The following is a 72,089-nucleotide window of genomic DNA, read 5'->3' as shown; positions in this document are numbered from 1 at the left end:
ATACATGGTGGATGGCCCAATGTTACTAGGAAATAGGACCCGACTTTGGATGGCCCACATACTGGGTCACCCTACGCAGCATCACCTGTCCTACCCTTCAGCAGCTCCCGGCCTATGCCAGTAGGCCCATCCAAATTGAGAGGAGATGCAACAAGAGTCGCCTCAGACAAGCATGATGATGGCATCGACGAGATTGACGACGACATCTTTGTCGATTTATGAGGGAGTTTGGTTTTATTTATTATTTATTATTTATTTTAATTTCCCACAAAATATATATTATTATATTTTTGGGTGTCTTTTTTTTTGTGTAGGAACCCCACAAGTTATGAGGTACTATAATTTCGAGCCAAAACTGCAAGGAAGAGCCAGTCCCACCATTTATGATGGACTTTTAAAACTAATCATGTAACCTCTTTCTTAGTTTTTTAGCACATTAGAGATAATGTGTTAAATAAAGTGTGTGTGGGAGGGGTAACATAAAATTTTTTTAAAATTTTATGTTTTTATTAATATTTGTTTTTTTGTGTTTTTTTGTAGCAATACAAGTGATTAGTTAGGAGCATGTAAATAAGATTATTGTGTTTGAAATGTAAATTTAATTAAATAATAATTTATTTTAGTTTGTTGAGTTTTACACTATTTAGTTCATTTTGTTACAATTAGGGGTGAGTAAAATTCGATTCGATTTGAAAAAATTGATTTTTTTTTCAAATTTCAAGTTAATCGAATCGAGTTATTCGAATTATTTGAGTTAACTCGAATAAGAAATTTTGAATTTTGAGTTTGAGCCAAGTTGAATTTTTACAATTCGAATGACAAATTAATATAAATACCCTTTTGGTCATTGTCAATTTCGAAAATGAGCAAATTGGTCACTCTCTTAACAAAAATTACAAAAAAAAATCAAAATAATTTTCAAAATTTGAAAATAATTTTTAAAATTCAAAATATTTATAAAAATTATAAAATTTTTATTTTTAAAAAATTATAAATTTTTTTAAAAAAATATAAAAATATATAAAAAAGTTGAAAATTTAAAAAATTTTAAAATAATAATTTTGGAATCTAAATAAGTGATTAATGATTCAAGTTTATCATACTAAAATATCTTCATTATTATTAATTTTCTTTAAAAAAGTTTTCAAATATATATGGTTTTAAATTTATGTGCTCTAACATGAAAATTGTGATATTGTAATAAGATTTTAATTTTACATTATTAATTTTTCTAATTTAACTCGAATAGTTTTACTCGATTCGACCGAACGCTCAGCCTTAATTCGAGTTATCCGAAAATCCAAATAAGAAAAAGGCAAAAGTATGTCGTTTTGACTTCTAAAGTTAAAAGTCAAAACTATCAAGTTAAAATGCAAAACTATGTCGTTTTGATAAATGTTTACCCAGTAGTCTTGCTTTCCTTCCCAAATTGCCCCACTTTCCCTTTTTCTTTTAGTTAAAATTAATCTAAAAGCTTGTACTTCATCTACTAGTTAAATAATTGATCCATGTAAATACAACATTAAGAAATAATAAGATTCGTTAATTCGACTTGAAATTTTGATTCGTTAATTCGACTTGAAATTTTTTTACTCAAATAAAAAAAATTCAAATTGAGTTCGGTTGCTAAAACAGGATTCGTCAACTCAACTAACTCAAAATTTTTTAACTCGATTTGACTCGACTCGATTGAATACTCACCCCTAGTTACAATTTTGAATAGGTGATAGTGTGTTAGGCATACCACATGACTAATAGGTACATAAAAAACATATTTGTTTGTTTGAGCAATAAGTTGTTAGTGTGTTAATATATATTTAATTGTAATCCATGAATTGAGACACTTAGGGATGACCTAAGGCATTGTTTGGTAGACACTTTCAAGCTAAAAAGCCTACCTTAATTTAAAATCCCTAGTACCCTAATTTTTGAGCCTGAATCCTTATTTCTTAATGAACAAAAATGGAAGCCATGAGCCTGAAAATATAATCTATTGATCCAATTTTCTTGGTCCCCTCACAAACTTAGGCATCAGGCCATTGGTATTGAGGGTTAGTAGATACAAAATGATGGTTTCCAAAATAAAAGAAAAAAAGAGTGGACCTAGGGTATAGTATAGTATGGTGAGTATAAAAGTCTTGCAAACTTGTGTGTAAATACAAAAATTACCAAAAGAAAAGGTTTGAAAAGGCTAAAATAGCTAAATGAGAAGTTCTCAAGAAAATAGAAAAGCAAAGTGAGTGAGAAAGGAAAGAAAGAAAAATACTTATTTTTTTTCACATAAGTCTCGATAAGACGATTGTATCACAAAAACTTTACTATAACTTGGGGATAGAAGAGAAAAGATAGGTGAAAGAAAGGGATATAAGGTGGTGAGCTAAAGGGTTTAATCGGGGAAGTATTGGGGTCAATATAATGTGCCAAACTATTTTCGTGCTTAAACTATTTTGATGTGACTATTCTTTAATTCTGAACCAACCTAAGTCACAGAACATTACAAGTCAAAATGACCTATGTGACCTAGGTGATACTATTCGTGGGTGAAAGTTGACTGAATTTTTACATTTCTAATTACTTGTATTCTTCGAGCATGAATGTAAATTTTGTGTGTCTATTTCGATGGATCAATGTGCTTAACATTCTTAAATTTGTTTACTTTGTAACTTTATGAACTCATGTGTGTAATATTTAAGATTGAGACTCGATTCTATATCATGTTAAAGTTACTAATTTATTCGTATTATTTTATGTACGTAGCTTTGAACTAATTCCTGTATTTGACATGCTCAAGCACTGTTTGAGTTTATTTTCTTATGTGCGCGTGTTTTTGTTTTGTTGCTTAAAGACAAGCAACGACTTAAGTGAGTTTGATCTACCACAATTCGTTGCGACAGATTAAGGCCTTTCCGACACTTAACGAGCTTGCTTTCTAGTGTTTTTATTTGGTTTTTGGTTTTTAGTTTCTTAGGTTAAATTTTGGTAAAATAAGTTTTTTACGCAGTTTTAGTGTTTTGACGACCCGTAAGGCCAACTCGGGCATCGTGTATGACTAATGGGTTATTTGAGTGTGTAGGCCATCAAGTTATGTAAGGAACGATGACTATGTCGTGATATCAACATCCGACATCGTGTCACTGAACTTCAAAGCATCAAGGGTTGAAAACAGAGTTGACATTGCGACATCGTGATGTAAGTGTAACTAAAAAGATGACATCAATAGCCGTTTGACTAGAATTTTAAAGTTGTAATTTGGTTATTAAACCAAGGGTATTTTAGGATTAAATTACCTTAATGTTGCCCTAGGTTTTGCCTATATATAAACTTTTATAATCTCATTAAGGTTGTTTTGTTGACAGCTAGACAATTAAATAGTTTTATTTTATTTTTATTTATGTTCATTTAGTCAAAATTCTTCATGTTCCGATGTGAAGACGATTGCGAGCGGAGATTGCTCCGAGACCGCGCCTCAATTAATTACTAATGAGCAATTTCTTTATTTATATTTTATTCTTTTATTTATATTTCGTTTCTCTTTCCAATTAACATTTCTATTAATATTAGAATAAATCTTGTGTTTATTTCATACCTCACATGTTTCTATTACGGATCTGATTTATTAATTATGTAATTATTTACCTAAAATTGAGTGTTTATTCAAGAGTTATTAGTATATTAGGGAGTGACACCCCTATTAGAATATCGAGGCAATGTGAGACCGAGAGTGTATTCTATCGAGAATAACTTTTGCCAAGTGATGAGACCGAGAGGGTATTCGTATCCTTAGGAAAAGACTGAAAGGGTAAATTAGGTGGTACTCCTTAGTGAAGATGTGACCAAGAGGGTATTCTTACCTAATGGTTATAAATAACTTAATCGAGGGTAATTAGCAACTTAATTGATAATTTTTGATTTAATTGAAAATAGGCTGGGAAATCGCATCGTAGACACTAGGAATTGGAAATTCCATTAAGTTATTTTAGACTAATTCATTTAATTAAGTTATTTTAGGATAATTAATTTAATTAGTTTAATGAATACTTTAATTTGGACTCATACTACTAACTTGTAGATCGATTGGATTAGTAATTATTTTCTGTAATTAATTTTATAATAAATTTATCTAGTCTGTAATCCCTTTGGTACGATCCTCAGAATACTTTCCAAGTGTTTTGTTGTAAACAAATTATATTACAATTTGACCCATATGCTTGTAGGCATCTTTGCTTAATTTTAATTTTTGCGTTTAATATGATAGATAGGAATTTTTTTAAATTATAGATATGATTTGTATTTTTACTTTTATTTCTTTTTAGTCTTCTAACTTATTCCTTTGCTTTGTGGATTTCAATATATGACTCGGAGGAGGGGCACACCTATAGAGCCAACCACTGATCCTAAAATAATTATTCGTCGAAATTGTTGATAGCAACAACAACAATAGAAGATGCAAAATAACCTGCGTACTGTGATGGATCCACCATGAGATAACCCACTTTTTGACGATCTGGACTTTCTAGACTTACCACCACCGCCACCACAATTGTCAATAAAGCCACTAATAGATCGAGAAGAACGTATTATAAGAGACTATGGGTTACCAAATCTAAATGCAGTACATGGTAGTATCATGAGGCCGACAATTATAGCGAGCAATTTTGAGATAAAGATGACAATGATCCAGATGATTTAGCACAACCTACAATTTAGAGGAACTATGACGAAGGATCGAAATGAACACATAAAATGGTTTCTCCAAATTAGTGATACTTTTAAACTTAATGGTTCACCGATGATGCTATTTGTTTTTGGTTGTTCCCCTTCTCCTTAATAGATAACACTTTCTTTTGGTTAGACTCATAGGCAACAGGATCCATCACGATAAGGAATGAACTTGCAGAAAAATTCTTGTTCAAGTTCTTTCACATTAGCAAGACAGTCCAATTGAGAAGAGAGACCGCAAACTTTAAGCAGATGGAAGGAGAGAGTTTTCACAAAGCTTGGGAATGATTTAAGCCACTAATACAAAAATGCCCCAACATGGTCTACTTGAATGGCTATAGTTGAAAATGTTGTACAACAAATTGGATGCACACTCTAGGTCAAGACTCGATGGAGTCGCAAAAGGAGCCTTGATGAACCGTATGTATGAAGATGCCTATCAATTGATAGAGAGCATGACAATGAATTCCTGCCAGTGGCCGAAAGAGAGATTTACTTACACTCTGAGACTGTCCACAACCAAAGCTGTCCATGAGGAGGATAAGTACCAAAAAACTTGGGACAAGCTTAATCGGCTAGAGTAGACTTCCAATAGGCGTATGATGCACGAAGCAACTGGAACAATCAGCCAGTACCCTGTGAACCAAGCTGAAGACGTGAACTACGTCGGGAATAGGGCTAGAAATCCCTATTCGAACACTTATAGTCCTGGCTAGAGAGACCACCCAAACCTAAAATGGGGCACTAATCAAGGGGGTGGTAACAGTTCTAACCAAAATAAACAAAATATTACTTACCAACCTCCTTATTTGTAGGAAACTCAAGAAATGGCCAATACCAACGACCATACTATATGTGGCCAAAGGCTGGATCAAATTAAGAGAGAGATGCAGTCAGTGCACACAGAGGTGAGATAAATGCAGTCTGAATGCACTCAAACGAGAACCACATTGACTAAAATCAAAGATCAAATGAGCCAATTGATGAGAATGATGGGAGAAATCAAAGGAAAAATTGGCACAAGCATCTTGAGCAATACTGAAAAGAATCCTCGGAGAGATAGGAAAGAGCAAGTGAAAGCAATAATGTTCCGTTCGGGTAAAGTATTGAGTAGCCTGAATGACCCTACTTTAGAGGAGGAAGAAAAAGATGTTGATGATCTTCGAGACAAAATCCCTCAAAGAGATGATGCTGAAAAAGAACCAGAGAAAGTAACCGAGCCGACAGCTGAGCCAGAAGTTGGGTAGAATGCAAAACCTGTCCTCACAAAGATACCATTCCCCTCACGGTTAGAGGACAAATGAAAAAGGGATGAAATAGAGTTTATAAGTTTTCTAATTTTATTCAAATCGCTTAATGTCAATTTGCTCGTCATTGAGCTAATAGAGAAAATTACAAAATGCACAAAGTCCTTAAAAAAATAATGGCTATAGGTAGGAAAATTAAAAAGGGTGACCAAACTAACCTAGATGCATCTTGTAGTGTGATAAACACTAAATAGATACCCTCAAAACAAAAAGACTCGGAGAGTTCTACAATTTTAATAGAGATAGTGGACATACAGTTTAGCAAGGCCCTATATGATCTAGAAACCATTATTAATTTAATTCCCTTATCAATATATAAGAAACTCAAGTTTGGGGAGCTCAAAAGCACACATATCACAGTACAACTAGCCGATAGATCTTCGGTACAATCGAAAGGGGTGGTTAAAGATGTGTTGGTTAACGTGTGAAATTATACCTGTTGACTTTGTAATTCTAGAATTCGAGGAAGACCCTGAGATCCCTATTCTGTTAGGGAGACCTTTTCTAGCCACATCTAGGTCCACCATTGACTTAGAAAATAATAAATTGATCACAAAAATTAATGGTGAGACTAAAATATTTAAATGTGGTGACCTACAGATTACGGGATGTAAAGAAAATTTAGGGAGTACATGCTATGAAATATCTATAAATTTCCCTAACGACCTTGATCCAGGAAGGATTTATTTTATGATTAACGCAGGACGACAAAGTAAATTCAGAAAGCGGGACAAGCAAATTACAGTGGAATGGCATGACATACATTGGACAAATTTAGACAGACAACCGAGAGAGAAAATTCCATGTACAAACTTGTAAAGCTAACGAATGAATCCGACAACCACACTTGACAAATCAATGAACATTATATTAATTTTTTTGTAATTTATTGTAAATTTAATTTTTGATAAACTTAATACTAGTAACTAAATAGCATTAAGATTAAATTTGTAGTTTAGGACTTAATTTTATTGAAATTATTCAGAAATAGGGTAATAAGGTACCCAACACCTTGAAAATTAAGAAGAGCTAAAAATAGGTCCGGTATCGTAACATGGAAGCTTCGTGTCGCAACATTGACCATAGACTCGAGAAATTTAGAAATCTAGCTTGATGTCGTGACACTAAACACAGTAGCCTTAGAACCCAAATACTTTAAGGTATGCCATGACGTCAAACCTCGATGTTGAGACTACCAAGGGTGTCGCGACATGCCCTTATGTCTTGGCAGCACTACATAAATTTGCATGGTTGACTCGACTCCGCTGACAAAACTATGACTTTTACCCATTTTTAACCAAAAAATAACACCCTTAGTTAAACTAAAATAGCTATAAACACTAATCAGAAACCTCATTTAACTTTAAAAACATCAAACCCTCTTTAAAACCTTTTAACTCCAAAACCCTTATTTCCACCTCCTATTTCTTTTCTACAAATTTTCTTTCTCTTTTTTTGATTGTGCAAGAAAAAAACTCCACATTCTTGAGGAAATTGTGATGCACTCATACAAGGAACAACAAACATTCGACGTAACAAGGTTAAGGCTTCCTTTTCAATTTCTACTATCACATTGAATTGCTCGTTTTAAGAATCTTTTGCTTGATAATTTGTTACTCTAGTTGAAAATAATAACTACATGCCTACTAGAAAAAATAGAAAAACGAATGAGCAAGAAACACCGGTAGCGTGAATCCCTTTCATTTTCCAAACCCAAATATTGAATTCTTTTTCTAAAACTACTAGGCAAGACGTCCATACAAGAGAGGCGTTTCAAACCATCGATGCTTTTGTGCAAAGAAATTTGGGCATTGGTTCAGTACCAAAGGTGGGAGCTCTTTTCTGTAACCTCGATAGAACTTGTTGTTATCCCTGTAGTACAGTAATTTTATGCATCATTTAGGGATCAAGAATCTAGGAGACCTTATGATGCCATTTGGAAATTAAAGCAGTTAGGGGTAAAGAGGTGCACGTCACCCCTAGGAAAATTTGTAAATTTTACAATGCGCCATACTATAAGTCTAATTTTATTGATAACTTTGATTTAACATATTTCGCAGACATAGATACGGATAACATTTTGAATTATTTAATCGAGGGTAAGGTGAATGCAATTTGTAACCAAACAATTTATGTTTCCAATTGCAAAAATGTGGATGCAATTTTTATGCACTCGGATTACAACTGTTCTAAACGTGTCTAACTTTAATACTTTTTGAGTTATTTTGTTGTATGATATTTTACAGAAGAAACAAGTATGCATCGGGAGAAGGATTTATCATAGCATGAAGTGATGCATAAACGGTCAGAAGGTCGGAGTCTTATTCCCCACTTAGTGGTGGCTCTATGCATAAAGGTTGGGGATTCCAATGGCAACAAAAAAAATAGTTCATGAGGTCGATGAAGAGCTTGATAGAAGATTCAATGTAAACACAATATATCAAAATTCAAAGAAAAAAATTAAGGATTGGAACCAATGTCAGAAAGAAAAGATGGATGTCCCAGCTTGACTAAAAAAGAAAACTGTTAGAGTATGCCAAAAGATCAATCATGAGATGGTTGTAATAACATACTTGATTTATCACGTTTATTAATATAAGGCGTTACCATTATTATTTCAGTTTCTTTTCTGTGTGTATAAATAAATTGTTTTATAATAATGTCCTCAGAGTAGTATGATTATTCTTAAAAGGTCATTTGTCAAGTATTATTGTTGGATAGGACAACAATAAAGCATTAAGACTAACATGTAGTTGATTGATGATAAAGAGTTGCCATTGATATGGAATGTCAAAATCGATACATGAATATGTGTGTTAGAGAACAACATATTGGACTGACCCGTTATGAGTATGTTTCTTGGATTATTATGTAATTGTCACAACATTACTCATAGTGATTAATATGTATATGATCCTCAGAGTTGAGATCATCATAATCCCAACATCGTGAGTTGTATATTTTGATACATTCAAACGTACACCGTAACTGGTTGTTCTATAAAGGCTGATGTTGGATATACCACGATCTATGTAGAGGGATATGGTTGATCGAGATAGTATAAGCCCCTCCTACATAATGGGAGTAATATCTTAGGCCACTTGATTGAGTGAGACTAGAAATTCATGACCATGCTCAAATAAGTTGATATGAGATGTAATACTTATTTGTATATCATAGTCTACTTAAGATATCAAGGAATAAGGAATGGACTATGCAAATGTGACTATTCTATGACTTGTGTCCAATCTAGAGATAAAGGACTTAAGGATTATTGCATGAAAGGTTAATCATAAAAAGTTTATGTCGAATCATGATTTCTTGTGACTTAGGTAGAGCATTGCTAGGTGGCACTCATTGTTTGTAACATTAGAATCGTTCTAGTATTACTGCTAACGTTACACGAACTTACAGGGTCACACCTTATAGTTGAAATGAACAGAATAAAACATAGTTGGTATTGTGTTTGGTTTTCGCTTGAATTAAATTAATTATAGAATTAATTTAATTGGATAATCAAATATCGAACCCATTATGTACAAGGTTGTTGTACGCATAATGAGAACATGAATTTGGTTAGTATATAAATTCAAATAAATATATAGTTTACCGAAATCATTATTATGATTAATGTAATTATAATTCTTGGTTTAAAACATAGTTATATTTATTTAATTTCTAGAAACCCTAAATATAGATATAAAAATCCCATTTTTTCTTTGCTTAGGGTCTAGCAGCCGTCAAAGTAAATTTTTTCAAAAAAGTTTTGGGCATTCCTTCCGTTCATTGTCAACTAGGTGGATTACGTAGAGGCTAGAGTCATGATAGATTGTGGCTTGGTTCGATAATAGATCAGATTACTCGTTGCTGAGGCGTTGCTGGCTACTCAGAATAAAGATTCGGTAATTTTGAAACCTTATTTCACCCCGATTCGTTCCTCACACATGGATCCATGGTTAGGATCGCCGAATGTTTTAATTTTTTGCTGTGCCGTAGGGGTGCCGGCGTTCCAATAGTGGTATCAAAGCCACTTGTGTGATACGTACTCGGGTTTAAAGACTTGGGTGATGCAATTGTATGAGATGCATGCTTCAATTTTTATTACATTTTCGAATGTTGAAATCATTTAAAAGTAACCTGATAACCGTTCCTTTTGACAATGGATTAAATGTTAATCATGGTGTTATGGCCTATTCGGTTTAATGTTATTACTGCTAAGTGTTAACAGATCTGTAATGGTGCGACGGTAGTGCTTACAGTTTCTAGTAAGAGTTAACTGGTTAGTGGAACAATGGTTGTTCTGGCACGAAACCTTAAGGACTAAAATCCCCAAAACACGATTTTGTTGATAAAAGTTATCAAATCGTGAGGTTTCATTTGAATGGGGTACCCTGTACCCTTTCGGCCCGCTTCCTCTGACTGCCTCAGACCCCATCTTCTTAAAGCATGTTTTATAATAAATTAAACTTGGTGGCCATAAAAGTTGAAAGGATATGTTACAAGACATTGTATTGTGTATGCTATTATTGACATGCACGGTGTTTGAAATGCATAGTTATAGCCCAATGACCCATTTGATAAAATGTTGTAATTTTATAAATACGGCCTGCGTGTCCTGCCTTACTACTATTCTCTTGTATTTCTCTTCTCATCTTACTCCCTCGTATGTAAAATGAGTTTCTGCATATTGTAATTTGCAAGAGTTGTTGTGGGCTAGATGAGAAGGAAGATGGGCCACTAGTGTGGATCGATAGCTTGTGAAACGACTTACACCTTTGGGTTTCCTTTTAGTTCTCCCATTGGCTTGGGTTGCACCACCTTAGTTTATGGGCTATAACTATTGAATTGATTTATTGCTTTATTTATTCATGCATGAGATGCTATGGATGTCTAAAGCATGCCAAATTTTAAATATGTTAAAATTTGATAATAATGAATCACATTAATTGATGAGATCAATGAAATAGCTAAATGGACTAAGGTAAACCATAATTGGTGAGATGGAACAACGTTAACAAAATCCCTCTATTAAAATATTAAGTCAATATAGCCTTCTAAAATTTCCCTTGTTAAGACATTGATCAATACTGTGTAGGTTCTGCTAAAGCGAAGTACTAGTATTTATCTTGGTTAAATGCGAAGATAAACAAGTGATATTCGCTGGTTAAAATTGGTTAATGACTTAGCTAGGTTATTCTAATAGGATTAGAAACCTAGAGGCAAGTGATTTGGATAAATCATAAGACGGTTAGAACAAGAGTTGTTCACCAAACTTTAGGAGTTACATATGATGTAATTAGCAAGTGTTGCTTACCTAGATAAGCCAAAGCTGACTTAAGAGGAGGTGAAATATGGATCCATAACCCACTTGAAATACTTTTCGAGAAAGTTTTTTCGAAACTAATATATAAGGGTTATTAATTTTGTAATAAAATAGTGTAAACATTTTTTAATAAAGTCCTTTTGATGGTTGATATAAATTTGATAAATTTACACACGCATATTTTATTGTTGTAGATACATTATGGCTGCAAACACTGATACACTCCCATTGCGATTGGTCTTTGAGAAGGAAAAATTGAATGATTTGAATTTTCTTGACTGGTTCCGTAACTTGAGGATTGTCCTCAAAGAAGAACGAAAATTATATGTTATTGAACAACCGGTTCCTAACGAACCACCCACTAATGCCTCGAGGGCTGATAGAGATGCTTACAAGAAGCATCTCGATGACATGGTAGACGTTGGTTGTCTTATGCTTGCCACTATGAATCCTGAGCTTCAGAAGCAACATGAGGACATGGTTGCTTATGAAATGGTTGAGCACCTGGAAGAACTTTATCTGGGGCAAGCACGGAAAGAGAGGTTCGATATCTCTAAGGCCCTATTCCAATGTAAGCTGGCTGAAGGAAGCCCAGTAGAACCTCATGTCCTTAAGATGATTGGCTATATTGAAAGCCTGTCTAAGCTCGGGTTTCCATTGAGCCAAGAGTTGGCCACTGATGTTATTCTGCAATCATTGCCGGATAGCTACAACCAGTTTGTCCTCAATTTCAATATGAATGAAATTGATAAGACTCTTCCACAGTAGCTCAGTATGTTACGAACTGCTGAAGGTAACATGAAAAAGGTTAGACCCGAACCTATACTGATGGTCCGTAATAACAAGGGCAAGGGAAAGGCCAAAGTTCAGACAAAGCCCAAGGGTAAAGGTAGGCCCAATCCTGGAAAAGTAAAGGCTGCATTGAAACCTAAAGGTGGGGTGGATAAGGAAGGAAACTGTTTTCATTGTGGTGTGACTGGACATTGGAAGCGGAACTGCCCTATCTATCTTGAGGAAGTCAAGAAGGCCAAAATAAGCGGAACGTCTGCTTCAGGTATTTATGTTATTGATATTATTTTATCAACTACTACTTCATGGGTATTAGATACTGGTTGTGGTTCTCACATTTGTACTTCTGTACAGGGACTACAAAGGAGTAGCACTTTGGCTAGAGGAGATGTGGACATACGAGTTGGAAATGGAGCAAAAGTTGTTGCATTATTTGTGGCAACATATAATTTATCTTTACCTAGTGGACTTGGTTTATGTTTAGAGGATTGTTATTATGTGCCCAGTTTAACTAAAAACATTATTTCAATTTCTTGTTTAGAAAAAAATTGGTTTTGAGATAATTATTAAGAATAATTGTTGTTCCTTTTATCTCAATAATGTTTTCTATGGTTCGGCACAATTGATTAATGGCCTCTATGCTTTAGATAAAATGAATCCCATTTACCACATAAATACTAAAAGATTGAAAATAAATGACTCAAATCAAACTTATCTATGGCATTGTCATTTGGGCCACAAAAGTGAGGAACACATATCCAAGCTCCATAAAGATGGTCTCTTGGATTCATTTGTTTTTGAACAATTTAAAGTATGTGAATCTTGCTTATTGGAAAAATGATTAAATCTCATTTTACTGGTAAAAGTGAACGAGCTAGTGATTTATTGGGCCTAATACATTCTGATGTATGTGGACCAATAAATATACAGGCTAGAGGAGGATTTCACTACTTCATTTCTTTCAATGATGATTTCAGTAGATATGGGTATGTCTATCTCATGTGCCATAAGTCTGAGTCCCTTGAAAAGTTCAAGGAATTTAAAAATGAAGTACAAAATCAACTAGGCAAAACTATCAAAACACTTCAATCTGATCGAGGTGGGGAGTATTTGAGCTTAGAGTTTGATGATCTTTTGAAGCAATGTAGGATTGTCTCACAACTTACTCCTCCTAGTACTCCTCAATGGAATGGAGTTTCTGAGAGAAGAAATCGAACATTGTTAGACATGGTTCGATCTATGATGAGTCATGCTGATCTGCAGACTTTTTTTTGGGGACATGCATTTGAGACAACTGCTTTCACACTAAATCATGTTCCATCTAAATCGGTTCAAAAGACACCATATGAGATGTGGATTGGAAAATGTCCCAGTATGTCTTTTATGAAAATTTAGGGTTGTAAAGCTTATGTTAAACGTCAGACGTCTACTAAGCTTGAACCCAAATTTGAAAAGTGTGTTTTTCTGGTGTATCCGAAAGAAACCAAAGGATATTATTTCTTTAATCCCACTGAGAACAAAATACTTGTTGCTCGGACTGGTGTCTTCCTAGAGAGAGAATTTGTTTCTAGAAAAAGAAGTGGAAAAAAGATTGAACTTGAAGAAATTCGAGAATCAAAAAATACCACTGAACCAGAGAGAGAACAACAACAAGTTCCACAAGGAATTGAGGAACAAGTAACTATTGTAGAAACACAACCACCGCATAGATCTTTAAGAGAATGCCAAGCACCTGAGAGATATGAATTTCTCATTACAACGCATGGTGACATTCTACTTATAGATCAAGATGAGCCTAGGACTTATCAAGAAGCAGTGACGAGCCCAGACTCTGAGAAATGGCTTGAGGCCATGAGATGTGAGATGGATTCCATGTATGAAAACCAAGTATGGACTTTGGTTGACCCACCCGAAGGGGTTAAACCTATAGGTTGCAAGTGGGTTTTCAAAAAGAAAACCGACATGGATGGTAATGTACAAACATACAAGGGGCGATTAGTCGCTAAAGGTTTTTGCCAAGTTCATGGTGTTGACTATGATGAAGCCTTTTCTCCTGTAGCTATGTTTAAATCCATCAGGATCTTGCTCGCTATAGCTGCATTTCATGACTGTGAAATCTGGCAGATGGACGTCAAAACAGCTTTCCTTAACGGGAAACTTGAAGAGGATGTGTACATGACACAACCTGAAGGTTTTGTCAATCCAAAGGATGCTAGAAAGGTATGTAAGCTACAAAGATCCATTTATTGATTAAAGCAAGCTTCTCAAAGTTGGAATCTTCGTTTTAACGATGCAATCAAAGAGTTTTATATTATAAAAAATGAAGATGAGCCATGTGTTTACAAGAAAGTTAGTGGGACCACTATAACATTCTTGGTACTGTATGTGGATGACATACTTATCATAGGAAATGACATACCTACCTTGCAGTCTAATAAGACTTGATTAGGAAGTTATTTTTCTATGAAGGACTTGGGCAAAGCCACTTATATCTTAGGAGTGAAGATCTTAAAAGATAGATCAAGACGAGTACTAGGTTTAAGCCAAAGTACATACATAGATAAAGTACTGAAAAGGTTCATTATGGAAGAATCTAAGAGAGGATTCCTACCTATGAGACATGGTATTTCACTATCTAAGGAAATGTGTCCTTCAACTCCATAAGAGAGAGAACGCATGATTAAGATTCCATATGCTTCCGCTATTGGATCTATCATGTATGCTATGTTATGTACCCGTCTAGATGTTTCATATGCCTTAAGTATGACGAGCAGGTACCAAGTAGGTCCTGCTGAAGGTCACTGGACAACAGTTAAGAATATCCTTAAGTACTTAAGAAGAACTAAGGATATGTTCCTAATATATGGAGGTGAGGAAGAGTTAAGTGTAAAAGGTTACACTGATGCCAGCTTCCAAACTGACAAGGACGATTCTCGATCGCAATCAGGTTTTGTGTTTTGCCTTAATGGTGGTGCTGTGAGCTGAAAGAGTTCAAAGCAAAGTACAGTAGCCGATTCTACAACAGAGGCCGAGTATATTGCAGCCAGTGAGGCAGCAAAAGAAGTGGTTTGGATCAAGAAGTCCATTATTGAACTAGGGGTTCTACCTAGCATATCAGATGCTATAGAACTCTGATGTAATAATAATGGAGCCATTGCACAAGCTAAAGAGCCTAGATCTCACCAGATATCCAAACATATACTTAGGCGCTACCATCTTATTCGAGAGATTATCGATAGAGGGGATGTAGAGATATGCAGAGTACCTACAGATGATAACATTGCTGATCCCCTAACCAAGCCTCTGACACAGCAGAAGTATGATCGTCACACTAAGTTGCTTGGTATTAGATATATAAGTGATTGGTCTTAGTGCTAGTGGGAGATTTTTAGAGTATGCACAAAGATTAATCATGAGATGGTTGTAATAACATACTTGATTTATCATGTTTATTAATATAAGGCGTTACCATTATTATTCCAGTTTCTTTTTTGTGTGTATAAATAAACTGTTTTATAATAATGTCCTGATAGTAATATGATTATTCTTAAAAGGTCCTTAGTCAAGTATTATTGTTGGATAGGACAATAATAATATATTGAGCCTAACATGTAGTTGATTGATGATAAAGAGTTGTCATTGATATGGAATGTCAAAATCGATGCATGAATATGTGTGTTAGAGAATAACATATTGGATTGACCCGTTATGAGTATGTTTCTTGGATTATTATGTAATTGTCACAACATTACTCATAGTGATTAATACGTATATGATCTTCAGACTTGAGATCATCATAATCCCAACATCGCGAGTTGTATATTTTGATACAGTCAAACGTACACCGTAACTAGTTGTTCTATAAAGGCTGATGTTGGATATACCACGATCTATGTAAAGGGATATGGTTGATCGATATAGGATAAGTCCCTCCTACATAATAGGAGTAATATCTTAGGCCACTTGATTGAGTGAGACTAGAAATGCATGGCCATGCTCAAATAAGCTGATATGAGATGTCATACTTATTTGTATATCATTGTCTACTTAAGATATCAGGGAACATGGAATGAAATATGCAAGTGTGACTATTCCCTGACTTGTTTCCAATCTAGAGATACAGGACTTAAGGATTATTGCATGAAAGGTTAATCATAAAAAGGTTATGTCGAATAATGATTTCTTGTGACTTAGGTAGCAATGATGCATTGCTAGGTGCCACTCATTGTTTGTAACATTAGAATCGTTCTAGTATTACTGCTAACGTTACAAGAACCTCCTGGGTCACACTCTATAGTTGAAATGAACGGAATAAAACATAGTTGGTATTGTGTTTGGTTGTCGCTTGAATTAAATTAATTATAGAATTAATTTAATTGGATACTCAAATATCGAACACATTATGTACAAGGTTGTTGTACGCATAAGGAGAACATGAATTTGGTTAGTATATAAATTCAAATAAATATATAGTTTACCAAAATCATTATTATAATTAATGTAATTATAATTTTTTGTTTAAAACATAGTTATATTTATTTAATTTCTGTAAACCCTAAAAATAGATATAAAAATCTCGTTTTTCTTTGCTTGGGGTCCAACGGCCGTCAAAGTAAAGTTTTTTCAAAACAGTTTTGGGGATTCCTTCCATTCATTGTCAACTGGGGTGATTACGTAGAGGCAAGAGTCACGATAGATTGCGGCTTGGTTCAATAGTAGATCAGATTACTCGTTGCTGAGGCATTGCTATCTACTCAGAATAAAGATTAGGTAATTTTGAAAACTTATTTCACCCTAATTCATTCCTCACACATGGATCCATGGTTAGGATCGCCGAATGTTTTAATTTTCTGCAGCGCCGTATGGGTGCCGATGTTCAAACAAAAACATCATCAATAACTCGGATAAGGTCAAAGGAAAGGAGTGTCCTTGACTGAGAGTGGGTGATAAGGTGGATACAGAAGATGGGGCCAGTAAGGTAGGAGTTTGCACGACAAAACAGTATGCAAATGCCTGATTTGCCCCCAAAGAAATATGGGTTGATGGAGTTCCATCAACCATCCGAGGAGCAGGGAGATGAGGAAGAAGAAGAGAATGATGATGATGAGAAAGATGATGAGGAGGAGGAAGAGGAGAGTATGGAGCAAGATTCCTAATAGGAGGATGACGACGATTATGAGGTGACATTCCAATAGCAATAATTTATACAGAAAGGGCCAGTCATTGGTAACCCAACTCGGCAAGCACATTTGTGGGTGGAGGCTCCTCACGACCCCATGTTTTGAGAAAGGGAAAAGATCTGATAGAGGGGTGGCAACCACCCCATTTTGATGATTAAAAATTTTATTTTTTAATTTTTATTTTTGGAACTGTAAATAATTAACTTGGATGATTATTTTTGATTTAGATTAGAAGTAGGCTAACATTAGTATGTATATATGTGTGTGTTTTGTTTTAAATTTTCTATACAAGAACCCTACATGAGGAAAACACTACATTTACGAGCTTTAACTATCACACCCAAAATTTGGATAACCCAAATTTTAGTTGGATAGACAAGAAGTTGTCTGTCCTGGCGCACTCCGAAGGTTAGTTCGCCAAATTGTAGCTTCCGACGAACTAATTTTTTAGGCAAATAGATTATCTGATCAGAGAAGTATATCAAGAATCGGTTTGCAATGTGTTCTTCAGTAAAGAGAAAACACGACATATAGGAAGGGTAGTGTATGTCACTACCAAATGTAGATTACGCCTAGTTTGTTCTAGTACTGTGAAGGGCAAGTCTTAGTAACTAAATCTGGTTATAAACCAACTAAACCGATTGGACAAATGGCATTTGGAAAAGACTTCCATTTATGTTTCCTTCAGATTCAGCAGGCTATTATTAAGGGCATAGTTTGAAATTTTGGGACACTTGTCAAATTCCATTAAACGATAGTAGATATATATGTGCGAGAAAAGTTCTTTTGAAGGTTTTTCTCTTCCTTCAGAATAATGCTTGAATTCTTTCTTTTTCTCTAAAATGTTATTTAAGGTTGCTCTTCTTATGTGATCTTGTAACCTCCCTAACCCAGCCTACATTATGGCTAGATTGAGAAGGCTGCTTTTGCCACTGAAATGAACTCATTTTAGAGAAAAATCATAGTTGTACGTTGAGTTAGTTTAAAAACATTCATTTATTATGTCATCTATAATTAAGATTCATTTTACTATTGATTGTATTGTTTTAGAAAAATAATTTGTTTGTCGTTTTACTTTGTAAAACTTGATGTTAATTAATACAGTGGAAAAAAATTATTATTCGTGTCATTTTGGAAATCTAATTGCCTTATCGATTTGTTTTTTTTCAAAACTGATTTCTTTGCACTGCAGCGAAAATTAGGGAATAATGTCAAATTTTAATTAAGCTAGCTATCATGCATTTTTCGGTTATTATGCTTAAGTATTCCATGGATGCAAAAACCCCAAAATGAATAGTTACCAAGCCATAGACTAGAAATAATTAAAAATTACAAACCAAAACCAAGGTGATTGTCTGAGGTCCAAGTTGATTGTATGTATGCCGGGTCCAGTCCTAGTTTCAAGGTTTACCTAAAAAGTTAAACACTATGGGGGAATGTGCTTATGAAAGATCAGTGTGAGTAAAAAAGTTATTTAGACAGACGTAAATATCAAATACAATGAAAGATATTAACATTAAAGAAGAATAAAAAAACATCATTAGAATTTCATATTATTACATAGCAGTTATCAAATTAAATGTCAAATGGTGTATGAACATGGGGCCATCCAAATGATGCAATGCAAAGTTTCCTATCTAAACCATCTACTACACATCATGAGTTCGCTAGAATTCATTTTCCAAACTCCAACGAATGCAAGCAAAGCTCGATGTAGTAAAACCACTAAATGAGCATAATTGCAAAAATTTGCCATTTAACGAATAAATGCAATAAAATCACAAAATCTCCTCAAAAATTCAGTGTAGTGCACTGACTACGAATAAATGCGAATTTAATATTCTACTGACTCTCCATGGAACTGCTTCGTCAACAACAATAACAATCCCATCCCAATGCACATCTAAGATGTCGAACAATCTCATACAAATTCATGAATTCAATACTTTCACATTTCTTTGGCATGATCAACATGCCCTCATATTATGAAATACTTTCAGTAAATAGGATCATTTATCCAACTTTCAATTGACCATTAATATGGTGTCGTTCAACATATCACAATCTTATATAAACTTACAATACTTTACCAAGTGCATGTATAACAGTCTGTCAAATATTTCATAGAAAGTCATTCATAAAAATATATCATGCATAAGCCTCATTCTTATTCAGAATCATGCTATACATACAATCAGCATACATCATATCAATTAACCACCCACAACAATATAAATCACACAATTATTCAGTCATTCTTACAGTTTTGCCAACGTGCCAAACAGTTAGGGCTCGAAACGTACCTCGTTCGGCCACTTACAATTTAATTACTTAGTAACTCAGTAAAACAGTCAAGTTAACGGTTTACGACCCACACCTTAATTAGGCTCTATTACAACACACTTGCAAATCTCGCGGTTTCTCCTTAAGACTTTAAAACAAACCTAAATTAAAAATCATCATCAAACTCAGTTAATATACCTCTTAAAGAGCCCCAGAACACCAACTTATGAGTTAAATCCAACCATTATAATTACATTGATTTTTTAGATCCAAACTAGTTAGGCTTCTTACACTGGTTAGATGTGAGTCATGCGTGCAAATGTCTAACTGCTTCACTATTGATTTAGGGTGTCTAAGTCGACACCTAAATCATTTAAATACTGAAAAACCAGTATCTATTCCATCGTTAAAATATTTAACTTGATAAATTAACAATTTACCCAACATTAAAATCAAAACTACATACTAGCCCATAATCAACCACACTTATGCTTCCTGAATTATCAGATCTTAGTCGTTGATTGATCAAGATTTATTTTTCATAATTTACACATGAGTAAAATATGATTAGGAAAGTTTCAAGAACCCAATATATTTTGGGAAATAGATCAGAAAAATTAAAGAAAAAATAACCCCCTTTCGTACCTCTAGGCGCGGCTCACTACTAGCGACGGTGGCAAAATTGGAGCTGATTTAAAGCCAAAATTTAAATCACTTTAAAGGTTGGAAAAATAACCATTAAGTCTTTAAAAATCACCCCAATTCCAAATTGGAAAATTGGGTATTTGATTAAAAGATCCATAAAGAAAAATGAAAGAAAATGACACTTACTCAAGCAAGAAGATAGGGCCCGCAATGGAGATATTTTGGGGTGACAATGTTGTTCTTTTGGGGGTTCAATGGAGGCCGACCTTTAGAGCTAAAATTTTAGATTTAAGGTTGAAAATTGTATGATAAAATGTTAGCAAGAAGAGGAAAAAAATGGTGCAAGAACCCATTACAGAAAGAGTAGAAATTGATGCGGAATCTTGGTGGTTTGGGTGGCGACACACAAGGGAAGAAAGAAAGAAAATTTAAAAGAAAAGAGGAGAGGAAGAGGGTGAATGGCTAGGGTAGGGAAACATTGACTTAAAGGCTAAAAAATACAATAAAATTTTGTATTTATACCTAGGGTTCAAGGCTTGGGTGGTAAAAAATAAGGAGAAATTTTAGCAAAAATTAAGCTATTTTGCAAGGGAAGTAAATTGAACTTGGGACCTAAATCTAATTTCCATGTTTTTTCATATTTATTTTAACCATTAGAATATTTTATCATAATTTAAATAATTTTGTAATATTTATTTAAAAAGAAGGCGTGTCACATACTAGGGTTTGGTGCAAAATAAAAAAAATGGTGTGAAAGAAGGGATTTGAACATGGGTTTCAAGGAACGGTTCACAAATACGATTCTACTAACCCCTAATTTTTGGAATGTGACAATTCTCCCATCCTTAAAGAAAATTTTTCCTTGAAATTTTCTTAGTCGCAAAATCATATACTCCTCTCTTTAGACAGAGTCACCACGCTTTCGCTGCGCAACTCTAATTTCTAATACAATTTTAGACATACTTCTGTTAATGCCTAATGTATATCTCTTCAGGATCTAATTACTGAAATTTTACTATCAGATTTATGTACCTCAATATTAAATTTTTTAGAAACTCAACTCACACTGATCAAATAAGTGAAGCTGGAATTAATCAATACGAAGTGCAATTTAGGAAATGTTCTTGCATTGACGTCGGATACGTTTTTGTCCTTGTGACGCCTATCTGCGTAAACCAGTTCTAGTTGTTTAACCTTAGTTCTGATTAGACCCCTCAGAGGAAGCTAATTAACTGTCTAATTTTGTACCTTGACCTACCCCTAATTCTATGATAGAGCTTGTATGTGATCTACCTGCCAAGGACCATCCTTAATCCTGTGTTCCATCGCACCACAACCAAGACAGGGACCCAAAATTTTCCAATATTTGCCTGAATGGTGCTTACCACACTATCTACAAATCAGAATACTAGCTGGTGCAACAGTTCCTCCAATAATAACTACTAAAACATTTTGTTAAGGACAGGATTCTTTGGTCTGCTTTAAAGGACACGGATTTGGATTAGTGTAACCAGACTCTCTCTTATTTCAAATTTTAATCTTTTTCTTTTCCTTGCAGTTCAAGCATTTGCTCTCTTCCTCCATCTTATTCCTCTCAACCATAATCTTGAAAACCTTTTCTAAGACTCATAATAGTGCTTGGGACACTGCATCATCCCCAACCTTTCGATTTTAAGTTAAAAGTAGGCGCAACCATGGTGTCATTCATCTCTGGGTTAGACACAATTCTTTGAGAAGCAAATGAGTCAACTTGGGCAACACGAAGCTCAGCCCCATGGTTCCTCATTCAATGATTGTTCATTATGTATCCTACGATCTTAATTTTGTTCTACAGTTTCAGAAAAATAATCACTAGATACCTTTAATTAATTTTAAATTTCCTATCTTATATTTTCATAGATAACATAAATACTAGATATTTTGGTTTTATGTCTACAGTAATAAACCTCTAGTGTTTACATATGATTTAATGGTAGCTTTTGTATGGAAATTGACATCAGAGTCTCAAACCTATTTTTCTTTGTACAATATCATTTTCAAAATTCTCTGTGGCTTGTTTTTAAAAAAATACTTTTTTTTCAATTAATGCATGTAGAACGATTAAAACCTCAAGCCAAGTTTATGAACCTGGCTCTATACCACTAATTATAACCTCCCTTACCCTGCCTAGATGTTATGGCTAGATTCAGAAGGCTACATTAGTCACCAAAATGGCTAAGCTAACTTACGTTACTTTTGAAGACCTTAATTGAACTCATTTTAGAGAAAATTCGTAGTTGTACGTAGACTTAGTTTAAAAAATTAGTTTACTTGGTTATTTGTACTTAAGATTCATTTTATTATTGATAGTGTTGTTTTAGAAATATCATTTATTCGTTGCTTTACTTTGTAAACACTTGATGTTAACTAATGCAGCAAAAATAAAACCATTAGTCATGTTATTTTGGAAATCTAGTTGCCTTATCGATCTGTTTTTTTCAAAAATTGTTTTTTTTTTTTGCAACGCAGCAGAATTCAAGAAAAATGTCAACTTTTTCTTTAGCCAACTATCATGTATTTTCAAGTTATTATGTTGAAGTAATCCATGCATGTAAAAATCCCCAAATGAAAAGTTATCACGCCATAGACCAGAAATAATTAAAAAGTACAAACCAAAATGAAAAGAGATTTAATAATACTTATTAAAAATAGTCTAAGGTCCAAGGTGGTTATCCGTATGCCTGGTCCAGTCCTAGTTTCGAGATTTACCTAAAAAGTTAAGCAATATAGGGGAGTGTGCTTATAGAAGCTCTGTGTGAGCCGAATAATTATTTAAACAAACAAAAATATCAAATACAGTGGAACATATTAGCATTAATGAAAGAACACATAACCATCACTGGAATTTTATATCATTACATAGCCGTTATTTATTTGATGTCAAACGATGTATGAGCATGGGGTGATGCAAATGATGCAATGCAAAATTTCCTACCCAAACCATTCGCTGCACACCACAAGTTCCCAGAGCCCATCTTCCAAACTCCAACGAATGCGAGCAATGCTCGATGTGGTAAAACAACTGAATGAACACAATTGCAGAAGATCTCCCATTTAACAAATAAATGCGATAAAATCAGTAAATCTCCTCAAAAATCTGGTGCAATGCACTGACTACGAATAAGTGCAGACTTAATATGCTGCTGAATCTTCACAAAACTCCTTCATCAACCCCAATAACAGTTCAATCCCAATGCACAGGCAAGATGTCATACAATCTCATACATAGTCTTGAATTCAATACTTTCACATTTCTTTGGCATGATCAGCACGCCTTCATATTATCAAATCTTTTCAATAAATAGGATTATTTAACCAACTTTCTGTTGACCATTAAGATGATATCATTCAACACATCACAATCTTATATAAACATTTACAATACTTTTTTGAGTGCATGTATAACAGTCTTTCAAATATTTCATAGCAAATCATTCATACAAATATATCATGTTTAAGCAATATTCTTACTCAGAATAATGTTATACATACAATCAACATACACCATATCAATTAACCATCTAGAACAATATCAATCACACAATTATTCAGTCATTCTTACATTTTTGCTAACATGCCAAACAGTTAGGACTCGAAACTTACCTAGTTCGGCCATATACAATTTAATTACTTACCAACTTAGCCAAGCCCAACCAGCAAGCTTAGTCATCAATTAAATCATTTAAAAATAATATTAAAACATTCAAGTTAATGATTTACAATCCACAACTTAATTACGCTTTACTGCAGCACACCTGCGAATCTCACGGTTTCTCCTAGAGACTTTAAAACGAACCTAAATTAAAAATCAGCATTAACCTCAATTATCATACCTTTTATATAGCCCCCCAAATACCCACATATTGGTTCAATACAACCATTTCAATTACATTTATTTTTTAAATCCAAACTAGTTAGGTTTCTTACACTGGTTTGATGCGAGTCATGTGCGCGAACGTCTAATGGCTTCACTATTGATTTGGGGTGTTTAAGTCGACACCTAACTAATTTAAATACTGAAAAACTAGTAACTATTCCATTGTTAAAACCTTTAATTTAATAAATTAACAATTTTCCCAACATCAAAACCGAAACTACACACTAGCCCATAATCAACCACACTTATGCTTCCCAAATTGTTAGATCTGAGAAGCTGATTGATCAAGATTGATTTTCCATAATTTACACATGATTAAAGGATGATTATGAAGGTTTAAATAACTCAAGATATTTCTAAAAATTGATGGTAAAAATTAAAGAAACAACAACCCCCTTTTATGCCTCTAGGCGTTGCTTAGCACCAGAAACAATGGCAAAATCGGGGCTGATTGAAAACCACAATTGAAATCATTTCAGAGGTTTGAAAAATACCCGTTTTAGATCTTAAAAATCACCCAAATACCAGATCTCAAAAATAGGGTATTTATTGAAAAATAATCAATAAAAACAAAAGAAAATGACACTTACTCAAGCAAGAAAATAGGGGTGGTAGTGGAGTTCTTTTAGGGTGACAATTGAGTTCTTTTGGGGTGTCAATAGAGGCCAATCTTGAGAGAAAAAATTTTAGATTTAAGGTTGGACATTTTATGATAAAATGGTAGTAAGAAGAGGAAAAGCATGGTGCAAAAACCCATCGTAAAAAGACGAGAAATTGATGGTGAATCTTTATGGCTTGGGTGGCAACACACAAAGGAAGAAAGAAAGAAAGAAAATTGAAGGGAAAAGAGGTGAGGAAGAGGGTGAATGGCTAGGGTAGGTAAAAATTATAACACCCCAAACCCGGCTAGGAGTTATGGTCGAATCTGGCGTGTCACATTGAAGTGTCTTTTGAAAATCGGACTCGTTGGTAAAAAAATTGTTTCTAAGTGTAAAATAAACCCCTTTATTGTTAATTAACAAATCAACTAGCCCAAAATGTTTGCCTTGTTAGCTGCTATTGTTATATAGGTTGATCTAAAATCGTGAAAGCTTTTGAATACTCTAAAGTTTAAATTTTGTGTCTTTGAAAATAGTAATTATTTTGAAAATTCGTCTTTTCCTAAACTAGCAATTTAAAACAAGTAAGCAAAAGCCCAATTAAAAATTTATACAAACATAAATGACCTTATTACATAAACAAAACCCAACACAAACTTTAAATTTAAATAAAAACAAGTGTAGAACAGCTACAATTGTGTGGCCACCTCAAGTCCCTCGCAGCACCGACCCGCCTACAACTGGGGATTACCTGTATAATTAAACAGAGGGGTGAGTTTACAAAAAATTAGTGTGTAATCCCCTAATAAACAAACAGTCAATTAAATAGTAGATAAATACAGTTTTGGCCTGAGCCCGTTACAGTAATAGTCCTGTTCAGTGTTGGTCTAAGCCTTTCCCATAACAGTAAACAATTGGGCTTAAGCCCATCACAATTCCAGTAATTAATAGGGCCGTTGCCCAATTTCAATAATATTATCAGTGGGGCCTAAGCCCATAACAGTAACAAATATCAGTCATGCAATGAACAATATGTAATATCATTAATCGATGCAGGACCAATATAAAATCATTAATCAGTGCAGATATGTAGTTAGAAATCCTACCCAATCTAGCCTCTACATACCACTCCGTCCCACCAAACACACCACGTGGGGATAAAATCGGCCCACCTAGCTATGCACAATAAGATTAGCACCGGTTGCGGCACTAAGCAGTATTGCAGCAAAGTTGCCATTAGGATAAATGACATATAGCCATCAGTTGGTCCACAGTCGTCTTGGGCGACCTGTGCAACCTTATCAGTACGATACTCTTCCTCCAAATATAACAGCCCATCCCCATGCAATATATCGGGACATAATATCATACGTGTATGCAAAATGTCATGCTCAATCATAGTCATACATATCATAGAGCAAATAAATCATACATAATATAAAGCCATAACAGTCATTTCATCTCCTAAGGGTATAACAGTCATTTTACCCTATGAGGGTATTTCGGTCATTTTACCCTATGGGGGTATTTCGGTCATCCTAACCTATGGGGTTATTTTAGTCATTTTACCCTATGAAAGTATTCTAGTCATTTTACCCTATGGGGGTATTTCTGTCATTTTACCTTATAGGGGTATTTTAGTCATTTTACCCAATGGAGGTATTTTGGTCATTTTATCCTATAGGGGTATTTTGGTCTTTTTACCTTGTGGGGGTATTTTGGTCATTTTACACTATGAGGGTATTTCGATGCAGATATTGACCTCCCGGAAGGTCCGCAGTCGCCTCGAGCGACTCAGGTAGCCTAAATGGTCATAACAGTAAAAATGGGCCAAAGGCCCATTACTCGGCCTAAGTGGGCCCACACGCTTATGCGGCCCGTTCAACCCAAATTTTGCCACAGCTATGAGATCTACTTAGCCCCGTCCAGTATTTTACCACAAATCATGGATTTCATCCATATGGGGCCCACAAGCCCAAGAGCCCACACGGCCTATTTTGGCCTAACATGACCCATTACGGCGTAAGCCCATGGAAATGCTCATGGAGAAGTCTACAGTTTATCACCCACGGTTCATGTGTTTGGCTTACCACGAGCGATCGCACACTCGTGTGGCCTCAACATCGTATTTCGGCTTTTCAGCTTTTGTCGTTCTACAGTTACAGTAGGGTGGTTACACACCTGTTGCGGTTTGCAGATTCCCTTTGTTCCGAACACTCTTATTCCTAAAATCAATGGTCATCACACCCTTGGTTCCCAGGCAATGTGCCAATCAACCTCGACCACCACCAGTTAGGAATGGAAGCAATGCAGGTTGGAGAAAGCGATGAAAACCTTGAAAACCTCGCCGATCTCCCATCGAGAACAATGAACAAATGGGGTGATATATATCTCTTCACAAAAACAACCTCTACATATCCCATTATTCTCTCCAAATATCCCTCCTCAATTCTCTCTATGACCAGTTCAAACTTCATTTAGCAGTATTTTAATCCAACTCTTCCACCCACATGAATTAAGCAGCAAAATAAATACTCCCTTTTTTGATGCGCCACCACTCGAACCTTAGTCCCCATGTACACTCCACACACCCCTTACCACTAGAACAACAACTTCTTTGTATCATATTTTAACCACAATAATTTAAGAACCTACTATCTAGATCCAAGGATTTTATTACTTAAAATAAAAATTTTGCATAAGCCAAGGCTTGAACCCATGACTTCTCAGAGACTTCCAAACACTCTTAAATCACTTAACCACTGAAGCAGACATTCATTTATGTCACTTCCTTGCACTACCAAATATTTATGTGTAGTCTTCTAACTGTTCCATTGTTTAAAACCTATTTCTGCTAGGCCCAAAATTCGGGGTGTTACAAAAATTGACTTAAAAGCTAAAAAATACAAGAAAAAGTTGTATTTATACCAAGGGTTTGAGGCTTGGGTGACACAAAATAAGGAGAAGGAGAAATTTTAGCAAAAATTAAGCTATTTTACAAGTGAAGGGAATCGAACTTGGGCCCTAAATCTAATTTCCGTGCTTTCTCATATTTCCTTGAACCATTGGGCTATTTTGTCATCCTTGAAATACTTTTGTAATTTAATTCGGCACCTACCACATTTAAATACTAAAAAGCTAGTAGCTATTCCATCATAAAAATCATTAATTCGCTCAATTAACAATTTCCCCAACATCAAAACTGAAACTACACACTAGCCCATAATCAACCACACTTATGCTACCCGAATTTTCAGATTTGAGTTGTTGATTGATCAATATTGCGTTTTCCTAATTTACACATTACTAAAGGCTGATTAGGAAGGGTTGAAGAAGGAAGCATAATTTTGGAAATAGATTGGAAAATTTAAAGAAACAGTAACCCCTATTTTTGCCTCTAGGTGCGGTGCACCACCACCAACGGTGGTGAAATTGGGGCTGATTCATAACCACAATTGAAATTACTATAAAGGCTGAAAAAATAACCATTAAATCTTATAGATCTAGAAAAATTTGTATTTTATTTAAAGAGCCATCAAGAAAAATGAAAGAAAATGACACTTACTCAAGCAAGAAGATAGGGGCGGGAATGAAGTTCTTTTGGGGCATCAATAGAGGCCAATCTTCAGTGCTAAAATTTCATTTTGAAGGCTTGAAATTTTATGATAAAATGAAAGCAAGAAGAGGGAAATAATGGTTTAAGAACCTATTGTAATAAGAAGAGAAATTGATGGTGAATCTTGGTGGCTTGGGTGGTGGAACACAAGGGATGAAAGAAAGAAAATTAAAGAGAAAAGAGGAGAGGAAGAGGGTGAATGGCTAGGGTAGGGAGTAATTGACTTAGAGGCTGAAAAATACAAGAAAGAGTTGTATTTATACCTAGGGTTCAAGGATTGGGCGACATAAAATAAGGAGAAGGAGAAATTTTAGTAAAAATGAAGCTATTTTGCAGGGGAAGGGAATCAAACTTGGAACGTAAATCTAATTTCCATGCTTTCTCATATTTCTTTGAACCATTGGGTTATTTCCTTATTCTTGAAATAATTTTGCAATTTAAGTTGGCACTGAACACATTTAAATACTGAAAAACTAGTAGCTATTCCATCTTAAAAATCATTAATTCAATCAATTAACAATTTCCCAACATCAAAACTCAAACTACACACTAGCCCATAATCAACCACACTTACGATTCCCGAATTGTCAGATCTGAGTTACCGATTGTCCAAGTTTGATTTTTCCTAGTTTACACATTATTAAAGGCTGATTAGGAAGAGTTCAGGAAGCAAAGTTATTGCTGGAAATATATGAGAAAAACTAAAGAAACAACAACCCCCATTTTTGCCTCTAGGCACGATGCACCACCACCAACGGTGGTGAAATTGGGGCTGATTCAAAACCACAATTGAAATTACTATAAAGGCTGGAAAAGTACCCATTAAATCTTAAAATATTACCCCAATTTTGGATCTAGAAAACTTGGTATTTTATTGAAAGATCCATCAAGAAAAACCCAAGAAAATGGCACTTACTCAAGCAAGAAGATAGGTGCAGCAATGTAGTTCTTTTGGGGAATCATTGGAGGCCGATATTGAGTGGTTAAATCTCAAATTTAAGGCTAGAAATATTATGATTAAATGAAAAAAAGAAGAGGAAAAGAATGGCTCAAGAACCCATTGCAAAAAGAAGAGAAATTAATGGTAAATCTTGGTGGCTTGGGGGGCGGCACACATGGGATGAAAGAAAGAAAACTAAAAAGAAAAGAGGAGAGGAAGAGGGTGAATGGCTAGGTGGAATGATGGAAATGTGTAAGTGTACACAATCACAACAAGTAATAAAGTGACAAGTAAATGTCAAGCTAGTTTACCCACAGGGACTGTGTAAAAAATTATTTATGAATGCAATTAAAAACATTTTGGTGAAGAAAAATATTTTGATTTTGAGGAAGTGATTAAAAACTAAAATTTAACTAAGTAAAATAAAATAAAAAGTTAAAATGCACGATTTCAAAAGATGATTTTCATCAAAATGACATAATTGTGTTAGATTAATTACATTTCTTAACTTAATATTACTAAAACAATGTTCATGTTGTTACGAAATAATTTACGACAACTTGGTAATTTGTTAACTATAGCACATATAGACTCACTAAATTAACTAATCTCTTAAACATATCACTATGCCAATTCAAACAATTAATCAATTTAGATAAGGAAATAAAAGATTAAGTGAGGTAACAGTGTATACGTACATTCAAACATTTTAATCACAATAATCTTGCCAGTTATGCAAGGCTAATGTACCGTTTAATACTGTTGCTAATTTAACCCTCAGCTACCTTAGAAGATTAAACATACACTGATTAAGTATTGTGTCAATTAATTACAATTTCAACATAATTAATAATTAATTCATTAGTTACCTTACAATTGTAATGCAAGAATAACTTAATCATGGTTTTACTTAATCAAACAATTTACCAAGACCTATAACAACACAAACATAATTTTAATAACTTAAGTGGATGAAATGCAATCAACTTAACACAAATTAAATTTAAGCCATATTAATCAAATTAGACATTTAGACATAACAAGTATACATAGACATGTTCATAAGAACAATAATAAAAATTAAAAGATAGGGAGCTAGAATCAAATCTGGTGTTTCTCCGAAGCTTGTCTAGTTTGCTCTGCTCCTCCTTCTCTGCTTGTTCTTGTTGAACCAAGGTTTCTACAAGCACTTGAATACTGCTACCAATGGTGGTTGAAGGGATCTTTTCTAAGAGGGGAAATCAACAAGGGAATGAAAGGGAAAAGTGGAGAACAAAGGAAGGGTTTTGAAGAGAGAAAATGAAAGAGAAGTGAAAAATGAAAGGTGTAAGAGGTGTGTTTGAAATGAGCAGCCAAGGGGGGTATTTATAGGTTGGATAGGCTGCTAAAAATAGAAAAAATCAGCAGCCATTCACTCCCCCCATGGCCTGCCACACATGTGGCAAGTTTGAAGCTTTCAAACTTGCTAAATTTAGCTAGGGGCAAATCTACAAAAGCTTGATGAGTGGAGGAGTTTGAATGCAATTTTAAGGAAACTTCACTGGCTGTTTTGCAAGCCAAATAATCAACTAAATAAGCTGATTGGGTCAGCATGTGGGACAGTTTTGGGTAGCCCATTTGCTCGATTTGATTAGTCTCTCGGTTTAGCACAACTGGGCCTATTTTTATAATTTAATTAATAATAATTATTTAACTCAAAATAAATTGGATTAAAATTTAAATTAATTATATTATGAATTAATATTCATAATTTGGACCGTCTTAGGCTGAAAATTAATTTTTCTTAATGCTTCAAAAATTTCTCCCCGATTTTGTGCTTCTAGTAGTATCTTTCAGCCAATTTTCGCCCTTTGTGTGAATCTGTCGAAAATAAGTCAAAATAAGTAAATATTTATTACAAAATTAATTAAAATTCAATATGTTAATAATTTATTAAAATTAAATATGTTAATAATTTAAGTACAAGTTAATTATTTTATAATTATATTATATTTTCGACAGAATTACATCGAAACTGCATGTATTTGTGTAAAAAAAGGCATGAAAAAGTAAATATATTTTCGTGTTTGCACTAGGGTAGGAAAAATTGACTTAAAAGCTGAAAAATACAAGAAAAAGTTGTATTTATACCTAGGGTTCAAGTCTTGGGTCACAAAAATTTAGGAGAAGGAGAAATTTTAGCAAAAAGTAAGCTATTGTGCAAGGGAAGAGAATCGAATTTGGGACCTAAATCTAATTTCCATGTTTTCTCATATTTATTTTAACCATTGGGTTATTTCCACATTCTTGAAAAAATTTTGCAATTTAAGTCAGCACTTAACACATTTAAATACTGAAAGACCAGTAGCTATTCTATCTTGATAATCATTAATTTGATCAATTAACAATTTCCTCAACATCAAAACCGAAACTACACACTAGCCCATAATCAACCACACTTACAATTCCTGAATTTGTTAGATCTGAGTTATCGATTGATCAAGATTGATTTTTTCTAATTTACATGTAACACGCCTAACCCGAATTTGTGGCCAAAATAGGGTTACAAAGCATTACTGGACTTTACAAATCAAATGAACAGAAATCTCAAACATTTCATATCATGTCAATATTCATATCAAAACTAATCAAAATCATATATATTGTCCCTTATACGAGCCCTCGAGGCCCAAAATATGCATTAGAAACAAGTTTAGAATAAATCAGAAACTCAAATAATTTTTTAGAAAACATTAAAATTTTTCAACACTGTAGAGGTCACTCGGCCGTGTGACTCACACAGCCAAGAGACATGCCTGTGTCTTAGATCGTGTGGGCATTCGAAGTAGGGACACACGACCGTGTCATAGCCCGTATCTGTGCTCGTGTAACTTACTGACTTTGGCTACATGGCCAAGCTACACGCCCATGTGCTAGGCTGTGTACCCTTCAAAGTAACCTCAGACGCCTGTGTGCCAAGCCATGTGCTAGGCCGTGTAACTGCCTGACTTGCAACCCTTTGAAAGCTACGGGGGGCACACGGCTGTGTCGTTACCCGTGTGGATGAAAATAGGCCATTTTAGAAGCCATATTTCTGACCTAATTTGGCATAAACCTACACCCAACATTATGTATATAAGCAAGCCATAATAAGGTACCAAAACCATGCATTTTCTAGCCTTATACAAAAGGTATGATCACATACAACCATAATAAGGTACCAAAACATTATGTATATAAGCAAGCCATAATAAGACACCTCAAATGACAATTTATAAACATGACTAACCATGTATTCAATATAACCAATTGATCAACTAACATATATACATATTTGCACCAAAACTTACCATGTAGATCAATTATCAAAACATACCATTTGGTTCCAATTATATCACTCAATCACTAGCATCAAATGGTCATATAATTCACACATTACTTGTACACTAAAAACACCAAATAAGCCATTCAAACAAGTACCAATTCACAAAAATTCTATCAAGCTTCAAAGCTTATAAAAAATGCATATTCAAACCACCATTTTACCTTCCGTCATTCTACCATATCAAGCCACAGAACAACATGATAAGGCTACCTATATACATACCAAAATATACCAAAATACAAGCCAAATCATATGGCCAAAATCACAACAACACATATAGGCCAACATTAGCCAAAATAACCTATGCATGCCATTATAACAAAAATTAAACCAACCGAAAGTACCAAAAGAACTGATGGATAGTGTGATATAGCTCTGACAAGCTTCCAGCCCGAACGAGCTTTTGATTCACTATAAAACATGAAAAATACATAGAGTAAGCATTTAAGCTTAGTAAGTTCGTATAACAAAGAATTTAACTTACCATTTAGTCATAATTTAGGTAAGTAAGCATAGCATATCCCAACTCAATTTGGCCAAATGCCTAAGCAAATATTCACCAACATGTTAGCCATGTAAAACACATATAATAGCCAATAAACATGGATGAACATAATAATTAAGCAAGTTTCATATATAGGTATCATCCATTTCATGTTTCAATACATCATATAATATCATTTCCATATATTTCATCTATATACTTGTAATAGTTCGTATTGAACTCATATAGTCTCATAACAGAACATTACTTGTTGAACCATTTAGAATATCATTGGATACTTGAGATAGCTCACACATAGTGTGCTAAACTGTAATCTGTCAAATCCTGTACATGTATGCTCATACAAGCTGTGAATTGGTATGCTCTCTCTCGAGTTGTAAATTAGTATGTTCTCTCTTGAGCTGTAAATCAATATGCTCTCACAAGCTGTAAATCAGTAAGCTCATACGAGCTGTGGTGTATCCGCAACACATACAGGACCTCAACCAAATCGGTAACTCTAATGACATGTCATTTGTATCTTACGAATTTCTAAGGTTCAAACGGGGCTCGGTAATTTTTGTACGTCATCGGATATCCGATCGATATTTATACATGGAAATTATACAACTCACATACATATAACTCAATTAAAAATGTAAATATTCAATTTAATTACACAAACTTACCTCGACGAGTATACGTAGATACAGAGGTGATTAATTCGAGATTTTCTCTTTGCCTCGATCTAACTCTGTAAGAGGTCTGATTGGATCTATAAGGATAAATTTAACCCAATTCAATATATTTCACATTCAATTTAGTCCAACACATATTTTTCACAAAATTACCATTTTACCCCTATACTTTTAATTTTTTTGCAATTTAGTCCCTAGGCTCGAAAAATGAAATTTATGCAATTTTCCCCTACCCAATTCTAGCCAATTTTTACATGCTTGTAGCAGCCCACATATTTCAGAAATTCAGAAATTTTACCATGAATTTATCACAATTTTCAATTTAGCCCCTAAATGATAATTTAATAAAAATTCATTTACAAAAGTTGTTTATCTAACAACAACCATTCATTTTCTAACATCAAACTTCAAAACTAATATATATTCATCAATGGTAAAACCCAAATAGTTTAACAGTTTCACAAATTAGTCCCCAAGTTAGCTAGATTAAGCTACAACGATCCCAGAAACCTAGAAATCATTAAAAACAATACAAAAATGCATACCTAATTGGACAAAATAAGCTTGCCGAACCTAGGTCTCCAAAAATGGTTTTCTTCTTTGAACATTCGGTTGAAGAAAGGAAAAAGAAAGGTGAATGCTTTATTTTGCTTTATTAATTTTAACATATAATTACTAATTTCCAAAATTAACCTTAATAATTAATCCAATTTTCAAAATTGCCAAGCCAACATCTTCCACTAAGACTTTGACAGTCTAATTACCATATAAGGAATTCCATTTTAATGTTCTATAGCTACTTAATACCTTTAGCCTATAGAACTCCACTTTTGCACTTTGCGCAATTTAGTTCTTTTTTTAAAATTTAGTATGTAACGGTAAAATTTCTTAATGAAATTTTTATACAGTAATACTATCATGCTGAAGACCATAAAATAATAATAAAATAAATTTTTTGACTTTGGATTTGTGGTAAAGGAATTTTTGTCCCCGAAAATCTTACCAGAAAAGAGGTTTGGATATTTCTTTCTCATAGCTTCCTCGGGTTCTTAGGTGGCTTTTTCTATACCATGTCCTTTCTAGAGAATTTTTACTAAAACTATGTTCTTGTTTCTCAATTCTTTTACCTTTCGTGCCAGAATCCTGATCGGTTTCTCATTGTACGACATATCAGGCTGAATCTCAACATCTATTGGGGAGATAACGTGTGAAGGGTCAGATCGATACCGTCGTAATAGAGAAACGTGAAAGACATTATAAACCTTTTATAGTTCTAACGGTAAAGCTAATCGATATGCAATAGGGCTGATTCTTTCAGTAATCTCATACGGTCCGATAAATCTCAACTTCTCTTTGTGACCGAATCGAAGAACTTTTTTCCAGGGCGATACTTTCAAGAATATTCTGTCTCTGACTTGGAGCTCTATGTCATTACGTTTAAGATCCACATAAGATTTCTGGCGATCTGAAGCTACTTTCAAACTATCTTGGATCACTTTTACTTTTTCTTTGGTCTCATGAATCAAATTAATCCCGTGTATCTTTTTCTCACTAAGCTCAATCCAGTATAGCGGAGTTTGGCATTTACGGCCATACAAAGCCTCATACGGTGCCATCTTTATGCTCAATTGAAAACTGTTATTATACACAAATTCGACCAACAGTAAATATTTCTCCCAGTTGCCTTCAAACTCTAAAACACAACACCGAAGCATATCTTCAAGAATTTGAATCACACACTCGGGCTGACCATCGGACTAAGGGTGAAATGCAGTGCTAAAATACAACCTTGTACCAAGAGCTTCTTGTAACTTTCGCTAGAATCGCGATGTAAACCGCAAATCTCTATCCAAAATAATGGAGACTGGCACTTCGTGTAATTTGACAATCTGTGAAATGTATAACTCAACTATTCTATCAAGGGAGTAGTCTGTATGTACCAAAATGAAATGTGCAGATTTCTTCAAACGATCTATGATAATCCAGATAGCATCTTTCTTTCTCGGTGATAAGGGTAAACCCGATACGAAATCCATAGTAACTCTATCCCATTTCCACTCTAGTACCATCACTGGCTGTAACAGTCCTGATGGTACCTGACGTTCAGCTTTAACTTGTTGACATACCAAACATCTCGATACAAAATCATAAATCTCACGTTTCATTCCCGACCACCAGTACATCTATCTCAAATCATTGTACATTTTATTACTTCCCGAATGAACAGACAAGCTACCACTATAAGCTTCGCGTAAGATTCTCTGAATGAGGTCTGGATTCTTTGGTACACAAAACTCTACCTCTGAACAATAAACAATCATTAGGTCCTATCTAAAATTCTGAATTAGAAGTTGATTCACACTATGCCCGTTTAGCTAAAAAATCGTCATCACACTTCTGAGCTTCACAGATCTATTGTAAAAACATCGGTCTAGCTTTCAACTCAACTAAAATTGAACCATAATCAGACAATGTCAGTCGTGTATTCAACGCTTGCAGAGTAAATAAATATTTTCTACTCAGAGCATCAGCAACTACGTTTGCTTTTCCCAGATGATAATCAATGATTAACTCATAATCTTTTAATAGCTCGAGCCATATATGTTGTCTCAGATTCAAATATTTTTGTGACATCAGATACTTCAAACTCTTGTGATTTGTAAATATATGACATTCTTCGCTAAACAAATGGTGTCGCCAAATTTTCAACGCAAACACAATTGCTGCCAACTCTAGGTCATGTGTTGGATAGTTCTTTTCGTGCGGCTTTAACTTTCTAGAAGCATAAGCTATTACTTTGCCGTCTTACATCAAAACACAGCCTAAACCATTTAAAGATGCAGCGCTGAAAATCACAAATTCTTTACTCAATTCAGGTTGAACCAGAACTGGTGCTTCGGTCAACAGTGTTTTCAACTGATTAAAACTTTGCTGACATTTTTCAGACCATTCAAACTTTACATCTTTCTATAATAGTCGCGTCACTGGTGTAGCTATCATTGAGAAACCTTTGAGAAATCTTTAGTAATAACCTTTGACTTTTCATACGTTTTTCGGTGGTTCCCAGTCAACAACTGCAGAAATTTTACTCGGATCAACTCTGATGCCTTCAACTGATACTATGTGTCCCAAAAAACTGACTTCTAAGAGGCAGAACTCGCATTTGCTAAATTTAGCAAACAATTTTTTATCTCGCAGGGTTTGCAAAATAATTCTCAAATGTTCAGCATGCTCGGACTCGTCTCGAGAATAGATTAGAAAGTTGACAATAAATACCACTACAAGTCTGTCTAAATACGGTCTGAAGATTCTGTTCATCAAATCCATTAATACTACAGGTGCATTTGTTAAACCAAATGACACCACAAGAAATTTTTAATGTCTGTACCTGGTTTTGAATGCAGTTTTCGGCACATTAGAATCTTTCACTCGTAGCTGATAATAACTAGAATGAAGATCAATATTCGAGAATACTGTGGCACATTTCAATTGGTCGAAAAGATTATCCATACTAGGTAGTGGATATTTGTTCTTGATTGTAACTTTGTTTAGCTAACGGTAGTCTATACACAATCTTATTGATTTATCTTTTTTCTTAACGAATAGAACCGGTGCACCCTAAGGTGAAAAACTGGGCCGAGAAAAACCCCTATCTGTCAACTCTTTCCATTCAGTAGGATCCATTTTGTAATGTGCTATCGTTATCGGTGATGTTCTCGATACAAGTTCTATAGCAAACTCAACCTCTCTGACCGGCGGTAATCCAAGTAACTCCTCTGGAAACACATTGGGATACTCACAAACTAGTGGCACTGATTCAAGCTTTGATTAAAAAAATTTAGTATCCAATACATAAGCAAGTTAAGCATTGCAACCTCTTCTCACATATTTCTGCACTGACATAGTTGATATAACCATAGGCAACCCACTCAGACTATCTGACTTAATACAAAGTATCTCACCATTCTGACATTTCAATACAATAAGCTTTCGTCTACAATGTACAACCGCATCATGTAGAGTCAACCAGTCCATGCCCAAAATCACATCAAATTCATCAAACGGTAATAACATAAAATCAGTCGAAAAATTGTAACCTAGCGTCATCAAAGGACGGTTCTTGCAAACTTTATCAAATAGCACATACTGACCTAGGGGGTTCGATACTTTAACCATGAATTCAGTGGACTCAATAGGTAAATTCTTACTAGAAACTAAATTTGTGCACACATATGAATGAGTGGATCCCGGATCAATCAAAGTAGTAATATCAATATCATAAATAGAGAAAGTACCAGTAATAACATCTGGCGTAGTATCCTCTCGTGCACGAATAGCACAAGCCCTAGCTGGTGCTCGTGCCTCAGATCTCACAATAGAATCTTTTTTTACACCATGACTACCATATTTCCATGCTTTGGCAGCACAAAATAAGGAGAAGGAAAAATTTTAGAAAAAAATTAGCTATTTAGCAACTGAGTGGAATAGAACTTTGGACCTTAATATAATTTCCATACTTTCTCATATTTCTTTTAACCATTGGGTTATTTTCTCATTCTTGAAATTATTTTGCAATATTTATTTCAAAAACAAGGCGTGACACATACTAGGGTTTGATGCAAATTTGCAAAATAATAAAAATGGTGCAAAATAAGGGATTTGAATTTGGGTTTTAAGGAACTATTCACTATCACTTAACCAACAAACCAATAGCTCATTTATTTCCTAAAAATGCATAGATAATCTAAAAAATTAGGGCATGACCACTTTTTCTTAGTTCACAAACCCGATTCTAGTAACCCACGATTTTTGGGATGTGACAATTCTCCCTTAAATGAAATTCTGTCCTAAAAAAAATCCTATACTCCTCACTTTAGATTGAGTCGCCACACTTTCATTGCACAACTTTAATTTCCAATACAATTCTAGACATGTTTCTTTTAATTCCTAACAAATATCTTTTAAGGATCTAATTATTGAAGTTTTACTATCGGATTCCTCTACCCTAATTCCAAATTTATTAGAAACTCTACTAACACTAAACAAACAAGTGAAGCCAAAATTAATCTATCCGAAGTACAATTTGGGAAATCTTCTTGCATTGATGTCGGATGCATTTTTGTCCTTGTGACGCCTAGCTGCGTAAACCAATACTAGTTGTCTAACCTCAGTTTTGATTAGATCCCTCAGAGGAAAACTAATTAACCGTCTAATTTTGTACCTTGACCTGCCCATGATTCTGTGATGCGGCTTGCATTTGATCTACCTGGCGAGGACCATCTTTAACCTTGTGTTCCATCAAACCACAACCCAGACAAGCATTCAACCTTCTCCAACATTCACCTGAATGATGCTTATCAGACTATCTACAAATCAAAGCACTAGCTGATCCAAAAGTTCCTCCAGTAATAAGCACTAAAACATTCCGTTGAGGTCTGGCTTCTTTGGCCTGCTTTAAAGGTCATGGATTTGGATTAGTGTAACCAGACTCTCACTTATTGTAAATTATGATCTTTTCCTCTCCCTTGCGCTCCAAGTGTTTACTCTCTTCCTTCATCTTAGTCCTCTCAACCATAATCTCGAAAACATTTTCTAAGACTCCTAACACTACTTGGTACAAACCGTAGGCGCAATGACGGTGTCTTTTATATCAGGGTTAGACACAATTCCTTGAGAAGCAAATAACTCAGCATGGGTAGCACGACGCTAAGCCTCATGGTTCCTAATTCTATGATTATTCATTATGTATCCTACGATATAAGTTTGATGTAATGTTTCAGAAATCTGATGACGATTTTTTAGCTAAACGGGCACAGTGTGAGTCAACTTCTGATTCAAAATATCAGATAGGATCTGATGGTTGCTTATTGTTCAAAGGTAGAGTTTGTGTACCGAAGTAAACAAAACTTATTCAAATAATTTTACACGAAGCTCATAGTGGTAGCATATGTGTTCACCCGATAAGTAATGAGATATACGGTGATTTGAAATAGATGTACTGGTGGCCGAGAATGAAGCGTAAAATATCTAATTTTGTATCTAAATGCTTAGTATGTCAACAAGTTAAAGCTGAACGTTAGGTACCTTCTGAGTTATTACAACCAATGATGATATCAGAGTGGAAATGGGATCAAGTTACTATAGACTTCGTATCGGGTTTACCCTTATCTCCAAGAAAGAAAGATGTCATTGCGGTTATCATTGATCATTTGATGAAGTGTAGACATTTTATTCCTGTACGTACAGATTTTTCCCTTAACAGATTAGCTAAGTTGTATGTTTCTGAGATTGTCAGATTACACGAAGTGCCAGTCTCCATTATTTCGGATTGAGATCTGTAGTTTACATCACGATTTTGGAGAAAGTTACAAGAAGCTTTGGGTACGCGGTTGCATTTTAGCACTACATTTCATCCTCAGCCTGATGGTCAGTCCAAACGAGTAATTCAGATTCTTGAAGATATCCTTCGTTACTGTGTATTAGAGTTTGAAGGCAATTGGGAGAAATATTTACCGTTGGTTAAAGTCGCGTACAACAACAGTTTTCAATCTAGTATAAAGATGGCACCGTATGAGGCTTTGTATGGCCGTAAATGCCAAACTCCGTTATACTGGACTGAGCTCACTAACAAAAAGATACATAGGGTTGATTTGATTCGCGAGACTAAAGAAAAAGTAAAAGTGATCCGAAATAATTTGAAAGCAGCCTCAAATCGTTAGAAATCATATGCGGATCTTAAACATAAAGACATTGAATTTCAAGTTTGCGATAAAGTATTTCTAAAAGTATCACCCTACAAGAAAGTTATTCAGTTTGGTCTCAAAGGAAAGCTAAGTGCACGATTTATCGGGACGTATGAGACGACTAAAAGAATCAGACCTGTTGCGTATCGATTAGCTTTACCATCAGAACTAGAAAAGACTATGTTGCGATGATACCAATTTGACCCTTCACATGTTATCTCCCTGAGGAATGTTTAAATTCAATCTGACATGTCGTATAGTGAGGAATCGATCAATATGCTAGCACGAGAAGTGAAATAATTAAGAAACAAGAACATAGCTTTAGTAAAAGTTCTCTGGCAATAATACGATATAGAATAAGCCACTAGGGAACTTGTGGAAGCTATGAGAAAGTAATATCCGAACCTTTTTTGGTAAGATTTTCGGGGATAAAAATCCCTTTAAGCGGAAAGTTGTAACAACCTATTTTTAGTGAAATTGGAACAGTGGTTTTGAGACCACAAATTTGAAGTCAAAATATTTAGTTTATTATTTTATCTCCTATAGCATGATAGTATTACCGTATAAAAATTTCGTTAAGAAATTTTACTATTTAAATGCTCAATTTCGTAAAAAGGACTAAATTGCAAAAAGTGTAAAAGTTGAGTTGTAATAGCTAAAGTTATTTAATAGCTATTAAACATTAATATATGAGCCCTTATGTTGTAAATAGACCATTAAAATTTGTAGTGGACAAGTTTGGACATCATTAATGGGATTTAGTAAGGTTATATAAGTAATTTCATAATTAAATAAATATTCTCCTAGCCCAAATTCTAAGGAAGAAATCACCATTGTAGAACCTTCATCATTCGGCCAACCATTCTTAGTGTATGTAAGTGCATTTTTAATCCTTTTTTAATGATTTCTATTTTTTGGAGTCGTTATAGCTTAATCTAGCTAGCCCGGAGACTAATTTGGAAAATTGTTAAAAGACTAGGGTTTTACCATGAAGGTATACTAGTTGTTTTTTATTTTTGATGGATGAAAATAAATGTTTGATGATAGTTGGGAACCTTCTGTAAAGGAATTTTTGATGAATTTGTCATTGAGGGATTTAATTGAAAAATAGAAAAATGTTCAGGTAAAAATGTGAAATAAATGGAATATAGGGCTTGCTAGGGGCTTATTGGATATAGGGCACGAATTTCCATTTTTTTGAGCTAGGGACTAAATCGCAAAGAAATTAAAAGTATAAGGGTAAAATAAGAATTTTGCTAAATTATGACTTTGGGCTAAATTTAATGAGTTATAAATTAAATTGAGTTCAGTTTGTCTGTATAGATCAAGTCAAACCTCTTACAAAGTTAGACCGGGGCAAGGAAAAAGTCTCAGATTAATCGCCTCTGTATCTACGAGTACTCGTCGAGGTAAGTTCATGTAATTAAATTGTGTTTATATGTTTTAATTTGAAATATATATATTTTACGAATTGTCAAACATAATTACTGACTACATATCCAATGACGTATGACGATTATTGAGCCCTGTTTGAACCTTAGAAATCCGTAGGATACAAATGACATGTCATTAGGGTTACATGATTTGGGTACTGGTCCTAAATGTCCTAGCGATGGTGGAGGTCTTGCATGTGTTACAGATACTCCACAGCTCATGTGAGTAGCATCGTGTAGCTACATCCCAACCCAAAGCTCATGAGAGCATACCGATTTATAGGTCCTGAGAGCATATCGATTTATGGCTCATGAGAGCATACCAATCTACAGCGCAAGTGAGCATACCAATTCACGACTCGAATTAGCATACAAGTACATGAATTGACAGATTATAATTAAATGAGCTATCACACTATGTGTAAGCTATCCTAGGTATCTAATGGTATTCTAAATGGTTCAATGGGCAATGTTCCGATACGTATTAATAAGAGTTCGATATAAACTATTATAGGTATATAAATGAATTACCTGGACATGTTATTATATGGTATATGGAAACTTGAATTGGATGATACATGTGTATAGAACTTGATCAATTGTTGTGATATATGTATTTACATGGCTAACATTGTTGGTGTATATGTGTTTAGGCATTTGGCCAAATTGTCTTGGTGTAGCATCCCAAAAATTTGGGGTTAGTAGAATCGGGTTTGTGAATCGAGAGAGTGTCCATGCCTTACTTTTTGAAATTTATCTACGTATTTTTAGGAAATAAATGAGGTTTTGGTTTGTTGGGTAAATGTTAGTGAAATGTTCATTAAAACCCAAGTTCAAATGCCTTCTCTCTCACCATTTTTATTATTTTGCAAGTTTTGCCTTAAATCCTAGTTTGTGACATGTCTTATTTTTTAAAATAAATATTTAAAATTTATATCAAGAATGGGTTATTGATTTGATGGTTAAACATTAGTGAATTTATCCTTGAAGTCCTAACTTTAATTCCATTCCCATGCAAATAATTTAATTTTTTTGACGAAAACCCCTTGTTTTGATGTGTGGGCCATCCAAGCCTAGTTAACCTAGGTATAAATATCAATTTTTCACTAATAATCAGAAATTAATCATCCTCCTCATTTCCGTAGTTGTTCCTCTCCTCCTCTCCTTTTGTTTGATTTTAATTTTTTTCCCTTTCCTCCATTGTTGTTGTCGTCGCCTACACCTAGTTTTACCATCTCTTTTGTTTTTTTTCTTTTTCCACAAGATTTGTTAACATATTCACCACCATATTTCTGTCATCTTTCCTCGTTAAAATCAGCCCCAAATCTGAAATCTTGAACTCCAAGATTGATCCCGAACATTGCCAAGAAAATGACATTGTAAATTTTCTCGACTAGCTTAGGTAAGGTCTCTTTTCTCTTCAATTTCTGATTAATTTTGTCAATAAAAAACAAATATTTCCATATCTAAAATTTGGGAGATTTTAAATGATTTTAGAGGTATTTTTTTCCAAATTTTAATGAAATGTCAAACCGTTTTAAAATTCAGCCCCAATTTTGGCCACCATAGGTGGCGGTGCGTGCGCCTATGTGCAAGAAAGGGGGTTGTTTTGTTTCTTGGTTCTTGCCTATATTTTCCAGCATTAATTTGAGTTCTTAAAACCTTTTAATAAAATTTTAAACCCATTTCAATTAGAGAAAAATGTTCTTGATCGATTCGCCATTCGAAACCCACAAATTGTGAATCATAAGTGCAATTAAGGGTAACTAGTTTGTTACTTCGACATAGTTGTTGGATAAAGGTTATGAACTGATTAAATTAAGAAACTAAATCATTAATTAGCTACTGATTTTTCAGTATATTATTGAATTAGGTGCAGACTCAAATGCCCCAAATCATTCGTAAAGGCGAAGAACGATTGTACGTACGGTTTGCATAGATACAGTGTAAGGAATCTAACTAGTTTGGATTCATAAAATAGTTATAATTTCAAGGACTGGTTTAAACTCATAAATGGGTGTTTGGGGGATGTTTTAATGGTAAATGGATTGAATTTACATTGAATTTTGGTTTTGGTTCGTTTAAGGAATTATTAAGGAAAATTGGAAGATTCCCTACTGTGCTGCGAGGAAACGAAAAATAAGGTGTGAGTCCTAAACTCATAAAATTGTTTAAAATGTTAAATATCATGTTATATTTGATAAATTAGCTTGCTAATTGGATTGGATAAATAGCCAAATTATTGATTTTGTGAGTGGCCGAACCAAGTATGTTTTGAGCCTTAAAAGATTGACATGTTAACAAAATTGCTAGTTTGATAGTATAGATGTACGATTGAGTTTGTAATTGTATATTTGAGTTATGAGATATGAGAATGTTTGACTGAATGATATAATGTGTTGAGATATTAAGCTTATGTATGATTTAAACGCATGAGATATTTATTATATTGTGTATTGAAAATGGTGCTATTTATGCATAATGAAAATCCGTAAAGTATGTAAAATTAAACGATATGGATTGATACCAACACAATGGTAATTTGAAAGATTGGAACACTATTTCCATTTACTGAAAGTATGTGATTATTGAGGACATGCTGATCATGTCAAATGAATGTGAAAAGTATTGAGATATGATTATGTGTGAGATTGTGTGACATATTGCATATGCATTAGGTTAGGATTTTGTGGTTGACGGAGGAGTTCAGGCGGCATATGAAGTTTGCATTATACGTAGTCAGTGCATTGCACCTGGAGTACCGAGGGATTGACGATTTTATCGCATATTATATGTTATTGCCAATTGTATCGCACTATTTGATATCCAGTAGATTTTTTGCATTATTAATTATTTGGTGGTTTTACCTCATCGAGCTATTCTGTAATGTTTTAGAGTTTGGAAGACGGGTTCTGGGGAACTCGTGGTGTATAGTGGATGGTATGGGTAGGAACCTTTTTGCATTGCATCATGTGCACGACATATTAGAATATTATTGATTTATGCTACGCATTGTATTTTGTTGTATTGAATGGTATCGAAATTAATAATTGTTACTCGAATGAATGATGACCTATGCTCATACATCGTTTGACATCAATTTGATAATGACTATGTAATGACATGAAATTCCTATGATGGTTTTGTTTTCTTCTGTTAAAGCTAATATGTTTCACTATATTTGATATTTTTGCCCGTTTAAATAATTATTTGACTCACATTGAGCTTTTCATAAGCTCACCCCCAATAGTGTTTAACTTTTTAGGTAAACCTCAAAATTAGGACTGGACTCGGCATTTGGAGAATCAACTTAGACCTCGGATTATTATTTAATTAAGTATTATTAAGTCTTTATTGGTTTTGGCTTGTAACTTTTAATTATTTCTGGTTTGTGGCTTGGTTACTTTTCTTTTGGGGATTTTTGCATGCTTGAATTACTCAAGCATAATAACTGGATAATGCATTACATTGGACTTAAGTAAAATTTGATATTGTTCCCTAGTTTCCATTATATTGCAAAGAATTTGTTTTTGAAAAACATATCGATAAGGCAACTAATTTTCCAAAATGACTTGAAAAATGGTTTTTCCGCTGCATTAGTTTAACTTTGAGTTTTTTTTAAAGAAGAGCGACAAGCAAACAGTTTTTCTAAAACAACACTATCAACAAGAAAATGAATCCTAAGTATACACGACCTAATGAATGAATGCTTTTAAGTTAACTCAACATACAACCACGATTTTCTCTAAAATGAGTTTATTTAATGTCTTAAAAAGTAACGTAAGTTAGCTTAGCCAGTTCTATGGCTAATGTAGCCTTCTCAATCTGGCCATAATGTCTAGGCCGGGATTGGGAGGTTTAATTTAGTGGTATCAGAGCCTTGGTTCAAAACCTGAAACTGAGTTTTTAAATCTACTTAAGTAAGTTGGCATGTATGCATACATGAAAAAGGGAAATTTGGGAAAAGCAAGCCACAGAGAGTTTTGAAAATGATATTTTATAAAGAAAATTAGGTCCGAGACTCTAATGTCGGTTGCCATAGAAAAGATACAGTTAAGTTAAAGGTAAACACTTGAGGTGTATTACTATAGACATAGAACTGAAATAGGTAGTATTTAATTTTTCTTTGAAACTGTAAGATAGGAAACCAAAAATTGATTAAAGTTAGCTAGTGATTATTTTTTTTCTTTCTGAAAGTGTAGATAAATTTAAGATCGTAGGATACATAATGAATAAACATAGAATGAGGGACAACGAGGCTCATTATCGGGCTACCCAATTTCAATTATTTACTTCTCAAGGAATTGCGCCTACTTCTAAAGGTGAAAACCAGGACGTTGGGAATGATGTAGTGTCTCAAGCGGTATTAAGAGTCTTAGAAAAGGTTTTAAAGATTATGGTTGAGAGGACTAAGATGTAGGAAGAGACTAAAGGCTTGGAGGGAAAAAGAAAGGAAAAGAATAAAGTTTGGAAAAGGAAAAAAGTTTACTTTCGCTGGTCCAAATCCGCGACCTTTAAAGTGGGCCAGAGGAGCTAGACCTTAATGAAAGGTTGTAGTAGTTATTATTGGAGAAACTGTTTATTAGCTAGTGTTTTGATTTGTAGATATTGTGGTAAGCATAATCTAGTAGAGTTTCTGTTAAAATCTAGAATTCAGGTAAAGGACTTTGTTAGTAACGTTTCCGTAATTTGATCTACAAGATATATGTTGGGAATGTAAGGAGATGTAAGGGGTAATAGATTTTCTAAGTAAGAAAATTTCGAGGATGAAATTTCTTTAAGGAGGGGAGAATTGTAACATGCCAAAAATCAGGGGTTAGTAGAATCAAGTTTGTGAATCGAGAGAGAGTGGTCATGCCTTAATTTTTGAAATTTATCTATGCATTTTTAGGAAATAAATGACATATTGGTTTTTTGGTTAAGTGTTAGTGAAATGTTCCTTGAAACCCAAGTTCAAATGCCTTCTCTCTCACCATTTTTATTATTTTACAAGTTTTGCCTTAAACCTTAGTTTGTGACATGTCTTATTTTTTAAAATAAATATTTCAAATTTATGTCAAGACTGAGTTATTGGTTTGATGGTTAAACATTAGTGAATTTATCCTTGAGGTCCTAACTTCAATTCTATTCCCATGCAAATAATTTAATTTTTTGACAAAAACCCCTTGTTTTAATGTGTAGGCCATCCAAGCCTAGTTAACCTAGGTATAAATAATAATTTTTCACTAATAATCAACCTTTAATCATCCTTCTCATTGCCCAAGTCGTTCTTCTCCTCCTCTCCTTCTCTTTGATTTTATTTTTTTTCCTTGCCCTCATTGTTATCATCGCCTGCACCTAGTTTTACCATCTCTTTCGTGTTTTCTTTTTACCACAAGATTTGTTAACATATTCCCCAAATCTAAAATCTTGAACTCCAAGATCGATCCCGAACCTTGCCAAGAAAGTGTCATTACCGTTTCTCTCGACTAACTTGGGTAAGGTCTCTTTTCTCTTCAATCTCTTGATTAATTTTTTCAATTAAAAACCAATGTGTGGTTTTTTAAATGATTTCAAAGGTATTTTCCATATTTTAATAAGATCTCAAACAGTTTTAAAATTCATCCCCAATTTTGGCCACCATGGGTAGTAGTGCGTGCGCCTAAGTCTCAGCTGTGTCTGACACATGGTCAGGTGATACAGCGGTGTGTCCCTTGTAGATTTCAAAGGGTTGAAAGTCAAGCTGTTACAAGACCTAGCACACAGCTTGGCACACGAGAGTGTGGGTTTACTTTGAAGGGTACACGGCTTGGCACACGGGCATGTGACTTGGCTGTGTGACCCAAGTCATTGAGTTACATGGGCACAAAAATGAGCTAGGACACAGCTGTGTGTCCCTATTTTGATTGCCCACACTGCTATGTGACCCCTATAATGTTGAAATTTTTGAATATTTTCTGAAAAATTTCTTGAGTTTTCGATTTAGTCCCGACTTGTTTCCAATGCATATTTAGGGCCTTGAGGGCTCGTATAAGGGACAATATGTATGGTTTGGCTTGGTTTAATATGTTGTTCAATATGTTACGAAATGTTTGAAATTTTTTGTCTGTTTGAATTGTAAACTTTGGTAATGCTTCGTAATCCTGTTCTGGCGACGAATACGGGTTAGGGTTGTTACAATTACAATTACATCATTTTTTTATATCCAAACTAGTTAGATTTCTTACACCGGTTTGATGTGAGTCGTGTGCGCAAACGTCTAACGGCTTCACTGTTGATTTGGGGAATTTAAGACGGCACCTAAAATATTTAAATACTAAAAAATTTAGTAGCTATTCCATCTTTAAAATCAATAATTTCTTCAATTAACAGTTTCCCCACCATTAAAACTGAAACTACACACTAGCCCATAATCAACCACACATGATTAAAGGTTGATTAGGAATGGTTAAAGAACCCAATATATTTTTGGAAACAGATGGGATAAATTAAAGAAACAAAAGTCTCCTTTTGTGCCTCTAGGCGCGACGCTCCATCACCAACAGTGGCAAAATCGGGGTTGATTTAAAACCACAATAGAAATCATTCTAAAGGCTAAAAAAATACCCATTAAATATTTAAAAATCAACCCAACTCCAGATCTAGAAAACTGAGTATTTTATTGAAATATCGATCGAGAAAATGAAAGAAAATTTCACTTACTCAAGTAAGAAGATAGGGGCGGCAATGGAGTTCGTTTAGGGCTTTAATGGAGGTCAATCTTAAGTGAAATTTTTTTAGGTTTAAGGCTAAAAATTTTATGATAAAATGACTAGAATAAGAGGAAAAGAGTGGTGCAAGAACTCATTGAAAAAGAAGAGAAATTGATGGTGAATCTTGGTGGCTTGGTCTGCGACAAAAAGGGAATGAAGAAAGAAAATTGAAGAGAAAATAGGAGAGGAAGCGGGTGAATGGATAGGGTAGGGAAAATTTGACTTAAAGGCTGAAAAATAAAAGAAAAATTTGTATTTATACCTAGGGTTCAAGGCTTGGGCAGCACAAAATATGGAGAAAGAGAAATTTTAGCAAAAATTAAACTATTTTGCAAAGGAAGGGATTTGAACTTGGGACCTTAATTTAATTTCCATGCTTTCTCATTTTTATTTTAACCACTAGGCTATTTCATCATTCTTGAAATTATTTTATAATATTTATTATAAAAATAAAGCTTGTCACATACTAGGATTTAATGCAAAATTTTTAAAATAATAAAAATGGTGCGAGAGAAGGGGTTTGAAGTTGGGTTTCATGGAATGGTTCACTAACACTTAACCAACAAACCAATACCTTATTTATTTCCTAAAACCACATATAATCTCAAAAATTAGGGATGACCACTCTCTTTCAGTTCAGAAACCAGATTTACTAACCCTCAATTTTTATGATGTGATAGATTTGGAAGCTACAAATTCTTGCATAAGATTGAGGTGTTCCATCTCCTGGTAAGTCTGGTAACTTTTCATGTTAAGAATAGTGATGCTATGAAGTATATGGGTAGTAAATTACGAATGAAAAGCCTTGCATAGGGATTTTTTGTAATTGAAATGTTAGGAATATGTCTAGAAATGGGTTTAATGATGAATTCATGTTCTATAAGCAGTTGTTATTGCTAGTTCAAATTGGATGTCCAATTTTGGAGCTGGTAGCTATAGTTGGTGAGTCATAGGTAAGTCCCTAAGATCTATTCCCACAAGTTTTTGTAGACAAGTCTCCTGTGATTGATGTCGTAGAAATGATAAGTGTGTAAATGAATGATTACTGAAAATAAGTATATATCTTTGGCATTGTTCCCTGTGAGTTTAGTACATAATGAATTTTGTGTATAGGTGAATATAATTTCGTGGAGCAACTAGCTGTATGTGTTTGGAATGTATACTCCTTTATTGTAACTAACTAACTAGTTGTAACTTCAATTCATAGATAAAATTCAACAAAACAAAAAGGGTTCTTTATCATTTTCATTTTTTAATGATTCATTTCCCATTCTTTTGTATGTTTTTTATGAATCTATAAAAAATGCTTATTAATTAACTAAATAAATGAATGAAAAAAATATGATTTTTAGAAATCAAAATTTCAGTACCACACCCAATGATTTCAAAAGATTTATGTAATTTTTGTATTAATAATTATCATATTATGTTTATTTTAAGGATTTATTAAACCAACTAGATATTTGGTTGTACCCGTTACGTTATATAAAAAATGTTTCGATTCTTGTTATAATTGTACCATACTTTAAAAAAGTATTTCGAATTTTGAATTATAAAAATATGTAATGATTTATTTTGTTACATTTTCTTATACAAACATAGGATTTCTTTAGATGACTTCAAATTGATACATTATTTGTATATCCACTAAATTAGAATAGGGGTTTTCTCCATTGGATTGAAAATAGGGGAAGGAGATATAGTAATTCAGAGAAATAATGATTCATAAAGTTACAAAATTGAAACTTAATGGGTTAGTTTCGACAACCCAGTTAAAGCTCTTATATATATGTGCTCTGCAATCTGCTATATGATTGGAATTTTTTTAAAAAATAGGGGTGTCTATGAGTGTAGAGAGGTTGAGTTGTGAGTTTGGTCACCGTGGTGTATATGATGAAGTCTGTCAGGACAGTAAACACTGATTCTGATATGTAAATTTTGAAGAAAGTCCATGGCCATGACACATTCTAGAAAGGGTGGACGGGCCACAATTATTGACTAGGGTTCTCTGCGTGTCCCAAGGTGATGACGGGCAAACCTCACGTAATGTGAGTTTAGGCAAATCCATATCAGAAACACGATAGTTATGGGGTGCCTGGGTGGCCTTCTACTAGCCTTTCTGCTGTATTCTGATATGAACTTTATGGTGTATTTTGATATTGCCTTTGTGGCATTCTCTTAGCGTTTGTGGTATTTTTATATGACCTTTGTGGCATTCTGTTATCCTCTGTGGTAATTCTGATATGCCCTTTATGGCATTCTACTAACTTTTGTGGTGTAATTTGTATGTCGCCTTTGTGGTGTATTTTGTCTGGACCTAGTGGCGTACTATGGTAAATCTGTAACAAAAATATGTTTTGTCTAAAGCTTTCATATATGAATTTTGTGATAAATACGAATAAGTCTTAAAGAAAGTATGATTCAGCATGTTCAATGAGAGTATCTGTTGGAGTTATCTGCCAACCTAGTATATGGGTGTATTCGATACAAGTGTCTGTCAATTCAAGTTACATCCACTATGATAGAATTAGAGCTATCTAACATATCTATTTAGAGTCATGTCTTGTTCAAAACTCTATTAGAATCTATGATGTTTGATATATTACATATTTAGTGTTTGTTATAAAGATGTGTATAATTCTTTTGAACTATCTGGAGAAACTCTCATTTGTATGGTTATGTATTGAGCTGAATAAGGGTTCAGTTTGGTTTATGATTCCCCAAAGACATGTAGAAGGTCCAACTATTAAAAATTAAGAACTTATCAAGATAAGTTAAAAAGGTAGGATGTGTTCATAAGTCACAAGTTCCGTTGAACTTATTAGTGTTATTTTTATGTTTAAGGTATTGTGGTGTTAGTGTAAGTACTTGAGGAGACGATGCCAAGATTGTGCCAGAGAAGCAGCATAATGGGGATACTATGCATACAGCAGGAGCATAGGAAGAACTGGCATTTAGTAAGACTATGCCATTTGTATATGTCTTTTGTAACTTATGAGTTATAATAAAATTTTGGCAAGGCTAATACGATATGTTATTTGCAAATACTTCTTTTGTTCTCTAAGTACGGAGTTTTTCATCAAATTAGTGAGAAATTTTTTCAGTAATGAGTTTTTGTCTTATATTTTAGAAATTTTGTTAAGCTTTCTGTGAAGTAATACCTAAAATTAGACTTGGTGAATCGGGTCGGGTGGAGGGCGTTACATTAACAATCAAGGAGAAACCCACCACAAGGCTATAGAAACGTCACTATCAATTGGGTAACTTCTTTCCTATATACCTCGGGGCTACACATTAGGGATAATGTGTTATCTAAAGTGTGGGGGCTGTCGCGTGATTACGTACAAGTGAACAAGATCGTACACGTAATAAGTAGTGAGTAATGAGTATCGTCTCAACAGGGACTATTGTGTGAATTATTTGCGAAGTCAATTTTAATCAATTTAGATGAAAACAAATAAAACAGAATAGTCTTGATGAGAATCAGAATTTAAGTTAATAAGAAAGGAATCAAAATTCAAAGACCCACAAAATAAAACAACGTACCTTGAAGAAAATAATCACAACAGGAAATAAACACAAGTTTTAATATAACACAACATAAACAGACTAAAATAAATATTTCACTTAACAAGAATTTACTGGTATTTATAGAAAGAATATCATGAAGGATCATTGCAATATGAAAATTCATTAAACCCATTTTATTTAAGGCATAGGCCTTTCTCGAAGTCTATTATGTCTCTAAGTTAATTAGCATATGTCTATGTCAAAACTAACCTAGAAATCACCCTCTTGGGCATTCACACAGTTTCTGCATACAACAGTCATCTTTCGGTAGCAACATGATATGCACCATTTAGGTATTTTATCAATTAACCATTACCTCTTCTCAGATTAAATAGTTAATTCATTAACCTACAAATGTTGGCCATACATTTACAATTATAATCATGAATTAAGCCTAAATGAATGAAATAATCATTTGCACAAAATATTCAGAAAACAAAAACAATTTACTAAAATGAAGATTCATATCCATTTTGAATAAACAAAATTAAGTCAAGTCATAGCAAAATGAAAACATGAGGATGGGATGCAATCCTGTCTTTCGACATTGAAAGCAATAATTAACAGTAAAAATAAAGGAAGGAAAGAGTGGTTGAGGGGTGTTATCCACGGCCATTTCACAATACGAAGAGGAAATAGTTGACACCAAATCCTATGTTGCAGCACTGCAGGCCTATGTTGTAACATCGCCCCTACGGAGCTCAAAAAGTCCCTATATGAGATAATTGCATTTTAGAGGGAAATTAGGAGTATTTTTCCTAGTCAAACTCTAAAGACTCTAATGATAATTTAGGCACTTTAATATTCCAAGTTTAGCCTATATAAAGGCAATCGTAATCAATTTAAGGACACAATTTGAGGAAGATATAGGTCATTATTAGGTTTTTATTTTTGTAACACCCCAAAAAAGGGCCTAGGAGTTTTAGGGGTATTTTTATAATTTTAGCCTAAGAGTGTTCAAAAGTTTGTAGCATGGTAAACTAGAATTATATTCGACTATGGCATCTTAGCTGTTAAATCAATTTTTGAAAATGTATTTTGGAAACCCTTAATTATAGAAAAAAGACTGATTGTAATAGAGTCAAAACTGTGAGCATTTATGTTGCAATTTTATCAAAATTTTAAAACCCAACCTAAAAACCCCATTCCCAGCATAATTCACGATAGCTTTTTCCCTTCTCTTTAAAGTTATCGTCCCTTATTTTTCCCTCACCATTCCAATTGATTTTTTATTCCCAAACCATAATACTTTGATTTTATATCATTCCAAACATTAAACCTCCATAAAAATCTAAGAAAAACATTCAAAAACTCCATAGATTTCATCATCTTCTCCAAATATGGGTTTTCTGGATTTGTGTCAAAACTGGTTTAATTTTCTATCCAATGTAATGTTTCAAATTCTTAAAAGTTTTTATGATATTTAGTCCTTAAAATTGAAGTATTAGCCATTGAATTGCAAATTTTTAATAAAAGCTGAAATTTTGGATATTAATGGTGGATTTTAGGAATTTGAGTAAAAATATGGCTTCAAAGTGTCTTTCAACTAGTTTTTTCATGATTAAAAGTTTTCTAAACTTAGCTTGAAGTTTGTTAATGATTTCTTATGTTTTTAATGAATTTTGTGAAAATTACCAAAAAGATGTCGAAAATTTTTGATACCATGAATCAGGTAGTTTTTAGTGGTTTAAGGGTTGAGGATTAGGCATAGATGACTAATTAAATTAATAGAATTTGTTTTAAGAGAAAAGGTTAAGCACAGACTGAGTTATGATCATTCTAAGTTTGTTATGTTAAAGGTTTTGGTTACATGAGAATTTAGAATAGGTTGATGTTTGAGTTGACTTAAGTGATTCCGTGGCTACTATCTGATTGTGAATATTGTATGGTTGTTGTGTGTAAATCCTTAGATTTATTGGATCCTTTTACAAGTTAAAGAAAAAGCTAGTTTAAGTTTTCAACTTCTCAACGAGAGCATAGTGGTGAGTGTTTGGGATCACTGCTCGTAGACATGAGTCATGTGTTATTCAGGAATTTAGTAGTAGCCTAAACCCCTACTCTAAATTCCAAGTGTAACTTTTCTTATATCTATAATTGCTTTGTGGTTTTGTGCTTATATGATTATGAAATTGTGTATGGTAATGGGAAGCTCAAACATGTGATATATGGATCTGGTAATTGTTGTGAAAGGTACAAATGTATACTTGATATATAAATATGTTAAATGGCAATGACAGTGTTATTTAAAAGATGATAACATCATGTGATAGTGCACGGATAATCAGTAAGTGATATGGGATTGCTTTTCGAATATTTTGGCCTTGTGATCTTGGAACCATTGGATATAGTTGGCATGCCATAGGATTGTGAGTACTGACCTATATGTATAGTGATTTTGGTTATTGAGGCCTTGAGACATGATGGAGGGATAAGGGAATTTGAGCTAAGCTCTATTCAATGAGACATGTGAGGGGAAAGAAGAAGAGTGTTAACTATGTGCTACACGTTTGTGACATGTTTGACTCTACGAGTCTATGTGGTGTTTTGGAGATCTAGGTATCCGATGAGTAATGATAGAGCTCACTTTATGTTTCATACCCCAAGTGAAAATTTATCATTATATGTGACTTGTCTGAAATGTGATATATGCTTGATTAAATATGTGTGTTACATGATATATGTTTGCATGAGTATGTAAATCCTGTATAGATGAAGCAGTATGTAATGCATGGATAGGTACTCTACGGCACTAGACATAGGCCTACTATAATTGCACTTCTAAATGGTTTTCTTGAGGATGCATGATGATATGTTTGCGATGTGGTTATTATAATCATTCACTAAGCTTGTTAAGCTCACCCACTCCTTTCTTTACCCATTGCAGATTAGTTGCGTACCAGTGTGACCAGTGTGGTTTTTCGAGAGATGATCCAAGTCAGTCTTTTGTTATTTTGTAGGTGTTCTTTATTTACTTACATTTTAGGGAAAGGATAATGTGGTAGACCTGTTTATGGACATGTTATTTTCTAGACATTTTGCTAGTTATAGATTTTGTTTATAAGGTTTAAGATTTATGATGATGCTTAGGTTATAAACATTGATGATGGAATGTCGTTTCTAGCTCGGACACATTTCTGACATTTTGAACTGTTGAATTTTAGCCGTTGGTTAATTATTTGTCTAAGTATATGATGCTTGATGTTTAGCAACTAAATAGGAATGAATTATTTACTTATATATGCTACATTTTTTAGGTATGGAGCAGGGCATCGATATTCGTATTGTAAAATTGATACCTCTGTGTTTTGAAATGTGCAAGAAGTCAGATTAGAGATTTGGTATTGATACCTTTGCTCAAGTATCAATACTCAAGGTTAAAATATTGATATTTCATGATAGGTATCGATAATTTTCAAGACTTTGGGATTTTAGTCGAGAAACAGAATGCAAGTTTTGTATAATTTTTCCAAGTGGTATCGATATCACCTAGGGAAAATATCGATGCCCAATTGTCAGTATCGATACAAATGGATAAGTTTTGGAAATTTTGTTAAATGGACCTTACACATGTTTAATTATTATTATACGACTATTTGATGAATGGTTAGCATGTAACTTTCATAACTAACAAATATTATTGACTTAAAATCTATACGAATGATAATAAGAAAAATAATTCTTTTAGAATGGACTTTCACTCGTTGTATATGACATAGACGATGGTGTGGCATCCCCATATTCGAGCTTGGCAACCAGGCCCAGTATAGGGTGTTACAATTTTATTCTTAGTTTTTACTTAGTTTATGTTATGATCTTGTAAACGAAAAATCCTATTTCGAAGTGAGACTTTCGCGAGGGGAGATTGTTTCGAAGCCACGCTTTCATCGATAAATCCATGAGCATTTATTTTCCTTTATTCTACTCTTTATATCTCTTTCTTTAACATTTTTAATTGAATGTTTGTGTAAAGATTAGAATCAATTTATGCTTTATATATATCTCGCATGTTTCAACTATTTTAATCTTATTAATTGATTGATTGATTGAGTTCATTTGGTGTGGTTAGATCTGGTTGAGTGTTATTAAACCTTAGGATTGACGACCTTAGGAAGCCATCTAGGTAGGAATTAACCCAAAATCAGTATTGTCTCCCCAGCATCACTTATCAAATCGGCGGTTAGGGAAGGAAGAACTTAAACCCTAGGCTTGACGACCCTAGGAGGTCATTTAGGTGGGAATTAACCGGAAATCGGTATTGCCTATTCATGGAAACCTTACCCTGCCCCAATTTGTACTGCATCATTGAAGGTGAGTAGTCTTGTCGTCTAGTTGGGTTAGTAGAAGGCCGAGAAGCCCTGCTAAGGTTAATTAGAAATTGACTATTTAGAACCTTACATCAATAACTAATTTGATAAAACAATTGGATCTAGGGTAAAGGAACTCGCGTAGTTGAAACAAGGAATAGATAAAGCCAATACATGAACCTAGGAGTAGATTTAGGTTTAGTTAAATTCATTTAGGTTGTTATTAGTATTATTATCTTACTTCTTGATTAACACTACTAACTTGTGACTCGAGTAGATTAGCAATTATTTTTGGTAATTGGCTTAATAGCAGTTTTCCCAAATTGCAATCCCTTGGGTACGATCCTTGGAATACTTACCAAGTGTTTCATTGTAAAAAAACCATATTACAACTTGACCTGTATACTTGCGAAAGCTACCTCAATTCCATAAATTTTGTAGCAATATTCACATTCAGGACATTAGTACGATCAGAGGCGGTCAAGTTGTTGGTGCCATTGTCAAAGATTGGGATGGTGATAATTGTTATTGAATTAATTACCTCATAAAATTATATTAGTCAAAAAACAAATGACTTAGATAGTGTGCTAATTTTACTAATTTATTATTTCAGCTTTATTTTTGTTTTCATTATTTTGTTATTATCCTTGTCAATTAAACAACCTTAATCATGAGTGCAATTAATGGTGATTATGGTTGGTATAAAGGCAAGATGTGGGATGCTTTATACGATGATGTGGAATCAGGTTGGTTAGATGGGGATTCAATGGACGAATGCAATTCGGATAGAAAATGTGGAAAAAAGGGTATTTAAATGAATCTCTATATGAGGTAGATGATAAAAATATTGGTATGCTCGAATACCCAACAGATTCTCTTTCTAATCCACAAGAGGTACTTTCATGTGGAACAATTGAGCCTAACAAACCTTCAACCTAGAACTTAGACGAACACATGGATAAGTTCGATGATGACGATAGCTAGTCTGAGTCAGATAAGCTGTCCTCTTGGTATGACGAACTGCACAATAATGGAGGGCAAATTTGGTTGAACGGAGCTTTGAAAAACCAGTGGAGTGATAACAATGAATAAAATATGCCCAATACGATGCATATGATATTTATGACCACGAATATAAAAGCAAGTATCAAGAGGAATTCGTACGTGACCCGAATCAACATCCATTTGAGTATGATCAAATCAACCGAGCTAATAATGAAACATCCAACATATTATCAAGCACGTCAAATAAGATGATACAAATGATGCAAATACTTTGAGAGATATCAGAGGCATTACCTCAGCAAAAAGAGGTGATACATGATGTTCTCAACTCTAACCATGATGACCACTGTATTCTTGACCATCGTCCGAACGTAGATGATTGAAATCAGTAAGAGTTTGTGTGACAGCCCAAAATTGACCCTAGTCGGGAAGTGGTTTCGGGACCGCTAAACCGAGTCATAAAAATAATTAGCTGTCATATTTGATGCTTATTATATGTATATATGCATGTGCGAAAATTTCATATTTGAATTTTGTTTAATTGTAGGTGAATTTTAGTAAATAGGACTTATGTGAGAAAATTTTGAAATGTGATAGGTTAATTTATAAGGACCTATTAAAGCATGTAGTGAAAATAATGGCTTTGCATGTCAAATACTCCTTTTTTATACATAGTGGCCGGCCATGATGGAGCATATATTAGAATATGTGGTAAATTTCCATGAAGTGGTCATTATTTTATGTAAAAGAAAGGAAATAATAAAAGAAATACTAAGGATAATAAAAGAGAAAAAAAGGGGTTATTACCTTGTTCTTCTTAGCCGTACAAGAAGAAGAAAAAGAGGGGGGGCAAAGGCATTCGGCCTTTTGAATGAAGAGAAGGTTAGTAAATTTTGTTAATCTTTCTTTTGAAATCTTAGTTTGTTCAGGTTAATCATCACGTTTTTCTTACCTAGCCATACTAAAATTTGAATTTAGAGTGTTGGATGGAACTTTCGGTTATGGTATGTGTGAGAAGAACTTGATTTTTTCTTACCTTTAAGTTTTGATGGATAAAGAAACAAAAGATTGTTGATGAAAGAAATTAATGTGTTAAGAGATTATATGAAACTTATTCATGTTTATATATGTTATATGCATTGAAAATGGTTGATGATTTTGGATGTGATTAGATTGAATCGGCCATGGTATATCCATAAGTATGATTTATGCTTGTTATGTTACTCATGGTTAAAACGATTCGGCTATGGTTCATGTAAAAATAAAATATACATGTGAATTTAAAAGATGGTATGAACAAATGTGGAGTTTTGCTAGTTTAGGATTATTCGGCCAAGTGTTTATGTGGTGGAAATTAAGTGTTAAATGGAATGAAAATGATATTATATGGGGGTATGTATATTCGGCCATATGAGTAAATATATAGATGATGTTAAATTTGATTATGTATAATGGGCCATATAGAGTACACATTGTGATATTAACTTTAATTCTCTATAATTGATCAAGTGGGTGATATTGGTTTATATGGTTGAATTTGAATTACGAATATGTACCTTGAAATAAAATATATCATCGACTATGTTACTTTGGAAGTAAGAATGCATTCGGCCTTGAGACAATTTATAAGTATTAGTTAAGGTTCTAATGTTTTGAACAAGAATGGTTATAAGATGAAATGAAAATTATTAAAATATATATGAGTAATTAACAAGGGTGGTTGCCGTGTATATAATATTTATGTGTGTTTTATTTAAATATTTATTGGGTTAATTTTAGTAATTAGATCTTAGGTGATCAATAGCCGAATGGCTTAAAGTTAGTAAAAGCATAAGGTGAATAAAAATAAAATGTTGCCGTATGCTTCTTTTGATAGGAAACTATTAATGTTATGGGATATAAATAACTAGCAAGGTAATTAAACTAGTTGATTTATTTATTTAAGCTCAAGAACCTAAAGGAGAGGCGTCCAACAAGGGGAAATCGAAGGTCATCGAGTAGCCGACTTGGAATTACTTTACCCAACATAAAGTAAGTCATTAAGCATATAGTTTGTATTAATTTAAATGGTCATAACGTCTATGTAATGATGCTGAATGGAATGATAAATATATATATATATACATGTATGTATGTGGTGATGAAAGTGTTGAATGAAAAGAAAAGAGGTGAGATGTATTGAGTTGTTGATCTCGGCACTAAGAGTGCGGGTATAAACATTTATGATCATGAGATTGGCGCTAAGTGTGCGGGTTTAAATTGTACAGCACTAAGTGTGCGAGTTTGATTATGTAGCACTAAGTGTGCGAGTTTGATTATATAGCACTAAGTGTGCGAGTTGATTATATAGCACTAAGTGTGCGAGTTGATTATATAGCACTGAGTGTGCGGACTTAATATGTACTTTTGAATCACTATGGACACTAAGTGTGCGACATTATTGAGTTGATCACGGACAGCGGATCGGGTAAGTACCTTGAGTTCGTGACTAATAGGCGCTATGTTTATATTTGAAGTTGAGCTTGGTAAGTTTGAACCTATGTGACAATTATAATTGAAGTCACGTACATAAGATTTATCGTGGAATAGGTGAAAGGTCGTTTAGTTGTATGATTGTAACGAAAATAAAATGATGTATGAAAATGTCTCAAATATCCTATTGATTAGTATATGGAATGTGAATGCATGACTTGGTATGAGATTGAACCGATAGGTGTGAGGAACTATGGTATGGTTCGGTATGGATGGAGTAACTAGCCTCGTTCCATTTTGCTTCCTCTTGTGATAATGTTATTAATGGATGGTAGTGCATTGCTTATGACTTACTGAGTTATATACTCACTCGGTGTTTCCTTGTCACCTATTTTAGGTTTCTTGGACTCGACTCTTTTTGCGTGATCGGGCCGTCATCGGAGTCATCACACCGGCTAGCAACTTTTGGTATCTTCTTTTTAGTCGGTCTAGGAGAACATTTCGGCATGTATAGGCTAATATGTTTTATTGAAATTTGGTATGTAAACTTTTAGCCATGCGAAAATGGCATAAATGTTCGGTTGGATTTGGTTCTATAATGTTAGCTCGTAAGTCTTGGAAATTCGATTTTTATGCCATATGTCATGGTTGATTATTTTTGGTGTTAAAATTCATGATATGGCAATAGTGTAGTAGGGAGATGTTTGACAATGATTAGCCTTTGGCATGGCTAGTCATGATCATAATTTGTAATATGTATGATGAATTACTAGTTAGATCAAGGAGAAATCACGAAATAGGCATAGTTGCTTTAGTAACAGATGCTGGCAGCAGCAGTGACGTGAGATTGAAAAATCACTAAAAATAGTAGGAGAGGAATTAATTAATGAATAAATTATGTAATCGAAGCTCGATGAGTCTATTTTCATATAGAAGAAACGAAACAACCATATGAGCTGTATGTTAGGAGATAATTAAACTCTTGTGAAACAGGGCCAGAGCGATTTCTGGGTTCCCTGTTCCGACTTTGGAAATTCATTATAAATTAACCAGATATAATTAGGAGTCATGACATATATGTATAGATTCCTCTCTGAGTCTAGTTTCTATAGAAACAAACGGCATCAGTATTGAAGCTCTGTGCAGGGAGTTATCCAAATCATAATGCATGAAGGTCAGTGTAGTCGCACCCTGTAATAGGGGAGAATTTAACTAATAAACTGTACTAATTAGCCCAACCAAAAATTCTACAAAAATTCTACCATATAGGTATATGAGTCTAGTTCTAGGCAAAATTTACGGAACTGGATTTTGATTTCAGAACTCAAGATATGATTTTTAAAGCGACTAGTACGCAGATTGGCAGCTTGTCTGGGAAATGTCAAATAAGTGGTTTGAAGTCTGTTAACACCTCGTGTTCGACTCCGGCGACGGTCTCGGGTTCGGGGTGTTACAGTTTGTAATTAGGAACTGTGTTGATAAACTAAACATATCTAACGGTGTCTCTGATGCAATTGACGTAAAAACAGATATAATAGTAGATGTAGCTGTTGACATAAAAGTAGAAGTAACCACTAAAATGGAGCTTAAACTTATTCTAAATGAAAGTGTAGAAGAGTCAACATACTTTCTAGCCATAGAAGAGAAGGTACCAGCTGATGAGATCAATGATTTCAACTCATTCTCATCTGACAAAGGGAACAAAGCTCGAGTGACGAAAACTTCAGGCGACATGGAAAGAAGGAAGCTCGAGGCAATAATGACCTTGAAAATGATTTGTGGTTGGCTCCGATTTGGTACCAAATGGCTTGTAATGTAAATGTCGCGTCAGTTGAAAATAAGGCAACATCATTGGAATCAATTGAAGGGTCTGGTTCATATACATTGATAGAGGAACAAATGTCGAATTAAAGTGTCGAGAACCAGCTGGAAGTTCTTATATGGTGGCGACACGGGTCGTCCTGATTTGTAAAGAACTTCTATTTCCTACTTTAAAATTTGTTAGTTTTTCTTATTTGTTTATTTTATTAATCTTAAGTTTTGTTTAGTTTTTTTCCCACAGTAGGTGTAAATACCATGGAGTGATTGAATTAAAAAAATCGAATCAAAGAAGCTAGAAACTTGGCTCGATGTCGTAACATCACACCCTAATGCCACGACATCCTAGAAAGAACACAACCTTGCAACATTAAAGGGCCAATTTCATATAAGACGTTCTGTCATCCATTATCAACACTTTTTATTTTTCCTCTTTTTTATTTTTATTTTTCTTTACATTATATTTAATTTTTGTTGTTTTAAGTACTTTTTCGTCCACTTGGAGCACACAAACCCCAAGATTATTATAACAATAAGGATTTGACCTACTTAGGGAAGTTTTCTTATTTTCACTTTAATTATTTTACACTAAGGGCAATCTATGTTCTAAAGTGTGTGGGGGGAATACATAGGATTAGTTTGTGAGTGTTTTCATTTGTATGTTTACTTTGATTTAGTTTATTATTTATTGAAAAATAATATTATTGTTTTTGTTGCATGGTGCTTAGTTTATATTAATACTTCGAATAGTGGTTGAAAATAATAAAGCATGTAATGATTTTTGCCACGCATTAAATTTTTTATTGATATGAGATAATTTGATTGTTTTAAAAGGAAATTGATTAGGTTACTTAATTAAATTGCATAATAGATTAGAAGTACCTAGGTAAGAATGTTTGATGATTCCATATGAGATATAAGTTTTATAGATATTTGTGGAGATGTGAATGCTTGAAATGATTATTATTCATTCGGTTTAATTTGAAGCATGAAAGAAATTCTACATAGTGGGATGCTTAGGGATGGCCCAAGGCATATTTTGAATACCCAGTTCTCAAATGACCATACCTTAGTGCTATGAATCCCTAGTCTCCCTTATTTGAGCATGATAACTCCTTTTTTATGAACCAAAAAAATTTAAACCCAAGGACAACTCATAAATTGAAAACTTGAACTATTCCCTATCCTTGGTCCTTTAATACACTATGAAATAGACGTTAGGCGAGAGATATAGAGGGTTTAGGTAAATACATAATGGTGGTTTAAAAAAAAGAGCGAAAAAGGAAGAAACAATGTGATACAGTGATTATAGTTCGGACAACAATGTGTAAAAAAGGGAAAAAAATCTAGAAAATGGCAAAAGTCAAAATGATTGGAAAAAGTATAGAATAGAAAAAAGTATTGTGAGTAAGAAAAGAGTAAAAAGTCAAGTGACAAAATAAAAAGTCACAAAAGTAAGAAAAATCAGTCATCAATGCACCATAGCTCGTTAAACTAACCATAGTTGTTAGTATTATATCGTATTTTCCTACATTGAGAGATAAGGAAGGTGCGAAAGGGAGACAAAAAGCTGTGAGCTTGGATGGGACATTTAGGGAGAAGACAGGGGACAATGTCGTGTGCCTCACTATTTCTAATAATTAAACCGTTTTAAGCCATATCTTTTTTTAAACTCATACCGTCCTAAGCCTCAGAATGTTATAAGCCTTAAAGGCCAATGTAAATTAAGCGTTCTCTATGCATAATCTTCTAGGATAGCTAACAATTAAACTTAATGAATATTTTTGTATTCACATGATTGTGTCCATGACCGCCTCTAAACATACCAACTTCTAGAGTAAGAATCCTGCACAAAATATATCAATTAAGCGGTATCTGCATGTATATGGGTCAGGTTGTAATATAGTTACAACGAAGTAAAGAGTACCCCAAGGATTGTACCCAAGGGAGGCGAGCTCTAAGTTGACTTTAACCTAAGGAAAAATAGATGTAATCAGAACTTTAGATAGATTATATTACGAAAAAATATAAATAAAGGTTTTTGGGATTTTTTATAATAATAGTAAAAAAAATAAATAAACAACGAGAAATCAAATAGAAGAATTTATCAACTTTGAGCATGGGTGATTAGCTCGCTTCGGTAATCATAACCAATTATCGCTTCAAGCTTCTTGTTCAATTAGCTAATCAATACCCTAGTAGGATGTTTTGATCTCCCAGTAGAATAATGAGTCGACAAGAACTACTTATCTCTCGAGCTCACAGTCTAGACCGATTCAAGGTTAAGGTGTTCATGGATAAACTATACCAATTTTTGGTTAATTCCCACCTTAATGACTTTCTAGGGCCATCAAGCCTAGGGTTTAAGTTCTTCCTTTCCTAAACAACTAATCCACTAAGAGAACCCTACAAAACAATTAATTCATCATACCTCCACTCGCTAATCCTCTATAGGAGGATTAGTTCCTCATGGATCTCATAAACATTATAGACTTGATATATAGAATTGACATGGATAGTCATTCAAGAATATAAAGTTTAGAAGAAGCCTGATTTGTATTGAATAGAATGTCGAGTCTTAACAGAGTTTGATTAAGTTCACAAATCTGATCTCTTCTACAAAAGCAAAGAACAAACTGAAAATAACGTAAAAGCCTAAGAAAAGGAAAAAAAATAAAAACTAAATCTATGAAGGAAATTATACAATATAAAAAGTTTTTCATAACATGTGTTGAATGAGCCTATTTATAGACTTAGAATGGCTTTCATCCTTAACCTAGCTTAGTTGTCATTTTCATGTTTAGTGTTTGATTGTTAGGGCCAAAATGCCTCTAGCTCGTAATTATTTCCTGTATAGAGGTGATGTCGTAACACAATAGGTCCTGTGTCGTGACATTGAAGATTGTATGCTTATCGTCAATGTATCTTCAAGGGTGTGCCGCAACATCCTTAGGCTATGTCGCAACACCAAAGGTAGTCTTAAAATTCTTCTATTTTACTTCCTATGTTGCGATATCGAGTTAGCACACCTTCTAATGGTCTCCTGCATGCTCGCAAAGCATATTAGCTCACCGTTAGGCCTTATTCAACCCTTAAGATAAATAAAAGATGCAAATTACACAATTTATTGAATGTAAATATAATTACGAAAACTTAACTAAAACCTAACCAAAGTGCTTGTATTTAAGCTTCTAAATTGCGAAAACTAGATTAATCTGCTACATCAAATTACGAAAGATCAGTCTACTACATATATGTTTGATTTATGTTAATGGTGTCGTTGTTAAACATTTGGTCATGGGAATTTCTTCTAAATTTTTAGCAATGTAACTTGTAAACTAATCCTAATTTGCTTTAAAAAAATTTCAGCTTATCGAATTATCAAGATTAAGTTACATGTGCGATAAGAATTGTTATACCTTTAGTATTTGACAATAATGTTCTTAGTAGTAATGAAATTCATAGAATGTCTTCTTTTTGTAGGTTATATGTCTAGACTTGGTTTGCTTGAGGACAAGCAAAAAGTTAAGTGTGGGGGAGTTTAGGTGTGAGGTTCTTATTTACATCCATCTTTACTAACTTTGGCTCGTTTAAAGAATGGAGTCTAGTGATTTTCGTATTATTTTTGCCTTTATCATACATGTGTTTTGGTTACTTGAGGACAAGTGTAACACTCGGGTTTGTGCAAGTGTACACAGTCGTTATCAAGTAATAAGTAAGTATCGAGTTATCGTCTCCACAGGGATTGTATTTGTGCTAAGTTACTTAATTTGTAAAATTATATTAACAATTTGGTAAATAAAAACACAATATAGTTGAGAAGTGGTGATTAAAATATATTAAACTAAATGCAATGATCCCTAATGCAAATTATCCTAAGTATGCAAACTATATAAATGAAATAGATTTTAGTAAAATTAAACACAATTTGCAACAATTATAACATAAATAAACTAGGACAATTACTTTCATTAAACTCAATTTATTATCAACTTGCTTAATAATATTCAGAAAAATATTCCATGGCAACTTGATCTTTCATGAGTTTGGAAACCACATTTGGTCCTTTCGGAATCCTTTACTTAGTAAATACGCATTTTACTGATCCTTATTTACTAAGGGTTTCTTAGCATTCGTGTGAGGTAAGAGGGACGTGTTAGGTTTTGAAACAATTTAATCACACAAATTTAAAAACTATGCAGATAACAGAGCTTGGTTAGAGTTGTTATGCAACCTACAATTCAATCAGATTAGGATCTAAATTTGGCATTTACATTTAAATTATGCGTCCATTAGCCATCGTCTGGTTAGGATTGCTCAACTAATTCAGGTGCATTTCAATCACATATGAACGAAATACAGACTTGATTTTAATTGAAAACATGATCGATTGAGGCACAAACATTATTAGCATGAATCAAATAAATATTATTTAATCAAAATAATCATCCTAGCTTAAATAAATTTAATCTATCATTGTTGTAAATAAGAACAAAGAACACATAGAAAAAATATTTAAATTAAAGAAAAGAAAAGGAAGATTAAACCCAATTCAGAGTGGTTGTCACCTAAGACTCTGACGGACGAGGCTCCTTTGCTACTTTGCGTTGCTCCTTTGCTGATGGCTCTCCAAGGTGGTCGAACAAGGGTTTTTTAAAAGGCTTAATTGCTAAAATCCTTATGCAAGGATGATGAAGGGGAAAGATAGCTAAAAGAGTTGAGAGAATGATGAATGAGTGAGAGATGATGGGATGAGGGATGATTGAAAAAAGTGAGAAATGAGCTCTTATAGGTAAGGCAAGGGAACTAGTTTACTAAAAATAGGAGTGTCCATCCTTTGAAACTTCCTCCAAGAGTGGCTAGCCATGAATTGAGGAAATGTGGCTGAGTTTTCCTTGATTTTTGGTCAAGGACTAAGACTCGGTCATCAGCAAATCTTCGGTAAAATCTCCAATTTCTTTAACTCTTCAAGGACTTTGTATAATTAAACCAAAAAATGGTTTATGACATCCATGTGCAGTCAAAAATTGGGTTGACTTGGTCCCCAATTTGGACAGTTTTGCAATTAGAAGAAAACTCTCAGACCTGTCCAAAAATAGTAGATAGTTTAGAGGACCAAATAATATATTTTAACCACTGTAATTAATCAATTTACTTAATTAATTAAAACCCAATTTATTAATGAAATATTAAAAATGAATTATTAAATATAAATTTATATTTTATTATTTAATTTAATAATGCATCTCCCACTTTATAGCTTAAAAATATAATATAGTCAAATTAATATAAAATAAGTCATTTTATACATGAAAACTATATAATAAAGTATAAAATCACATTTTAATAATTTTTATTTCCTAATTTCATATTTTCACATATTTCATTAATTCATTAAATAATTACTTGGTTTTAACAACAAATTTAAGTAAAAGATGATGAATTATATAGGAAAAATCCTATATATTTTTCAGTTTACACACCCCCGTCTTGCTAAGGAAAATTTTACTAAGATGGTAAGTAGCATCAATCTTTGTCTCATAATCATGCATTAATAAATTCATGCTCATAGATCTTCTTTATTAACAAGTAACTCATATACAAACATTTTGAAAATTTTATTCTAAGTTTCAAGATATGTCAACATGAATCATAGTTTGTATGTATGTCACAGCCATAGATAATATTCTTCATTCAACACAATTTCTCATTAATCAAGCAAAACAATCATAAGGCTTATTTATGATCTGCATATGTTGAACTTAATACTTGCTCTCCACTAATGTAGGTGACATAATCATCAAATTAATAGGTCTTTTATAAGGTTGTAATGGGGCTCGATTAAAGGTGGGGATTTTAAGAGATTGGACATTTCGGTTTCAAAATCATAACCTTTAACTTGTCTTAGATTTCTCAAAATTCAACCTTTTTCTACAAGTGAACCTGTGGAACTCCCCCAAACTTATTTTGAACTCTTTCTTTGTCTTTGTTGTTGTTGTTTTTTTTTATAAGCATGAGCACATACATCTTTATGAAAATTTCCTCAAATGTTTATTCCCAAGACAACTTTAGTTAAGATAGGTGCACAAAATTAGGATAATTTTAAAAAACAATGGTAACTGGCTTATAATGTAGGTTTATTACAGTGAACAGGCCTTTAAGATCAAAATTATAGTTTCAAGGGTCTAATATCATAAGATGGGCTTGAACTGGCTCAAACGATCCAAAGAAAAATGGTGCCTATATCATTTTAGATTTTCATGTCCCCTAGGATTTCGCCTCAAGAAAGGTACTAAGTCAATTCTATTGATATAAACCTTTATGCATGTCTAATCTCAAGAGAAACTAAGTTTTCATGGCAAACATTACCTAAGACTAATATCATAAAAACATTCCATTCTTCATGTATAACAGCCCGATTTTTGACCCTAATCGGAATAGTGGTTTCGAGACCACAAATCTGAGTCCAAAAAATATTTATTATCATTTTCTATGTTTATTATGTGTGAATTTACATGTGTGGAAGTTTCATGAATTAATTTTATTATTTATGTGCTTAATTTAATAAAAGGACTTAATCGCGTAAAATGTGAAATTGACTAATTAATGTGTAAAGTGCTAGCTTGGTAATGTATTTATAATGTGAAGTCCTTAATAGGAAATTAGGCCATTAACTAGGATAGTGGACGACATTATGTTTATAATATATAGTTTTTATATTATTTATAAAGGTTATAATAATATATAGTATATTATAAACTTATTATAAAAAAAGACAAACATTAAAGAAGTCATTATTATCTCTTCTTTGACCGAAACTAAAGAAAAGAAAAAGAAAGTATAACACCCCGAACCCGAGACCGACACCGGAGTCGAACACGAGGTGTTAACAGACTTTAAACCCTTTATAAAAATATTTCTCAGACACTGCCAATCTGCGTACTAGTCGCTTTAAAAATCATATCTTGAGTTTCACAACTCGAAAATCAGTTTCGTGATTTGTCCCTGAAACTAGACTCATATGCCCATCTACATATTTTTTTCTAGAATTTTTGGTCGGGCCAATTAGTACAGTTTATTAGTCAAAGTCTCCCATGTTACAGGGATCGACTACACTGACCTTTGCGCATTACGACCTGGATATCTCCATGCACAGAGCTTCAATACTGATGCCGTTTGTTTCTATAGAAACTAGACTCAGAGAGGAATCTATCCATATATGGTATGACTCCTAATTATCTCTGGTTAATTTATAATGAATTTCCAAAGTCGGAACAGGGAATCCAGAAACCGTTCTGGTCCTGTCTCACGAGAACCCGAATATCTCTTAACATAATGTCCATATGATCTTTTCGTTGCTTCTCTATGAAAATAGACTCATCGAACTTCGAATACATAATTTATTCATTAATTAATTCCACTCCTACTATTTTTAGTGATTTTTCAATCTCACATCACTGCTGCTGCCAGCATCTGTTATGAAAGCAACTATGCCCATTTCGTGATTTCTCCTTGATCTAACTAGTGATTCGTCATACATATCACAAATTATGATCATGACTAGCCATGCGAAAGGCTAATCATTGTCAAACATCCCCCTACTACACTATTGCCATATCATGAATTTTAACACCAAAATAATCAACCATGACATATGGCATAAAAAGGTCGAATTATCAAGATTTACGACCTAACGTTATGAAACCAAACCCAACCGAACATTTATGCCATTTTCGCATGGCTAAAAGTTCACATACCAAATTTCAACAAAACATATTAGCCTATACATGCCGAAATGTTCTCTTAGACCAACTAAGAAGAAAATACCAAAGGTTGCTAGCCGGTGTGATGACTTCGACGACGGCACGATCACGCAAAAAGAGACGAGTCCAAGAAACCTAGAATAGGTGACAAGCAAACACCGAATGAGTATATAACTCAGTAAGCCATAAGCATTCCACAACCATCCATTAATAAAATTATCACAACAGGAAACAATGAAATGAGGTTAAGTACTCCATCCATACCAAACTATACCATAGTTCCTTAAACCCTATGGTTCAATCTCATACCAAGTCCTACATTGGCCTTTCATACATCATTTTATTTTCGTTATAATCATACAATTAAACGAACTTTCACCTATTCCACAATGAACCTTATGTACGTGACTTCAACTATAATCGTCACATAGGTTCAAAACTTACCAAGCTCAACTCCAAATATAAACATAGCGCCTATTAGCCATGAACTCAAGGTACTTACCTTTTCCGCTGTCCAAAATTGACTCGGTAAAGTCGCACCCTTCATGTAAATAATTTATAGAAAATATATATTGAGTTCGCGCACATAGTGCTTAATAATCAACCGCGCACACTTAGTGCCATGTACTTTAAACTCACACACTTAGTGCCATGCATTTCAAGTTCGCACACTTACCTTTTCCGCTGTCCAAAATCGACTCGGTAAAGTCGCACCCTTAATGTAAATAATTTATAGAAAATATATATTGGGTTCGCACACATAGTGCTCAATAATCAACCGCGCACACTTAGTGCCATGCACTTTAAACTCACACACTTAGTGCCATGCATTTCAAGTTCGCACACTTACCTTTTCCGCTATCCAAAATCGACTCGGTAAAGTCGCACCCTTAATGTAAATAATTTATAGAAAATATATATTGGGTTCGCACACATAGTGCTTAATAATCAACCGCGCACACTTAGTGCCATGTACTTTAAACTCGCACACTTATTGCTGTACAATTTAAACCCGCACACTTAGTGCCAATCTCATGACCGTGAACACTTATTGGCCGCACACTTAGTGCCGAAAACCAGCCACTCAATAGGCTTCACTTCCTTTTTACATTCGACAAATTTCATCTCTACTTACATATACATTTGTATACATTTCATCTCATTAAACACAATGGTATAGGTATTACGATCCTTTAAATCAATACCAAAGATATGCTTAATGACTTACTTGTGTTGGGTATGATGGTTCCAACTCGGCTACTCGATGATCTTTTCTTTGCCTTTGCTCGATTCTCCTCCTTTAACTCCTTGAGCTTAATCAATAAATCAATTAGTTTAACCGCCTTGCTAAATATTTACAATCCAATTACACATGCATATGTATGTTAGTATATTCGGCAATCACCCTTACTAATCACCCACTTGATCAATTATAGAGAATCAAAGTTAATATCACAATGTGTACCCTATATGGCCCATTATACATAATCAATTTTAACATCATCTATATATTTACTCATATGGCCGAATATACCTAATCATACATACACCTAACCAAAAAATAATTTCTAAAATCTTTATATCATTTATACACTAGTAAAGCATCTTCTCCCTTTCCATCAATTTAGCACATGCATTACTCATTAACCTATAAAAATTATATTCGGCCTTAGCACACAACTTGCTAGACGATTCTTCCCCATCTAGCAACCAATGCACATATGTGCTCACTCAAAAATGCTAAAAAAAAGAGATTCAAGAATCATCAATCCACCATCACATGCATCATTAACAAGCTTCATATTTAGCATGCAATGGCATTAACACAAACTCCACCTAGGCCGAATCTTAACTCATCTTCATGCCTCATCACCACAACATCAAACATCAAAATACCAACCAAGAATGTAACATGCATGGCCGAATATCATCTCCATCATTTAACAAAGTTTGAACCATGGCTAGGTAGATTTCAAACTTACAACTTAAAATATACATGAATCTCAAAGAATAATATCAAACATACCTCAATCTAGTTACATGCATGGCCAAACTTCCTCCTAATTCTCTTCCAAACCAAACATGAAGCAAGAACTCCTTCCTCCTCCCTTAGAATTTTCGGTCAAAAGAGGATGAAAAAGGATGAACAAGTTTTTCTTTTCCTTTCTTTAGCTCACGGCAATGGGGGGGGAACAACCACTCATTTTTTTGTTTTTCCTTTCTTTATTACCCATACTCCTTATTTTATTTTTTTCCTACATACCTCACTAGGCCAACATGTTCCCAACATGTTTCCACCCATAGCATGGCCAACCACTAGCTCAAATTTTGGGTAATTTGACATGCAAACCCATCATTTTCACAACATGCATTAATAGACCATTTTA

The sequence above is a fragment of the Gossypium hirsutum genome, chromosome D06 (assembly GCF_007990345.1).
Source record: "Gossypium hirsutum isolate 1008001.06 chromosome D06, Gossypium_hirsutum_v2.1, whole genome shotgun sequence".
In the NCBI taxonomy this organism is placed as follows: Eukaryota; Viridiplantae; Streptophyta; class Magnoliopsida; order Malvales; family Malvaceae; genus Gossypium; species Gossypium hirsutum.
This window is presented reverse-complemented; position numbering follows the sequence as displayed.